The sequence below is a fragment of the Micromys minutus genome, assembly GCF_963924665.1.
Source record: "Micromys minutus genome assembly, chromosome: 1".
Lineage (NCBI taxonomy): Eukaryota > Metazoa > Chordata > Mammalia > Rodentia > Muridae > Micromys > Micromys minutus.
In genome coordinates, this window is record NC_137969.1 from 129,220,435 (window position 1) to 129,292,197 (window position 71,763).

At 43.1% G+C, this 71,763-nt stretch overlaps 2 protein-coding genes across 3 annotated transcripts; one reads left to right on the forward strand and one right to left on the reverse strand.

The window, feature by feature from the left end:
• Nucleotides 1-1,438: 1,438 nt before the first annotated feature.
• On the forward strand, nucleotides 1,439-18,481 carry OCIAD1 (OCIA domain containing 1). 2 transcript variants are annotated; one of them, XM_080938843.1, is made up of 10 exons: nucleotides 1,439-1,604; nucleotides 1,944-2,029; nucleotides 2,902-2,964; nucleotides 3,394-3,474; nucleotides 5,756-5,809; nucleotides 8,815-8,862; nucleotides 9,726-9,861; nucleotides 11,628-11,803; nucleotides 15,086-15,238; nucleotides 18,008-18,481. In XM_080938843.1, exons 3-10 carry the CDS (start codon nucleotides 2,907-2,909, stop codon nucleotides 18,043-18,045), a joined length of 744 nt encoding a protein of 247 aa, XP_080794969.1. In that variant the 5' UTR covers nucleotides 1,439-1,604; nucleotides 1,944-2,029; nucleotides 2,902-2,906; the 3' UTR covers nucleotides 18,046-18,481. The 2 variants fall into 2 exon arrangements, with proteins under 2 accessions (XP_080794969.1, XP_080794968.1); XM_080938842.1 differs by lacking the exon at nucleotides 1,944-2,029 and having other exon boundaries at nucleotides 18,008-18,480.
• An 8,712-nt stretch (nucleotides 18,482-27,193) lies between these two features.
• OCIAD2 (OCIA domain containing 2) lies at nucleotides 27,194-42,154 on the reverse strand. The gene is made up of 7 exons (XM_080910251.1): nucleotides 42,052-42,154; nucleotides 39,426-39,551; nucleotides 36,231-36,327; nucleotides 33,417-33,470; nucleotides 31,818-31,865; nucleotides 30,795-30,912; nucleotides 27,194-28,200 (listed from the first exon to the last, which is right to left on the reverse strand). Exons 2-7 carry the CDS (start codon nucleotides 39,489-39,491, stop codon nucleotides 28,119-28,121), a joined length of 465 nt encoding a protein of 154 aa, XP_080766377.1. The 5' UTR covers nucleotides 39,492-39,551; nucleotides 42,052-42,154; the 3' UTR covers nucleotides 27,194-28,118.
• Nucleotides 42,155-71,763: the final 29,609 nt, after the last annotated feature.

Sequence of the window (71,763 nt, forward strand, 5' to 3'; positions counted from 1 at the left end):
TAGGAAAGTATGGCTCTTTTCTTTCATGGACCTTTTATTTCTGTGGGGGGTGGAGATAGAGACAGGACACACAAATAATTATTTTAGGTCATGGAAAAATGCTATGAAAAGAAAAAGCAAGACAACACACAGGTGACTAGAGTATCCCATTAATTGAGCAGTGGGGGAGAGCATCTTTGATCTTGAGGGAAACAAAGAAACTGCAAAGATCCTAGCCTCAGAATAATTTACCACAAGAAAAATGAGCATTTTATATCAACTATCCTAGAACATGTGAGAGTATAAATACTTGTAAAGCTGCTCAAAATGATCTCAGTGAGAGAAACGCGTAACAACAAAATACCATATCGCCAGAGCCACTGTGTGGTGCTACAAGCTGGCTCTCTGGTGCATTTCAGGTTTCACAGAGGAGGAAGTATAAACACAGGGTTTGAAATCAGCGCAATCTAGAAGACGGGTTGTCTCTGTGCCTGGTCTTGGTGGGGACAGTCCACGGAACAGTTGAATACAAAGAAAAAAGGTTGTTCCTCATTAGTGTGGTGTTCAAGAGACACAGAGGCCTAGCCATGACTTTGAATTCATGCTTTACATGACTTTCTATTAAATATGTGTACAGACAAGTTTGTGGACACTGTAGAGCCAGTGGAAATAATATGAAACGAGGAATGGTGAGAAATCTGACGATTATAGGAGTTCATAACTGGGTGGGCTGGAGCTGTTCAGCGGTATCAACCTTAAACTTTTCAGTACTTGGTTCAGAATACGCACTCAGTAAATATGCCTAGGATCAATGTAAGCAAATGAATAGTTGGAGGTTAGGGGCGGGCAGCTGATCTCCTATGAAAAGCTGGCTCTCCTAGCAACAAAATATAGTCTCCTGTTAACACAGTTGGAGAGCCCAGCGTTCTTTTCAGACTTGTTTTAATCCAAAACTATGAAATAGCCATTATTTCTGTTATTCAGATGAGTAAATTCTGAGTCTCCGAGTTGGAGTGTATCCTGACTCCGGTTTTAGAACCGGTTAGACACGAGACTGGAGGTTCTGACTAGGTGTTCACGCTTAAAATTCACTACCTAGCTTAGAGGCTTAACGCATAAGATAATTTATGGAAAGCTTAAAATTAGGAAAGTCCAAGGAAAGCCATGGGATAAGGAGGTAACTTAAGGATGGAGGGGTTTCAAAATATCCCTACCGATCTGTCACTGAACAGTCACTGCGGTATGTCACAAGAGCTTCGAACCTAAGAGCAGAGCAGAGCTGCAGGACACTCGCGCAGTCGCAGTGCAGCTTTGGAGCGCCGCAGGCCGAAGGGGGTGGGGGTAAGAGGAGGCGGGACTAATTGGATGGGGCGTGGCCAACACCACTTCTGAGAGACTGCCCTGCGGTTGTGCCACAGAGCTGTCTAACGTCATTTCCTGTCGAGAGTACTGCTTCCGGGTCGCGCTCCGCTAGCGCTTGGGTCTGGGTGACATCTTGGCAAACGCTTTGAAGCTGCCTTCTTTTCCCTCCCCGCTTCCGGCGTTGTCCGCGGTGCCTGTCTCTGAGGTCCTCTCCTGGCCTCTACCCCGGGTCTTGCTCTCCGTGTTGCCGCCTCCAGCGTGAGGTGGGTGTGGTGGTGCAGCCGGCCTCAGCTTTCTGCAAGTTCTCCCACCCTCGCCCGCAGCCGCCATTTTCTTGCCTGGAGGTGTCCGGTCGCACTGCGGGCCTTGGCTCGGCTGCAGCGCCGGTGACTCGGGACCTGCATGGAGGGGTGGGGAAAGTCGCGGTGGCCGAGGTGGGGTGGCAGGTGCGGAACAGGAGAGCGGGGTCTGCGGCCACAGCTTCGCTTGAGCCTTGTTCTTTGTAATTACTAGCTTTGAGCTGTAGTGTTCAGACAGGTCGGTCGCACCGTCCTCCAGCCTCCTTGGGGACCCTGAGGTTTAATTCTTTTTTTTTCTAGTAGGGTTTTGCAGTTTTGAGAAGCTTCCTCTGAATGCCTCATCTACCCAAGCGTTCAGTTTTATAAAACCTTTCCTCTAAGGCTCATAGGTATGCAGTAGGTGATGTTTTTGTCACTAAACGCATTACAGAAAGGTGCTTTGCTGTCCGCATCGTTAATTCATGCGGCGATGGAGTTTGTTTCAACGAAGAAATAACTCCTTATCTCAAATGCTGATGTGTACGTTCAAAGGAAGATAATATCACTATGTTCTTGGATTTCTCTTGGATTTTAAATTTTCATTTTGTTTAAGTTATTTGACGATTATTTAGCCTGATAGAAGGAAGTTTGGAAAATTAGCCATTAGAGTAACTACCCGCAGAGAATGTGACGTCATTGTTTTTGTCAGCTACGTTATGGGAAACAATGGCGTTTTGTTTTATTTGGAAACCCAGAAGTGACTTGAGGTTTACCCGAAATCATTTGGACATAGTTGTGTTTTTTTGTTTTGTTTTTGCATCAAGGTACAGAATAATGTGAAATAACCTAGCCTTTGAAGGGAAATTTTGTCTTGTTTTTATGTACCTGCTTCCCCCCCCACCCCATTAAAGGGTCGAATGCAAATAATTAGATCGAATAATATGTTTATGACCCTTTTTCATTTAGTTATTGTCTTATGTCAAGTAATTGAAATATAAAGGTCAGGGCCTGAAGAGATAGCTCAGCAGTTAAACCCGGCTTCTGTTCCAGTACACACATGTCCTATCCCAGTATCATAGCCATCTGCAATTGTAGTTCCTGGGGATCTGATGCCTTCTGATCTCAGGCACCAGGCATATTTGTGGCATGCAAACAAAACACCATGCATGGAAAATAAAGTGAACTTTAAAAAATGTTTAATGTTCAGTAAATATTTGTTGATTTACAGGTAGACTGGTTATGGATATTTGGTAATATTTGGATATAAATGTTTCTGATACAGGAACTATGAATGGGAGGGCTGAGTTTCGGGAGCCGAATGCACAAGTGTCAAGACCAATTCCTGGTGACTATCATATTAAGTATTTATAGTTAGTAACACTTTCTGTGTAAGGAAATTTTAATTGCTTGAATAACAGAAATTGGGCTGATTTATGGGTGTGACATCCTTATAGTCAGTCTCTCTCTCTCACACATACACACACACACACACACACACACACACACACACACACACACACACAGCTTAAATGTTTTATTGTTACTGTCTCTAAATTTCTTATCTGAACAGGGGTGGGGGTTCATTTTACATATTTTCATTTAACACTGTATCCAGCCTGTCTAACTATCGGGTAGTAAGAATACATTTTGTAGGAAATCAAAATTAAGTGAAAAGCCAGTTGTTTCATAGTTTTTTCTTTTTTTAAATGTTACTAGTAGACAAAGCTAGCTTTTCAAGCTTTTAAGAAAATGACGTTCAATTTTTCTCTAAAAGACATAGGGGGCGGTTACATTCCGACAGAGGAAGAGTGGAGACTCTTTGCAGAGTGCCATGAAGAATGCTTCTGGTTCCGATGTGAGTTTTCCTGTACTTGGGTATTTTGTGGTATTTGTGTATGTGCACATGTGCAGAGGAATGAGGACAGTGAGAAACGGTTTCTCTATGTAACCTTGGCTGTCCTGGAACTCTGTAGACCAGGCTGGCCTCAACTCACAGAGATCCTCCTGCTTCTGCCTCCTGAGTGCTGTATCAAAAGCATGTGTCAACACTAACACCTGGCTCCGTCTTAGATTTTGAGACTGGTTTTCTCACTGAACCTGGAATTCCACCATTTGGCTAAATTGGCCAGCCAGTGAGCCCCCAGGATCTTCCTGTCTCTGCCTCTCAATACTGGGAATGTCCATGCCTGGCTCCTTATATGAATATTGGGGATCAGAACTCAGATCCTGGTGTTTGCAACTCATGCACCGTACCAGCCCTAGTTCATCATTTTTCTAATTAGCATAATTCATCCAAAACTTTCGCTTACAAATGACTTAAATTCGTGTTTGAAATTATAATTTATATATAGACTATATTGGGACATTTTTGGGATAGTGTGGTTATTACTAATAGAGATTAAGGAAATTGAATAGCAATTTTATCAGCAATAGCATGAATATAGTTTAGTAAAGTTGATAACTACCCTCACTTTAGAGATGAAGGAACTAAGATTTAGAGGTGTTAAATCTGTCTATTTGTGTTACATGTTAGCTGGTAAGTCACTATGTGTCAAAGTCAGGAGTCTGAACCAGACTTGGTTGGGGTTTTAACTCTTACATTTAATGACTGTCATAAGTGCTTCCTCTGTTGTCTGTCTTTATAGTGAAGAGTTACTGTACTGTCAACTCTCTATTTCTGACTACTGATCTTAAGATCAGAATTTTGTTGTTGTTTGTAGACCTGGCTGTCCTGGAACTTGATATGTAGACCAGATCATGTGTTGGACATTATCGAGGGATAGAGCTCATGAGGCCCTAGGTTTGGTCCCAAGTACCAGGACGGTAGTAGAGGGAATTACAAAAAGATTTTTAAAAAAATCAAGCAAATAATGAATCTCCCAAGGGAACCAGACCAGGCTAGCCTTGAGTATGTGATTATTTTGCCTGTCTGCTAGAAATCTATGTGTGGACTACCATGCCCTTTACATATTTAAAATAGTTGGAAGAAAAAGGCTGATTGATTGCATATGTATGCAAATTATTGGCATTAATATTTTGTGTCCATAAGTAACATTTCACTAGAAAAGGCTAAGTTCATTCTTCTCATGCTTTGTTCTGAAGTGTTTTTGCCGTAACGCTGCAGTTGTGTAGTTGGCATACAGGAACTAGTTACTCTCTGGCACTTTATAAAGCGCCATTCACTTGGTGCATGTACTTATTCGAATTAAAAATAATTACCATTAAAATACAGAAAATGAAATTAATTATAGGAGCATTCGTGGAGTTCAAAGGAAGCTGGACACTTGGATCTCAGAATTCTTTCTGTTGTGTATGTTCCTTAGAGACGCAGAATTAGGGTTTTTATTGGGGACTGATCACATGGGCGTCCTTAGCTTGTCTAGTACTGAAATTGTAGACTCCCAGATGAAAAGCAGGTTTTCAGTATAGACTCTGTTTGTACAAATAGGTGAATTTTATTTAGGTAAATTTATTAGTCTAGGGAACTGGCTACTGGTCAGTTAGCAAATCTTTTTGCTTGCCAAGCTAGTAAACCAGGGATCAACTTTCATCATTGCAGAAAATAGGCATCTTTTATATGTATTCATGTTTTTAAGGAATACTTAAAATACATGATACTTTCCCAGCTACCATGTTAATCACATGGTCAAATATATTTCATATTTTGGCTTACATAGTGTAATGTGGAGCATAAAATCTTAGGATATGATATTAGGCATATTTTAGTAGGTTATAAGACTTAATGCTGATTTAATTATATGGATTTAGGTAACTAAGGTTCTTAATCACTGTAACTATTTTGTAAATGATAGTACTATGAGCTCCCTGATCAGGATGTGATATTAAAAGGTACATGAGAGAGTCCACACGAGACATGTAGACTGGAATTTGGTTATCCCTTAATGAATTGCTATTGGAACCTAAATATTAGGTGATTTCTTGAATTACATTGTTTAATATTTTGAGATGTTTTCTGAAAATATTCCTTTATTTTTGCTTTGTATGCCCAGGGCAGCTATAGAGATCCTGGTTGTTGAATCTCGATGGTTATCCTGTTACTGAGACTGATTTATCTCAGGATATTCAAACAGTATTGTTCTTTTGTTGATACTGACTGGTTCTTTTTCTGCCTATAGCTGTGCCATTGGCTGCCACAAGTATGTTGATTACACAAGGATTAATTAGTAAAGGTAAGGGTTTAAATTCACATTTACTTAGCATTTTGGATATCTTCCTTTATCTTACTTTCCTGATTTTTAGATAAGAAAATATCTTATTAACCATGATCACTAATAAATTTATACAGTGCTAGAATAACTTTGTCTATCTTAACCTACTTGGTGGATTATATTGATTTGGTATTTTGATGTCATTGGGTATGTGTTTTAATTGTACAGTGCCTGCTTATGTGCAGGAAGCCCTGAGTTTGAACCCTGGCACTGTGTGAAAAAAACTGAGTGTGTTGCATGTCTGTAATTCTAGCACTAGGGAAGTAGAAGCAGGAGGATCAGAAGTTTAAGGCCAGCCTGGGCTACTTGAGACCCTACCTCAAAAACAGAAACCTCAACCCACCAAACAGAGAATTTGGTATCAGTAATATTCTACAAGAGCAGAAAAGTACTGTAACATTTGTTGCTGGGTTTGGAGGGATGGTTTAGTGGTTAAGAACACTTGATACTCTTCAGAGGACCTGCGTTTAGTTCCTGTACCCACTTCAGCTTCTCACACAGGCATACATTAAAAATCAACCAACCAATCAACCAACCCTTGTAGCTAGTTTGCAAGGAAAACAGCAAACCTGGGCTAACTGAACAGTGTTGCATCTTAGAGATTGTTAGAAATGCAGTTTCTGGGTCCATACTAATCATACTGAGTCAAAATTGCAGTCTGTTTTACAAACTTAAGGTGATTCATATATACACTGGCTTAAAGACCTATAGTTCCCTATACTGGCTTTGCCTTCTCATCTTGGGGCATAGGTAAAGATGAGGTAGCATTCCAAAAATATTTAGAGGGCCTGGAGAGATGGCTTAGCAGTTAGAATGTTCATGTTCTTGCAGAGGATTCATCAGGTTCTATTCCAAGTACCCATATGGTAGTCAGATTAAAAAGAAAACATTTAATTGGGGCTACCATACAGTTTCAGAGCTTTAGTCCTTCATCGTCATGGCAGAAAGCATGGCAGCATGCAGGCAGATGAAGTGCTAGAGAAGAAGCTGAGAGTTCTATGTTTTGATCTCTAGGCAGTAGCAAGAGACTGCCACATTAGGCCTAGCTTGAGCACATAAGACCTCTAAGCCTGCCTCCACAGTGACACACTTCTTTCAACAAGGTCACACATCCTAATAGTGTCATTATGTACCGGCTAAGCATTCAAACACAGAAGCCTGATTCAAACCAACGCAGTGGTTGACAGTTATTTGTCACTACAGTTCCAGAAGAACTTACAAAGGCCAAGAACCCAAAATTTAAAATAATTTAGAAATTCAGGAATCTGGCTAGTCATACAGTTTTACCTGTCTGTGTGCACACTGGTGCAACCTGTCTGTCCTTCCTCAGACACTTCCACAGGTTATCTTTCTGTCCTAGAATTCAAGTAGGTAGATTAGGCAGGCTAGCAAACCCCATCTGGGAATACAAAATGTATACTTTACCAAATGAGCTATGTCCCTAGCCAATAACAATCTTTTTAATAGTTTCCGAAGGGACTAAATTTTGTTAGCGTAAGTGGTACAGTGTACGTCTCTGCGATTCAGATTAGGTTAAGAATTAATACCTTAGTGGTGCGGCCAGCAGAGTTGCTTGTTAAACTTTGTGAAGTACCAGGCTTTTGTAGACTCTACCTACAAAAGTCTGGTAATCTTTGGAGTTCTGTTTTGCTTTTTGTTTGTATCCTATGCACAGTTTTTGTAAGGGGAGCTGAAAATTGAACTCAAGGCCTTGTTCTGTCCCTGAGCTACATACACCCTTATCCAAGTCTTTGTACTCTAGGCTAGCAATAACATGGATTTTAGAGACAGTGCTTGAGGCTACATCCCCATGTTTGGCTCAGTGAGATGACTCTGAAAGTACAGATGCTTACTGTTAAGCCTTACAACACAACATGAGTTCTGTCGATAGAGCCCACTGTGGTAGGAAAGAACCCCCTCCTGCAAGTCGTCCTCTATATCTGTGGTGCTGGCCAACCATACACACACACACACACACACACACACACACACACACACACACACACACACACACACACGTACACAGTAAACAAGCAAGCAGTCAAGTCTCCATGGCTATCGCTAAACCAGCATCGATGAACTACTTTTTTTTTTAATTACAGTCCAGTATATCTCATTTGTGTGGTCTCTATAAAATCTTGGTCTACTAGGAAGAGAAGGTGGTCTCTCTTACACCTTTTTTACATATGCTTTTTCTTTCATATTTAAAATTGAAAGCCACCTGGACTCAAGGTACCTGTCACTGACCCTGCACTGTTTGAAAGGAATATTTTTGTTTACTGCACTGATGTTTTTTCCTTAAAAGTCACTTAATGTGTGATTTCATTTCTGAGTTCTTGTTTTGTTCAGTTTACTCTTACATTTATGACTGTCTTAATTACTTCATCAATAGGTCTTGATACCTGATGATAGTTTATTATTCTTCATTGGATTTGTGTGATTACATAATATTTTTCTGAATAAGCAAAATGTTTTTATTTTAAGTCAAACCTTGAGTTTATAGGTGAATTTTTGGAGAATTGCCTTTCACGGTATTTAACATTTTATCTATTGAGCATGGTATATTTTGTCATATTCAGTATTAATTCCTTGACCAATTTTCTCATTTTTAATGTAGAGCTGTTTTATATGTATGACTAGAGTGCTTCCTGGCTCTGGCTCTTGGATGGTTTTAGTCCTATAATTAAATCTTCTAAGACCTTTTTGTTGTCGATCTTGGTAGATAAAAACATTTACTTAGTCTCTTGACTGTCAAGTGGTCTTTTTTTTTTTTTTTTTTTTTTTTTTTGAAGTGGTCATTTTTTATTTACCTATTTCAGTAGTTTATAGTTTTGACATTTAGAAAATTTTATGTTAAAACTGAATTCACAGAAAGGAGTTACTGTTAGTACTTGCTGTTTTATGGTAGTTGAAACTGATTTTTCTTCTCTAACAACATTACTCATAAATACTTAATTTTTCTTTAGGAATACTGTCAAGTCATCCAAAATATGGTTCCATTCCTAAACTTCTGTGTAAGTATGAACATTGCTGTGCTTTTCCTACAAATGAATAAAGTTAGATCAGATATTTTGAATAATTTATGTTACATGTTTATATGCTGTCACAAATCAATTTTAATTAAATGTACTACTTGACAGCTTTAATGTCAGCATAAAAAGGGTTCTCCCTTTTACAATATAAAACAACTTCATTTGACTGTACTTAAAACACAGTACTTGAAAATAAATTCTTGGTCTATTTATTGTAAAAAATGTTGCATAGATATTCAACTAGTCAAATAATTATGTCTAGAATTGGCATTTTTTTCCCTTTAATTTTATATTTTATTGTATGGGTAACAAAAGAGAAGGTAAACTTTTTTTGAAAATGCACATGAAGCTCTTCATGAATCTTTTAGTGTAGCTTGTCTTTTGTATTGGAAACATATATGATAAGATGATATGTTTAGGTTAGACTTTGTAATTCATTATTTTAACAAGCTTGTCATACAGAGTTTTGTTTGTAAAGGCAATCTTATGGAATTGTTGGGATTTGTAGCACAGTTTCATTTTATAATTTAAAAAATTATCCAAATCCCACAAGGCTAGAGCCAATTTTGGTTGTTTATTCATTTCTCTCTGCCTTGTTTGTGTCTATAAAGAAGTGTATTAGGATTGGTTCATGTTACAGCTACTTTACTTAGAGTGACTGACTTTGGAGAAAGTGAATTATATCCATAGACTTTCTCTATGAATTGAAGGTTAAGCATGTTTATTTCTAAAACCTAAGAGATACTTGGAAATGTACTTTTCAAAAACTGCTGTTTCAGAAAATAAAGTTTTGTTTGAAAAGGCCTATTCAGTGACATACTTTTTATTTGTGTTTTACAAATAAGTTGCTTGTATCGTGGGATACTTTGCTGGAAAGCTTTCGTACGTGAAAACTTGCCAAGAAAAGTTCAAGAAGCTTGAAAACTCCCCTCTTGGCGAAGCACTGCGGTCAGGCGAGCTGCGGCGCTCCTCACCACCTGGGTAAGTCAGGTCACACTGCCACGGTGACTCTCAACACACAAGGCTTGAAACTACCTATCGACATTTCTTCTAGTGCAGAAGTGTGACATTCTAAAAAGTGGAACAAGATTTGGCAGCTTTATTCTATACAAGAATAAAGAATTTTCGTTTTGATCAATTTGGCAAGCATTTTGGTTTATTGCATTTTGGACTTCTTTCAAATGACCAGATGTTGTCAGTCTAGCTTAGTTATAGCCACTTTTTAATTGCTTATTAGGATAATAAGCTTAGCAGAAAATGTCGATTTGATCTTCATGAAGGTCATAGTACATTTATGTTTTGATTGTCTCATACCAAGAACCATAGTATATATTTCAAAAGTGAGCTGGTGCTGATATATTTTGGAGCTTTTGTTTATTTTGTTATTTACAAAGCTATAAATCAGATAAAAAAGGAAAAGCAAAACTTGTAGGTTCAAGGTTGTTTACAGCTCTAAATCGAGGAAAAACTAGAGTCAGCTTCATGTCCAGTGGAAAGGGATGGATGGTCATGTGTGCTCGTGGGCATCGTGAGCTTCCTTAAACTGTGACTCTGAAGTCTGTGAAGCATCTGGGTGACATGTTTTTAATAAACTAAAGAGATACGATATAAAAATTGTTTATAAAGTTGTTTCTAAAGAAAAGTTTACAGCAGTAAAATAGTATAAGTGCCTAGTAATAATACTAGTCGCCATAGTAATACTAGTTGTCAGGTGTCACAGTTTACCCTCTTACCCAGACTTCCTACAGTGTGATTTTTGTTAAAGTTAGATCTTTAAAACAAAACAATTACAAGAAAACTCCTGGGAAAAGATAACACAGTAGGATGGTGTCTGCAGCCCATTCCTGCTTAGAAAGTTAACCCAGGAGGCTTAAATCAGACCAGCCTGAGCTCCATCTCTGTCCTGTTCCAAAACTAAACACTTTGAAATGTTAAACATTTCAGAGTTCCAAAGGTAGGTGTAATGGCATATGCCATTAATCCCAACACTTTAGTGACGGAAGCAAGTTGGTCTATGTGAGTTCATGGCCAGCCTGGACTACAAAGTAGTTCCAGGATAGCCAGGGCTACATAGTGAGACCCTGTCCCAAAAGATAAATACCAGCAAACAAACTAACGATTTTTCTCCCCAGAGTTCTAAATTTAGTAAAGCAGTGCATAGCCCGTTTCTGACTTTGTTCAGATTATGGTTTGGACTTTATATTGTGAAAATATAGTCTGTGTGGGTAGGCATAGTGGAAACCATGCACATCTTTTGAGAAATAGTAATACCTGTGTCCATGTCAGCAAGGCGTAGACTATGTGGACACAGTTGTGGAAGCTTCCTCATTAATGGGAGCATGGGCATGCCTATGAAACCTCATCTAAAGGAGGCTTTTCTTTGTGAGGACTTTTAATAGATGCATGGAAACTTACCCCCAGTGCTAAATATTTAGAAAATTGAATATATGTTTTTCTGTTTTAATTTATGGAATGACTGTTTACTTCTGAGGCAGTTACACTATAGCCCAGTCTGGTCTCCAACCCAATGTCTTCCTGAGTGGGCCTCCCCAGGGCTGGAGTACCACAGTCCCCATTATGTTTACTTAGAGACCATGCTTAAGATGCCTAAGTGAGTCAGGTCATAGCTTGGCCGCTTTTATAACATAACTTGAGGTTAGGAGTATTTTAGAAATTCATAACTTATTTTTATACCATCATAAACGTAGTGACCCTTCATTTTTACATATTATGATATTCTTTTTCAGGCACTATGCTCAAAAGTCTAAATATGACTCAAATGTGAGTGGTCAGTCCTCTTTTGGGACATCTCCAGCAGCAGACAACATAGAAACGGAGACACTTCCTCGTTATGAGCCAATTCCATTTAGTGCTTCTATGAACGAATCCACTCCTACTGGTATTACTGACCATATTGCCCAAGGTAGAAACTTCTCTTGAAATGAATTTCAGCATTTTATGGTCCAACGTATGTATACACTTTATTTGATGCTCTATTCTGCTGGATCTCACCTCTGCTACTGTCTGCTGTCAGCCTAACTTCATCCATCAGCCTGACTCAGCATGTTTGTTCTTTTCATTGGTTTCTTCATTCATCCAACATTGTCTCCATAGGTGTGGAAGAACAAAGATGGGCCAGGCCTGCTTGCTTGAGAAGCTCAGTTTGTCATAGGCTATAGAAGTAGATGGCAAAGTCACAGACTGTCCCAGTGACTGAAAGTGTGCAGACGTGGAGGTCCAGCAAAGAAGTGACGGCTCTGCCTGTGGGCAGCAGAGGTCAGGAAGGATTAGGTCACGTACTTGATAGGTCGGTCTTAAAGACTTTGAGTTTCCTGTCTAAAATTGTGGGAAAGGTTCTGTCTGCTTTACAGAGTTGTTGTCATGTGAGAAAACCCACTCAAAAGTCCATTGCAAAGTTTATGTAAATATTAAGTTCAGAGAGCAGTGGTGAGATAACAGCTTTAGATTAAGGCCAGGATATAAGTTGTTTACAATCTGTTAGGATCTGATAATTAGTCATCAGATAACTAATTTATATTCGATCTTGAATGGAGACTGTAATGCTTCTCAAAGAGCTATGGAAATCAGAAGTTAGGACTGGAACACACAATGTGGCCTTTATTTACTTAATATATTGTTATGTTTACTTATTTTCATTCCTGTCCTGACCTTTTGTATGGGGACATATATGGCAGTGTTTTTCTAAAGTTTATGACATCTTAACTCAGACAGCTTGGATAAGAAATTGTAGAGCTTTGTAGAGTACACATTGAAAATAATTTTGAAGGCTAATTTAGCAACACTTGAGGTTTTGGCTTTGTTTTTGTCTTTTCCAATCTAGATTGAATCTACAGGTTAAAGGGAGGGAGGGGAGAGGGTGCAGTGGAAAAAGAGGAGCTGATGGTAGGTTAAGGAATGTTTAAAAGATGGTGCCAAAGGGAACCTGGGTATCTCGGAACATAAAGCTTCTGCAAGTATGACTCTCTAAATTAATTGGAACTAAAAGAGATATAAAGTTATCTTCTCTGTTGCCTTGGTAGCATTTAGTTGCTCATTAGCAATAGCCATGCATGCTTGTGACACTTGGTTTAGATATGGCAATGCAGAATCCTGTCACTGAAGACTTAACAGGGCACAGATGGGGGATGGGGGGAGCTGTTACAGAGAAGATGAAAGGCTTGAGCTCAGGGGAATGTTGTTCAATACCTTAGTCCTAAGATGGCCTCCAGGTTCTTCTGGTTGGGACCAAAGATACCAAGTATACTTCAGGAACAGGCAGAGTTGAGACCCCATCTTTCTGTGAAGGCAGCTCTTGTCTTTCCCTTGTTTCATTTCCCAGTTCAGTGCAGACCCATTTCTCTGCATTTTAGGCATGCACCAGCTATTTCATTGCAGTGATGTGCATCTTTCCTACCATTTTCATCAGCAAAATCTTGTGTTGTAAGTTTTCCCATGTAAAAGCAGATAAAAGTCTCTTTGGTCTTTACCCACAAGTGAGAAAGATGTATATTTAATGTGACTAATGCCCTCCAAGGCAGCTGTCCATCTGTGTGTGGGGTTTTGTGTGTGTTGTCATCCTCCCCTCCAGATCAAACTTGCACCCACCACTGTTGCCCTTGTGGATCCCTGTGGCCCCTTGTATGCCCAGATGCTGCTGTCCCTTCCAAGAGGCCTGTTTGCCCACTTGTTAGCTCTTTTTCAAGGATACAAAGACTTGGTGATCTTTTCAAGTAGAAGGCATTCTGCCATACCTATTAGAAAAATTGCACAGGTAGCTGGTTAGTTCTAGGCACTGCTGTTACACACTTTCTTATTCCTTCCAGGTCTTAGTAACTTGCACAAAGATGTAAAGTCTATTCTCAGCACACTGCCAGAGTGTTTTCAGTCAGCTTTATATATGGAGAAAGTGTGTAAATCTCTGCCAGTCTTGTGTGTGGATTATCTTTTCATTTATCACAGAACATCAGAATAATATGTTTTTCTTTTTTGCATGAGAAAAGTTAGACCTGGAAGGAATTCTAGAGATGTATTCAGATTATTTCACAGTTGGAGAAAACAGGATTCAGAGAAGCTTAGTGATTTGCCCAAGGACTGGTGCCAATGTGTAGTTAAAGTGAGGGTGCAGACCCAGCGGCCCTGACCCATGACTACCGCAGGACTGGAAAGATGCCTGTTGTGAGGGAAATGAGTTCACTGGTTGCTTACCACTAATGCAGTTCAAATCTTTAAAATGGATATAAGATCATTTTCTAAATTAATGTAAGATTCTTTTTCTTATCCAGCGAATATTAGTTTCGAATCATGGTATATTAGAGCAAATTACAAATTGAAATCCCATTTTGTCTTGATACAGTATACTTTACCAAAGTAAAAGACTAGAGTTGAAATTGCTACTTAATTCTTGTTGCTTTAAAAGATTCTGATTATTCTTTGGAGTTTAAATTAATACACTTTATAAAAGTTGACTCAATGTTTAGTTCATATATTACTAAAATAACATGATTAGTTTGTGTACCTTGCTGGAAAGTACTTTTTCTGTAGTATATGAACTTGAAGAACAGTCAACTTAAACTGTGCTGCATGTTTGACCTGTCAGTAATTACAGAGAGTCCACTTTTATGTTCCTGTGCTGTTCACACATTCACTTTCCTTGGTAGGGAAGAAAACACATGGCTGAAGTTGACCTTTTTCTCCACCTCAGTATTGTAAGCCAGATGGGTGGAATCAGGCCTACTCTGTTTAAAGACTGCTTCATGCCATGAAGTAGTTATTTTAATTATTTTTTGTTCGAATACCATAGACATTTGTAAAAACGTTAAGTTGTATGTGCCCATAGAAGTATTAATACGATTTACTGTCATGTTTTGTTCAGTGTGACCAGTAGATTCTAACTCTGTAGGTAGTATGACGACTGCAGTACTCAGTGAGTTAGAGCCACACTGTTAGCTCTTAAAACTACTGTTCTCTTTCTGGCCGTGGATAAGTTTATAAAAAATTTCGATATTAATCTTAAATTTTAGAAGTACAAGGGAGGAGGGATTGTGCTTCTGTAGTTTCTTGGACGAAGCCTCTAGTGCCTTTGGAATGGTAGTAATAGTTTCATCTTATCTTTCTGTTTCAGTTTTAGGTAAAAGGCGTTGCGAGATGTAGTCACTTTAGATTCATCCACCTCTTGGCGCCACTTATTAACTGTTTGTTGTTTTAGGACCTGATCCCAACCTTGAAGACAGTCCCAAAAGAAAAAGTGTTACATATGAGGAATTAAGGAGTAAGAACAGAGAGTCGTATGGAGTGACTCAATCACACAAGACTGACCCCTCAGTCAGGCCTATGCAGGAAAGAGTGCCCAAAAAAGAAGGTATGACAGCTTAGTCTACTCACACCTCTTTAGATGGAAGCTGAAGATTTAGCTTAAGATGCTATTATGTTAATATGTCTAACTCTTAAAGATATTTACCAGAATAAATAATTTTTAAAAGAATAGTCACTTAGGAGTGGGTGAAATGACTCAGCAGGTCAAGGCACTTGCCACCAAGCAGATGACCTGCATTTAATCCCTGGGGGTCTGATGGAGGATGGAGAGAAAGAACCAACTTCAGAAAGTCAAACTCTGACATGATGCAACACACACATTTGACATAATAACTTTTTCTTTAAAGACAAGGTTTCTCCATGTAACCCTGACTATGACCAGAACTCGCTCTGTAGACCAGGCTGACTCAAACTCAGAGATCTGACTGTCTCTGCATCTCGAGTGCTCGGATTAAATGCAGAGCCACCACTGCCAACTGATCATTGTCAAAGTTCCTTATTTCAGTTACCACTTTGTCCACTTCAAGGTATGTCAGAGGGTGTTTTGTGCAAGAAAACAAAGCCTAGATGGTAAGAACAAAGCAGGGAGAGCAGCTCTCTAGTGCAGTGTTTTGTTTTGTTTTGTTTTGTTTTGTTTTTTTACAAAGAATCACTTGGGAACTGATATCTTTTCCCTAACAGTTGAGTGTGTCTGTTGTTGGTCAGGGTTAGTGACCAGAGGCTGAAACTCTGAGCAACGTTATGGAGTCAGAATAGAGTAATAAGGAGCTTTTCTTGTAAGCTATATAATTGAAAGGATATATATCCTTACAGGAGAGCTTTTATGGCATTTCCAGAGGAGGAATTTTACTTTTTCTCTATAATTAATATTTAAGTTACATTTTAATATTTTTAGATAGCAATATGCTAAAAAAAACTTTGTCACATATTTTTAGCTAAAGGAAGATTTTTTTAAAAACCCAAGTTTAATAACCATTTTTGTTTAGAATTTTATGACTTCTAAAGAATGTCAAGGGCTGGGCCATGTTTTTTTTTGTGCACTTATTTAAAAGTTGAGGGAAGTGGTTAGAAGTGTCCAAGGCCCTGGTTTCTATATGTATCATAACAAAGTAATAAATATGTCGTGGGTAAATAAACTATCAAAGGCAGGAACAAGTCTTAATGCCTCTTGGAGGACCATGCATGGCAAATGTGCAAAAATGCATAGCAGCCCTCAGTAATCTAGTGCTGACAGTTGTTTCACTTCACAGCTGCATTTAAAACCTTAAGGCAGCATAATTTTGTTGTAAAATTCTCTGCCTTTGGAATAGAAGTGTGACCTAGAACACCGCTGGAGGCCCCACAGTGTAGGCATGTCCTTTGTGCTGGCCTCATTGACAGGCTGACTTATACTGGAGGGCAGGAAGCTCTCTGCCCCTTTTATGCTTCTTTACCCTGTGTCTCACAGCATCATTTGCACTCATTGTCAGAGAGGAACTATTGTATTTGATTTGATAAAACATAAAACCCCTCATTTTTTTTAGCTTAACAGGCTAGGGGAAGCTCTGGTGTATTTTTGGCATTTATTCCATTTGGCATGTGGAACTTTAACTGAACATTCTTGAAATGCTGTCCCATAAAATACTAATAAGACATGAGAAAACATAGCTCTTTTCTTTTTAGAAGAAAACTGAGTTTTTTCTTGTACTTTATATTACAATTTAAAGAAAAGACCTATGAAATGCGATTTTTATTTTCCTAAAATGTTCTTAAATCTAGGTTGAAATTTAGATATTGGTACATTGTAGACTCAGAATCTCTGAAAGTATTAATGTTTTGAGCTTTAATCTGGGCAGTGGTAGTTTATGCTGTGAGTCCCAGCACTGGGAAGGAAGGGGCAGATAGAGCTCTTGGGGTCAAGACCATCCTGGTTTATAGAGTGAGTTCCAGGATAGCCAGTGAGTTCTCTCTGTTACATAGAGAAGAAGCTTTGTTGTCTCAAAAAAAAAAAAAAAAAATTGAGCTTTATTTGGATTATTTAAATTAGTATTTATCTTGCTGGGAATGAAGATAGAAAGCACATATTAACAGCAATACTACCACACATCACAGAAAACTGCCATATATTATAAAGAACAGAGCAAACAGAACACCGAGGCAATGGGCTGTGGTTTTAGTGTGACTTCCAAGACTCAGAAGAGCCCACAGCGCAGTCGCTGCACCTCTGTGCTGTTGGAATTACCTGAGCCTTGGAGCTCACAGAGGAGGCTCTGGAGAAGAGAAACTAAAGGAGTGCAGGAGACGGGCCGTGTAGCTCAGCTGCTTTCCCAGCTGCCTGGGGCCCTGGCTTCCGTCAGCGCTGCCAAAGGAAGTCAGGAGTGAGTTTGAAAATTTAAAGTGTAAGATGCCAGAATATGGGAAATAGTTTCTCCTTGTTATTTGACAGCTGATAGGTAAGATTGTTAACACTTTCTTTTACTCTACTTTTTATAAAAAGCAAAATTCTAGCTTATTAGTTTTGTTTAAATAACTTCTTGGTAACTGTTTTGGTATATACCACATGCTCATTTAGGTAAATTTGTAAAGGCAAACACTCAGGCCTTGGACTTAAAACAGATCTTTAAATCTCAGTTCTTGTTAAGGCTTACACCTTGGGCAAGTTACTAACCAGCTTTCTCACCTTTAGAATGGGGGTTGTGCTGTTGTGTAGTTTGGTAATAGGGCATTTGTAGTCAGCGCTTTTATTCACCCAGTGCAAGTTCAGCTTCACACCCTCTAACAGAGTTAATGTTCTTTGACTGTCTGGAATCATCAGGTATCTGTGCTTTTTTCCTAGTCAAAGTAAACAAATACGGAGATACTTGGGATGAGTGAACACGCCCATCATTGGACCTACTGAAGGCCTCCATATCCAGCCTCATCCAGGTGGTCGTTTGCGCCCACATGCTTGGACTCAGCAGCAGATCTCATAAATACATTTAAAACGAATTCTGGTTTGTGTGATTTAACACATGATGCTTTACAGACCCAGATTTTAATGTTTACTATTGTGTAACTGTAATGACCTGGGCACTGAGAATGCTGGTATTATGCCGTAGTGTGAGCACTTGGTGAAATGGTTTTTAGTTACAGTTGACAGACTCATGAAACTTGACTGTGACTCAACCAGCCCATGGGACGATGACTGATAGTGCACGTTAAAGGGGGAGGGTGGGGGGAGCAAGCACACGCCTAGGGTTCAGCTCTGCATCGGGTATTAAAAGGCTTTTCTCCAGCATTTACTCGACCATCTTAATGTTTGTGGTGAATAAAATGTAAAAACACGCAACTGTCAATCACATTTTTATACCTTTGTTTGAAATTTGCTGATGCGTTTTCATGTAAAGGTCTTAAGTAAGTGGTATTTTAAGCAAAAAAATAGAAATTTTCGATGCAGATAGACTCGAATGTACAGTAGTAACTGTCTTTAAGAAACACATGCTTTTTGTGTTAGCCTTTTGTCAATAGAAAAGAGTCTGAGACAACAAAAAGGAAAAGTCTTATTCTGTCTGGTTCGAAAGCACATGGCAGGTCACCAGCAAGGGAACCAGAGGGTGTCCTGCAGTGGCCTTCCAGGGCCTGCCATCAGTGCCTGAATTTTCTACAAGTCCTCACTCACCTCCCAAAGGTCCTACCATAGCCCACTAGTGCCATTCTGGGGACCAAGTCTTTAACACATTCACTTCTTCAGGGAACATTTGAGACCCAAACTAGCATAGATAGTTTCCAAATTATGCTATAATTTTATTACTGACTAAAGTTTTTTTCTGATTTCGGTGAATTGAAAATGTGGTCTTAGACTAGAAACGTTTAAACTGTTACTATAAAGTAGCCCCAAATTGGTGGCTTAAAGAATCATGGCTGAGCTTAGTGATATGGTTAATTCCAGGGTTTGTGAAGCTGAGGCAGAGGGGCTCGTGTGTGAGGCCAGGTTGGGACTCTAGTAATGATTACTTCTAGATTAGCCTATGGTCTGTAGTAGGATTCTGCCTCAAAAACAAATAAACCACCTCTTTCTTAGGAGTCTTATTACACAGCTCATAAGAAGTGCAGGAGCTCATACCAGTCTGGTCTGGGTAGATTGCTCTGGATAAAGCTCCTCTCATCTTAGAGCTCAAGTTACCTGCTTTATAAACCCTCAATATGCTTATCTCTTAGGCATAATGTCACTATGTAGCTCTTGCTATTGAAGAGCTGAAAGCCAAATATCAATCTTTTGTCCTTAGCAGTTCTGAGGTCCAGCCAGTTTTATATAGTTTCTTATGAATGTGACTTAGGTATCTTCCCTTTGGTACTGTTGCAGGCTCTTGACCCTCCACCCTGAATTCTCCTTTTCCATAAAGGTCTCATGTTTGCTTCTATGGAATTTTCTCAGCCTACTCCTGTTCACAGGGAGTTGAGCAAAAGGCCTCACTGCATCCTGCTGGAACCAACTTAATCTTCTCTAAAACCTTGGACTTCTTATGGATCAATGTATGAGTCATTTTATTACACAAATCTCCCATGTCTGTTGGACTCCATATGAGACTAAGAATTTTACAACACCTTGGACTAGCACCAAGGCATGTCCAAGAAACCATGGAGAGAGCCATTTATGTGTTTGAAATGAGTCTTAGGGTTTCTATTCCTGCACAAAACATGACCAAGCAGCAAGTTGAGGAGGGAAAGTGTTTATTAAGCTTATGCTTCCACATTGCAGTTCATCACCAGAGGAAGTCAGGACTGGAACTCAAACAGGTCAGGAAGCAGGAGCTGATGCAGAGACCATGGAGGGATGTCACTTACTGGCTTGCTCAGCCTGCTTTCATATAGAACCCAGGACTACCAGCCCAGGGATGGCCCCACCCACAATGGGTCCTTTGCCCTTGATCACTAATTGAGAGAAATGCCTTAGCTAGATCTCATGGAGGCCTTTCCTTAAGGGAAGCTCCTTTCTCTGTGATATATGTGAGTGTTTTGCTTGCATGTATGTGCACCGCATGCGTGCTTGGTGCCATGGAGACCAGGAGGTATCCCATGGGCTGGAATTATGAATGGCTGTGAAACCATGTGGATACCAGGACAGAATCTGTCTTTACCTCGTCACCATTTCTGAACACAGGAACATTGAGCCAGTAGAAAGCACTTTTCTGAGATTTTATTTCCCCCAGTTTTCATTTTGACATGGAGTAATTTGGTTTTGTCTCCTTGTGGCATCAGAAAAAGCAACAAAAAGGCCAGGTAGCTTTAATGCTGCCCTAGGAGCTTACCAAGACTGGCAAGTTTGTCAGACAAGAGTACTGTTGAGCCCCTATACTGTAAGGGTCTCTTGTTCCCAGCTTCTAAGAACTCTTCTCTAATCCTTGATGGATCATCCCAAACACCCTCCCGTTGCTTGTCCTGACAGCATCTACTTGGGGCTTGATCCTAAAATAAACCCTCTTGCAGCTCCCAGTTTTACAGTTAGGGTCTAATAGAAACACAGAACTGTTGTGAGTGGTGCAGAATCAAACAAGCTGCTGAAGGTAAGCACTGCCCTGAACCCCATTGAAGTGTGACAGCTAAATTATATTATACCCTTTGTGTCTTCTACTTCCTCCTTGAAGGTAGGAGTATGTCTTATCAGTTTATTTATTTATTGCTTTTGTTCTTGATTTTGATCTCCCTTGTTCTCTCACCCTTTTTGCACCCCGTCCCACGTGCTCATGATCAGCCTCTACTTCTCCTCTCTTTCTCTGCCTCTACTACCCTCTTAACTCCTCTCCCATGCCCTGAATAAACTCTATCCTGTACTAAAAGAAAAAGAAAAAGAAGAAAAGATTTATTTATTTAATGTATGAGTGTTCTATCTGCATATGCACCTGCATTCCAGAGAAGGCATCAGGTCCCATTACAGATGGTTGTGAGCCACCATGTGGTTGCTGGGAATTGAACTCAGGACCAATGGAAGGACTGCCAGTTCTCTTAACTGAGAGCTATCTCTCCAGCCCATTATCAAGTTATTTTTGATGGTACTTTGTTTTGTTTTTATGAAACTAGTCTCACATAGCTGAGAAACTCACTGTTGAGAATGGCTTTGAACTCCTGATCCTCCCCACCTGAGCTGCTAGGGTTGCTGCTCATACTGAACTTGATAGTCCTCACTGGTTCCCCTTCCAGGTTCACTGGTTTCTGCCATGTGTTCCTAAACCCTTTTCCTTTCCCACCCATGTTTAGAAGTGAGATGATATCTCGTTATAAACGAAGTCACTATTTGAGGTTTTTATTTAGAAAGGACTCCAGAGCCCACACCCAAAAGGTTATTTGTTCAAAAGGGCTGGAGAAGTACCTTAGTCCCTATAAAACATTCTGCCAATAAAAATTAAGCACTTACCAGGAAAACCACATACTTGGAAGTGGAAACAGGAGAGATGACTCAGCTGTTGAGAGCACTCGTTACTCTTCCAAAGGATCGGGGTTCATAACCATTCAAACACCCTACCCTGAAGGAGTTACTAGCAAGGTTCTGCAGAACTGAGTTGCTGGGCTTTGGGCTGCACTGGAGCATGTGGCAGCAGGCATTCCTTAGGAAGGTCACGTGGAGTCCTGGAATCTCACCTACCAGCTGAGTGCAGAAGACCTCCATGGACTGGCTTAGTAGTACTCGGTGGTCTGAAGCCTGAGAACCGGCAGGTGGCTAGAGTAACCACCAGGAAGTTGACTGTTGGTCGATCTCACCATTCCACTCCCACACCCTAGGCAGCGCCACCACAGAGTACACACATTCAGTATTTTAAGTATATGACTGACTCAGTGCAATCCAGTGTACTACGATCTCCAGTAAGGTCTCGGAACAGTTAAAAAATTTGCATAAAAACTTGGGAAATTGACAATTTGGGCTAGAATGTAGCTTAGGGGTGTGCTCTCCTGGAATACACAGACCCTGTTTCAGTCCTCAGCCCACAGCAGGGTATGGTGGGTGGCACACACATGTAATCCCACCATCAGGAGATGGAAGCAAGGGTTCAAGGTCACCCTCAATATACAGCAACTGAGTCCAGCCTCAGACCTATGGAGCGGGGGAGCTGGAGAGGAAGGGCAATTAAAGATTGAAGTATTTATATGGAGGGAGAGAAACAGAGAACATTCCTGTATTTAATATTGCTCCTTGCCACTCCATTGTGAAATATCACCGATCCTGGACTCTGCAACCTCTGGATCAGTCTTTGAAATTGCTGCCAATTCTAAATATACAAAATTACATTTCTGGTTGAAACTTGGAGAAGTCTTTGCTGATTGGTAGTTTGCTCTGAGTGGGTGTTAAAGGACTTTGCGCTCCATTTCATTAGGCTGCATTCTGCTACTATATACACAGTATGTCGTGTCATAAATATGTGTATAAAATGTCAGAAGTTGTGTTTGGACGAAGGAAACAGGCACAGGGTAATTATAATGCTATTTTTATTAACAAATAATGTTCTATGTAGAGTACACTTCAAGTCTAGCTTTGAGCTCCAGGATCACACAAATTAGGGAAAATTTGAGAGACAAATGTTTGCCTTAGTTAATGGAGTGCCTCAATTTTTTTTCTCTTTTACTTCTTCTTTTCTTTCTTTATCTTCCTTCCCTTTCTTTTTCTTTGTTTCTTTTATTGATTTTTCCCCCTTTGAGACAGAGTCTCTATTATTTCTTTCTTTATCTTCCTTCCCTTTCTTTTTCTTTGTTTCTTTTATTGATTTTTCCCCCTTTGAGACAGAGTCTCTATTAACGTAGCTCTGCATGTCCTGGAACTCACTGTTTATACCACGCTGACCTCAAACTCACAGAGATTAATCACCCTGACTCTGCCTCCCAAGGGCTGGGGTTAAAAGATGCACAACATGCTCTGCTCTGAAAATGAAAATGTCCTTTCCAGCAGTCCCCTCGTGTATAACCCAGGAAGTAAATACACTTCCCCCACATGGAATAACTCTTTAGTCTTACTACTTTAAAAAGCTTATCATTTACTTACATTACACTCTGACTCTGCTTTCAATATTTTCATAGTGACACTCTTCAGGAAAACATGCTGGATCTCCTCACTGATGCATTCAGCCCATGTGTGTGTGGGTGTGTACATGCACACACACACACACACACACACACACACACACACACACACGCACGCACGCACCAACTCATTGTAGGCCCTGCTGATTGCTACCTTTTGGAAAATCTTATAAGGACATTAGGTCTCCCAGAACTAACCCCTCAAAGTCGGCCTGGGTACCTGGGCACACACCACATGGTGACCCGTGCTTTCCCAGCCTTTCTGGAATAAAGGTAAACAATCCTATGACCAGAGGTTTGAGAGCATCTAGTTTTGTTAGAGCCTAGGATGGACCATCCTGGGCACTTCTAAGCTTGGTCGTGAAAGATATAAATGCATTCTTAAGCCATCCCTGGAGTGCTCCAAGCATGTGCCGTGTTAAATTTGTTTTCGAGTTTTCTTCCTCAGCAAGGCTCTTCCCTCAGAGTTCTCTCTGCTCAGAACGTGTCATTATGTTGTCTAGACAAAGTCCAAATGTGTGAGAGGCTTGTCAATTTAGAGAGCGAATGTGTCTCTTCTTTAGGTTCATCCAGGGATAAAGTAAATCAATATCACATTTTAATTTCCATTAATTATCTTTAATACACATGTGGTCTCCAAGCTAGAATGATTCTCCCTATTTTCTATGATAAGGATAAGAATGTAAGGGTAAACCATGCAATGTCTTGTTTCTCAATCCATTATGGAGTTCAACAAATCTGTACTGGCTGGTTTTGTGTCAACTTGACACAAGCTGGAGTTATCACAGAGAAAGGAGCCTCGTTTGAGGAAATGCCTCCATGAGATCCAGCTGTAAGGCATTTTCTCCACTAGTGATCAAGGAGGGGAGGGACCAGCCCATTGTGGGTGGTGCCATCCCTGGGGTGGTAGATCTGGGTTCTATAAGAAAGCAGGCTGAGCAAGCCAGGGGAAGCAAGCCATTAAGCAACATCCCTCCATGGCCTCTGCATTAGCTCCCGCTTCCTGACCTGCTTGGGTTCCAGTCCTAACTTCCTTTGGGGATGAACAGCATGTAGAAGTGTAAGCTGAATAAACCCTTTCCTCCCCGACTTGCTTCTTAGTCATGATGTTTGTTCAGGAATAGAAACCCTGACTAAGACAAGATCTTATGAGATAATTAACACTATTATAAAACAGGCTTTCTGTTAGATCACTATCCAACATTAGGCTGTGTTCTTAGTACATTTAGGGTGGGCAAGGCTAAGGCATGCCACTGTGTATGCTAAGTCTACTAAATGTAGTTTTGACTCAAGATACTTTCATGTTTTAACAGCTTAATCAGGACCCTGAACTGAGCAGGATCAATAATGGGTTATGTCTTATGCACTCTCTTAGGGAAAGTCTTGGGATGAGGCTGGCTAGGGACAACTTTTACCATGTTGTCTTATTTGTTTTCTTGCAACTGTATCACTGCAAATTTAACCTGTTGTCTTTTGATAAGCCTTTTGTCATCCCTTCACCTCAGCCCAACCCCTGTCATGAAAGTTCTTTCACAGACTTATGACCCTCTTGATAGTAAGTGCTATCTGACACTACTCCTGACACACCATGGCAGACTTCTCCAGATACCTGCTTCCTCGCAGGTACTGAGGACCCACAACAGAATAATCAAGACCTACTGGGTGACCTGCTAGATTTCTCCCTATGGACTGCTTCACACACCAATGTAAATGTAGCTTTTATTCACGGTTTATTCATACTCACGGCTGAACAAGCTCTCCTTTTCTAGTTTGTGCTGAACTCTGGCTGGTTCAACCCAGCTGTTCTGACTCAAACTCTACTCCAAGCTGGCTGATTCTAACTGGCTTCTCTTGGCTTCTCCCTGAATTGCTCTGCTTGTCCTCAAACTAACTCTGGCAGTAGGTTCTAATCTGGCTCTTTCTGGTTTCAACTGTCTCTGGTGACCTGCACTGAACTGCAAACTCAACTCCACTGTTTTCTCTCTCTCTTTCTCTCTCTCTCTCTCTCTCTCTCTCTCTCTCTCTCTCTCTCTCTCTCTCTCTCAAGTCACCTCTCTCTTTTCTGTCCTCATGAGAATTGGGCATATCTCTAATTCATTCTGTGGAATATTTCTCTGATTTGTCACTTCATTTGCCCCTCAATTCAATGTCACTTTCAAACATGGCTGCTTCTTTCTACCAGCTAACTTTACCTTCACTGTGAGAGAATAAAAGTGTGTACTAAGGATGTGTCTATCTTCTAACCAGAAGGATTAAAGGTATGTTATTCCAGCCAGATCACATAGACTGAGAAAGTCTTTGGATGTGAGTCCTTCCCAGAGTAGCCAAGTATCTGGTTTAAAGTTCCTCTACGAGACAGATCACAATTGTCAAGCATTTCAAGGAATAAATTATCCACTTAGCAAAAAAGTAGACAGCCCAAACAATAAACTCAGTTTAAATGAGAAATAGAAAAATGTCAGCAATTTTTACAAGTTTCTATTTGATGGTGGTGACACATCTTTCCTAGCAGTCAGAGACTGATTTGTAACTGATTGGTTGCTTCCTGAGAGATATCTTTCTGTCATGGTGGAAGTGATTGTGCTGAATTCTACATTATGTTAAGAGCTGAGTGATCTTAATCACTAATTTCCACTTGTCTGAATCAAAAATTAAACTATATTCAAGAAGCCAGAATAGGGTCTGCAGTGTGTGTGGGGAAGAAGTCTCCGCGATCACCGCAGCCAGCAGAGTACCATCCATGGAAAGGAAGAAGATAGTTTGGTTCAACACAACTAAGTCTAGCGTTGGTTCCAACTCTGGGATTCTGGTCTTGCATAGTTTATCTTAGACATATTTAAGTACAGCACAATCTGATAAGAACTTTCCTGGTGATAACTCAAGCTCTTGTGAACTATAAAGTCTACACAAGTCTCCCCGAGGAACAAAGGAAGCCAGAGAAAGATCAACTGTGATTACATTGAAGGTCTTTGTAAAGTACACATGACTTCTTTTATTAAAAATGCGTTCTAGGAGGCTGGAGAGATGACTCAGTGGTTAAGAGCATTGGCTGCTCTTCCAGAGGTCCTGAGTTCAATTCCCAGCAACCACATGTTGGCTCACAACATTGGATGGGATCCATTGTTCTCTTCTGGTGGGTCTGACAGCTATCATGTACCCATATTAAAAAATAAATAAGTCTTTTTAAAAAATGGGTTCGTATAGGGCTGGAGAGATGCCTCAGAGGTTAAGAGCCTTGGTTGCTCTTCCAGAAGTCCTGAGTTCACATGTAGTGAATCTATAGATTTACTTATTTTATGCATGTGAATACACTGTAGCTGTTTTCAGACACACCAGAAGAGGGCATCAGATCCCATTACAGATGGCTGTGAGCCACCATGTGGTTGCTGGGAATTAAACTCAGGCCCTCTGGAAGAGCAGCCAGTGCTCTTAACCTCTGAGGCATCTCTTCGGCCCTATAGAACCCATTTTTTAAAAAAAATTTATTTTATTGTTATATGAGTACATTACAGCTGTCAGACCCACCTATATACAGACTAAAAAAAAAAACAAAAGTTTCATGATAAGGGTCTGGGGGAGGGGCCTATGTGGTCTTGGCCTCATAGTGCAAAGGTCACTAGACCATTATTAACCATGTCAGTTGCCAGCCTTCTGGGTGGATAACAGGGTAGGCACCCCTGCCTTTGAAGGAGCAACCCTGTGTGTTTCACATTCCACGTGCTTACTTGTGAGTACCCTCCGTGCCCCCTCACTGGTCTAGCCTTTACAAAGTCCTGAACTCCACTCCCAACACAACAACAACAACAAAAAAGCTAGTGTACTGGCTCTGCTTTTTGATTTTCAGAAATAGAATTTTATTGGCCATCAACAGGGTATTGTCATATAAAAATCAATGCAGGCAAATCCATTCAGTGTTCACACAAAAATAGTTTTGATGTTTCAAATGAAATATTTTACATCAAACATTAACCTTTAATGAAATTTCCCTTCTAACCTCCACGATTTAGGCTTGCAGATGTGCTGAGTAAAAGCACGCGCTCACACACATACACACACACATACACACACACCATATTTAAATGGTGATATGTAGACAAAGTGTTTTCCTGAGAAGCTGCAAACATCCAAGGACAGCTTTCACACAGTGCTCAGCCAACTTGCCTTTAAGCAAAAGGTTCCAAGAAGGAAGGACCAAGCTTCCCATGAACAGACCTGGCTGGAGATGGGGTACAACTTATACCATCATATTGCCTTAGCTCTCAGAAGTCCCCAGAAACTTTTTTTTTGAGGCCACTAATAAGGGGTAAAAGAACTGTTGTTAAGTGCTGACCGTGAGAATGGACCCATAAGCCAAGCATGTCACCTATGGATAAATGATGGTCACATTTATAGCTCCCCCATTATGATGAGCCACCAAGTCAGGATGATCACATTGTTGATCACATAGGTTTGAATGGTGACCCTTTCCACAGGAAATGTTTTCCGCAGAGTTACAGATCTCAGCTCTAGACTTCAGTTGGTCCCAACCAACTCCCACATCACTCATTCCTGTTTTCTACCAGAAAAGTTAAGACACTGAAAACAAAGATGTAATCAAAATGAGAGAACAGGGAAGAAGGTGACCCAGAAGCTATTCAAAGATCTCCCAGGAAGCTCTAAGCCAGGTGGGGTGAAACTTCTTTCCTGTGTAGTGTGTGATAGCTCCCAATGTCTTCTTAAAGAAGAGAAGAATACACCACTCTCGAGTCAATCGAGAACCTTCCACAGCAAGCATTTCAAAGGGGGTGAAAGAATTACAAGGTTTCTGTTGCAATAGAAGTATAGTATTTTAAGGTACACTTGAAAATTTAAATGTGTACAAAGTCAGAGGTTTAAAAATGATTGGAAACCACACACTCAGCTTAGGAAGCAGATGGCTGTGACCCTGCCTTCTCGCTTAACCCACGTCTGGTCTTGCAATCCTCACAGGTGAGCAGGCAGTGCCTAGAAGAGAAACAAAAACAAGTGGTGACTTGTACTTTGACAATAAAAATTATTCTTGTGTGTGTCTGTCTGTCTGTCTGTCTCTGTGTGTATCTTCCATCTCCCAGCTTTCCAAGAGCTCTTAATACAGTAAGCAATACATAAATACATGTTTGATTTTATAGTTCACTGGAAAAATGCAATAATAGTTTCTTAGGTTACAATTATCCAATATCATTCGATAATGATGTTTATGTTGAAACAGATGGTTGTATTTGTGCTCAGAGTCACACAAAAGCTAAACACCATGTGACTCTTTGACCTTGAACCACTGGAGTAATTTCTACTACTACAACAAAATAAATAAATACATCACAAAGAATAAATACATCACAAAGTATTCCAGGCAGAGTGGCTCACTCCTGTAGTCCTAGAGTTCAGGACCTAGATTGTGAAGAGGCCTAGATTTTTGCCTAAAATGTAACACTAAGTACACAACCCTTCTTGGACTGCAACATTGTTAGGAGCTTGTGACACTTTTACTCTGCTAGAAAATCAAAGGGCCTTGTGTATTACTGCCTCTGAGGTGAGAGGGTAGAGGCCTTTCATGCAGGACTAAGCCTCCAGTTACCTCCCACCAGCGCCAGCCGAGTTCAGCTTTTAATACCAGATGCAGGCAGGTTCAACAGCTATAGAGTGTGAGGCTGAAACATGCAATACAGCTGCTGGAAAATGTAGATATCATTGTTCCAGAACCCAGTGTTGGGTTAATAGCAAGAAAACCTCCCAAAATGGAAAAGGAAGGGAAGAGTCATTGCAGTGCCTCCTTTGCTGAAAACGCCTTTATTTTCCCTGCACACATCAGAATCCTGGGCCAACTGCACGGTGAGGTGACTCCAAAACACAGCTTTGCCAGGATGGAGCCAACCTGGAGTTGTCTGTAAACATAGGCCTAAGCCTCCCTGCTTGCCTTGCAACCGTAAAGGGAAAAGTCAGGGTTTGCAAACAAATTGGATGTTGAAGTCTCTTCTTCCTATGACTACCAATGTCTTCTCAGAGAGTCTGCTCAGCTCTGGACTGTGAATAACTCGGGGTAGAGGTGATGGTTAAAGAGAATCCATGTCTACCAGGACAGGGACTATAGCATCCTTACGTCAGGCAACCAGGAAGACAACTTGACCTTGACATCTAGCTTAATGTTGTTTCTGCTGCTGCCCGTCAAATAGAACATACTGTGACAGGCTCAGTGGGGTTCTTTCTGGAGCACCCAGCACCACATACAACAGGCTGTGGTGGTGTCTAACTGCTGCGGTAGCACCCAGGAGAGAGAAGGAGGAGGATATGAAGACCAAGGTCATCCTTGAGCTACAGAGCAAGTTTGAGGCCAGCCTGGGCTACATGAGATGGTCTCTAAAATGAGAGATGCAACCTGGGCTAGAGGGACGGCTCAGCAGTTAAGAGCACTGACTGCTCTTCCAGAGGCCCTAAGTTCAATTCCCAGCAACCACATGGTGGCTCACAACCATCTGTAATGGGGGTCTGGTGTGTCTGAAGACAGCTACAGTGTGCTAATGTACATTAAATAAATAAATATTTAAAAAAGAAAAAGGAAGACGCAACCCACTGTGACAAGCGAGAGGTCTTTAGAGGACTGTGTTCCCAACTAGTCCTGTTGCAGGACAATAAAAATAGTACTTGTTTGAATGTCATAAAAAATCATTTTTCTCCCTCACAACACCCCAGGGAAGTTCTTCTGGTCATCATTTTAGACAGATGAGGAACCTAGAGACCAGAGTTTAAGAAAACTGGTAGAACTTTCAACCTATGTCCCCCAGGAGCAGAGGACTTGCTGTACACTCTAACCCAACTAGCCCAACTGCTTATGTCCCTGTGGAGAATATCTTTATCAGGACATGTAGTGTGTGTGTGTGTGTGTGTGTGTGTGTATCTGTGTGTATGTATCTGTGTGTGCATGTGTGTGCATATGTCTGAGTATGTGTGTTTGAGTGTGTGTGTGTGTGTGTGTATCTATGTGTATGTATCTGTGTGTGTATGTGTCTGAGTATGTGTGTGTGTGAGAGAGAGAGAGAGAGGGAGGGAGGGAGGGAGGGAGGGAGAGAGGGAGGGAGTCAGAGACAGATTAAAGGCTCTGAAATGTTCTGTAGTAAAGAGGACTGTTTAAATGTTGAGCAACTGTGCACTGCATTCCTAGAGATTTATACAAGGCCTAGACTGTAGTAGGTATTCATTAAATGCACATTAAGTAGTATGATTAGTAGTGATTAAGTTAAATAATAGATAGTTATTGAAGCTGAATAGTAATCAATCAAAGCCGGAGGGTTAGAGTTTTTCTTAAGAAGTAAAAAGGTGCCTCCTATAACGTGAGTAAAGTCTCACTTCGCTTCCTTCCTTGTTTGTTTGTTTGTTTTCCAGACGAGGTCTCACTGTGTATCCCTGCCTGTCCTGGAACTCACTGTGGAGACCAGGCTGGCCCCAAGCTCACAGAGATCCTCCTGCTTCTGCCTCTGCAGTGCTGGAACTATAGGCTTTCCCCACTAAACTCAGCTACTTCACTTTCATTATCTTGACTACAGTCCCTCCATCAGACCACAAACCTGTTGTGCTCGGGACCAAAGCCAGCACCACGGAGCTGATCTTCAAAGGAATGGAATTTAGTCTGGCACACTCTGATATAGGAAGCTTTCCCAAGGCCATATCCCAGGAGACCGGCCACTGTAAAAGCAGGAAAAACAGACACTTGAGATGCTCAGAATCCTGTCTATTAACCATTTCTACACCTTCTTAACACTGGTCCCCTTTACATTAATGCAAGCCTCCAATAAGGGCAGGTCTGATCTCTAGAGATTTTCCTATCTCTGCTTTGAACTGACATGGGAGGGGGGTGGGGGGAACAGGACAAAGCACACACTGAGGCTGTCCAGAGTGGGCATCCAGAGCATGACCCAGCTGAGGTTGGAAGAGGAGGGAGGGCAGGTCTGGGTTTGGCTACAGGTAAGTCTCTATGTTACTGAGTAGTGAAGCCTCTTGGAGTTGTTGGGCTCCCCCCACCCTTGCCTCTGGAGTCCATAGAGAGAGGGACCTCCTGTAAAAGAAATCCTCCCTAGCTGGAGATGAGATTAGATGCATTAACTGGAGAATTCTTCTACCAAAAACCATCTATGTGTATCAAGGAGATAAAACCCAGAATTTGCAGTAGGGACTGCCACTCCTGCAGATTTGGGTACCCAGGAGTCCTGGAACCGGTCTCTCATAGATACTGAGAAAGCTGTATGTATCTTGCCGGTCTCTGATCACACTTTAGAGAAGTCAGTGGCCCAAGTCCCTGCTGTTAATCAGCAGATCAGAAAGTGTTGAGGCGAGCCAGGAAGTTGTGGGCCATTGGTTAAAAAAAAAAAAAAAAAAAAAAAACAAAAAAACCCAAAACAAAACAAAGTGCTTTGTAAGGATCAGTCCAGGCATCATACTTAAGCTGGGCGTTCATACCCTCAGTTCTGACACACTTTGTCAAAATGAATCTGCTTTTTCCTTTCTTTTGTTTCACGCTGGAAATGAACCTGAGGCCTGGTGCTTCAGACATGTAGCTGTGTCCCCGTCCCATGTCTGTATTTATGACTTACATGCAACTTTAGGCAGTGATCCAAATCTTGGGTTAGAAGCTAGATAACCTGAAATGTAATATAGAAATGTATGATTTCATCTAATAATTTCCTTCATTTTGTAAGGAAAACATCAAGTTCTAAGAGGTAGCATTTCTAAAATGAGCATGCCATTAATCTGAAGAGTTTTAGGAGAGTTGCGATTCGATCCGTGGTTGAAGTTAACTCCCAGGAGCTGTCTTAGGCAAATGGTAAATATTGACTTTAACATGTGGAAAACAACAGGAAACCCACAATTAAAGGCTATTTTTAGGAGTAATTTGACAGAGAAGTTCAACAGAGAGGTTCATAGTATATATGGTGAAATTTAATTTTTAATGATTGATTATCTATCTATCTATCTATCTATCTATCTATCTATCTATCTATCTATCTGTCTGTCTGTCTATCAAGACAAGGTTTCTCTATGTAGCCCTGGCTTGCCTGGAACTTGCTATGGAGACCAAACTGGCCTCCAATTCATAAACCGACATGCCTCTGCTCCTGAGTGCTGGGACTGAACTCAGGTGTCACCATGCCTAGGTCATTACAATGTTTAAATGAAAACATTGTTGCTTATACTCAGCACTAAGCAGAATAGTGGGTTTTTAAATATGTTTGCACCATAATCTTTGGCAACTCTGGGCATATTATACTACATAAGAAAAAATAAAATGAATTAAGTTGCCTAGACGGATCACCTTAAAATAGCGAGATGATTCTGAATGGGCCAGTATAATCACAATGATCGATGAATGGTATTGGAGAGATCAGAGGTGGGAAAGCCTGCCTCAGAGTAGCTGGCTTTAGAGACATAGGAAGAGGCCACCAACCAAGAAGTGTAGGTGGCCTCTCGAAGTTGGAGAGGGGAAAGAAGATGAACTTCCAGGAGAAACACAGCTGTATCCATATCTTTTTTTAACCCAGTGAGAGCCAGTTGGGAACACTGTTTTGGAAGGTGGTAGAGCCTCAGTAAAGGAAACGGTCTCTGGGCATGGGTGTTGAGGATTCATTGCCAGAACACACTTCCTGCTTCCTGATTTTAATTACAATGTGACCAGCTGCCTCAGGATACCCCTATCACCCTTTCCCTACTACAGCAGACTACATCCTTCCTTAAACAATGAACCAAAAGCAGCTCCTCCTTCCTTAAGATGCCTTTGTTGTCATGGCAACAGGACCTGTAACTTCAACATTCACAGTCCTTTCCTTGGTCTTTAAAAATCAGTCATGTTGCCTCCAAACCTCCCACTGTCCACTGATATCTCTAGTTATACCTCCTGGTCTCCTCCATCCAAAGTCTCTCTTTAGATGAGAATAAACCAATGATAATCTATTTTAAAGTCAGCTAATGACCTTAATGCCACCTGTAACTCGAATGTCTATCAAGTAATTAAATATATTCCGTTTTTCCAATGACAAGGGGCTTTTTTGTAGAGCCAGAAACTTCAGCTAAAAACAGGCAAAAACCTTCAAGAAGTGAAAATCTTCAACCAGTAAAATAAACATCCAAAGGTTTTGAGGAAGGCCACAGAAACTGGGCTCTCTGAAGTTAAAGCCTTAGTAAATGCTCACTCTTACCTTGGTGGACGAGCCCCTGGGTGACAAGCATGCTTATTAGAGAAAAAGGCAGGGCTGTAAAACGAACAAACAAACACCCCTCAACATTAGTGTCTTAACACATAGTACCTCCCGGCAATTGAGACTGCTCACTGGGTACAAACATGTTACCCAAGCACGGAAACCTGAGCTTGATCCCCAGGGTACACAAGGTGTGAATCTAAGCTGTTGTCTGACTTCACATGTGTGAGTGCACACCCGCACCAAATACAATTTAAATTTCAATGTAAAAGATGAACGACTCAGCCCCTCACATAGAAATTAGGGATAATTACTCCAAGCTTTTTTTCTTACCTAACTTGGCAGTAAGATTTATTCACTTTTAGTTTGCAAGACAGGGTCTCACTATGTAGTCCTGGCTGTTCTGGAACTCACTATGTAGACCAGTGTGGGCTTGAACTCATATTGATTGACCTGCCTCTGTCTCCAAATGCTGGAATTAAAGGCTCCCAAGTGCTGAGATCAAAGGCATGTGACACCACCACCTGTCTATATTTTGATATTTTCAACTCTGAACATATAAGTTTGAAAAGCAATGCTATGAACTTTTGGAGAGCCTTCTTTTAGGCTCATTCCAGATTTGTCTCTGGATGCAACCCTACATTTTGCTTTGTATCTCTGTCATTATTATTTATTATTTGCAAACACCAATACAATTTATAACTGAATGTTTTAAACAGGGAGCTTCTACAATCAAGTTAATTCCTCTTGAACAGACTACAATACCACTAGCATAGTCATAAAATTTCTGTTTGGATCCTCAGACTCAGAGGAATGATACTCTTTAATATACAATCTATGTTCCAATCTTCCTACCTAGTCCAAGAATGTCCTTCACAGCTGCAGGTCCCCCCCAACCCCCAGGGTTCTGCCTTGTGTTGACTGTCTAATCTGTTTCCATCTAGGGCAGTTTCCTGTTGTTTCTGTTCTGATTTTTGTCTTTCATGACATTTTATCCCACTGTTGGACATCTGCCTGAAGAGGCACATTGAAGGTCATTAAGCTCCTTTCCTGCTAAGCACATGCAGTGTTTAGTTAAGGTTTTTAGTATAAGCAATTGAGCCCTACATAAAGGCTTTCTAGCTCTCCCACAATGTGTCAGGTGGCCTCTTCAAATGCAAAGAGCTGCAATAAGCTTTAACCTAGCCTAGCAACAGAGTCTGGTAGCAACCAGGTTTCCCATCACAGCCAGGAACCAGATGGTGGGCTAATGGGCCACACTGCCTCCTGAGTCTACCAGGTCAGTTAAGCTACTGGTTCCAAGGTTATCAGAAAAAGGCATGGGATTCTAGGAAATCAGTCAGTGAGCACAGTGACGCATGGTGATATAGCAACTTGTAAAGTGGTCAATACAGACTCTGGATGGTTTATGATATTAAGAAGAGTCAGGCAGGCCTCAGCCAGAAAATGTCCACAGCCTGGGGCTGGATGGCTAGGTTCCATGATGCCAATTTCAAATGTTCAATTATGAATTTTTAAAAACCCAAACGGATTTTAATACAGCCTGAACTCACAACCTTGTCTTACATAAGGCAATCCTGGGATGAGGAAGCCATCCAATGGAAAACAATAAGTAGAGAGAAGTGTTGATGGGGTGCCCCAGCTCCTGCTCAATCAACAGTCCTTTCTGAACGATTCCCTATGTGAGAGGCCATGACCTGAAGTCCAGATGACCCTGACACCTTGTCTGAGTTGAGATGCCAGTGGAATTTACATAGGTCTACTTTGTGGAAGTAATACATACTATATAATATTTTCCCCTGTGTTTTTGCTTCTGTGAAAAGTCACAGGTGTATCTGTCTTTACTGGATGAGGTAAGGTGCTAGGTAGGATGATGTCATTATGCAGCAAGGTGGGCGTGTCCAGCCTGTCATTGGATAGAAGGAAAGGTAGGTAGGAAAAAGTCAAGAGGAGGAGCAAGAAGAATCAAGATGGAGCTGGAGAAGAAGGATCTAGATCCAGGTGGTCTTAATTGGTGATAGGTAAGTATGAATATTTTCAAGGGTTTCTATAGATTAATTTATCTTATCTAAGTAGGTGGTTTATATCTTTGTCAACTGGTTGTAAGCTTACTGTGTGGATGTATTGTGGATTGAGAATTTAACATATAAATCTGATTGATAAAGTATTGGTTATTGAGTCATGATTTTAGCAGGCTATGGGGACTGTGAGCAAAGTTCCTGACTGGAGAGAAACAACCTAGAGAGGGCAGCTAGTGGACTTCATGGTAGAGAAGCAGCCGAGGCTAGTGGTTCCAGCTCAGTGGCCTGCGGCTCTTCACGGATGCTGATCTATTTTTTAATTTTTTAAAAAATATTTATTTATTTTTATGTAAATGTACTGTAGCTATCTTCAGACACACCAGAATCTGACATCAGATCTCATTACAGATGGTTGTGAGCCACTATGTGATTGCTGGGATTTGAACTCAGGACCTCTGGAAGAGTAGTCAATGCTCTTAACCACTGAGCCATCTTTCATTTTTTAATTTTTTTACCACAACAGGTAACTGCATATTATCTCTGCTTGAAGAGAAGAGCATAGATTTGAGCTCTAAATATCCATAAATAACACCCAAGTTCTTTAGGGACTTACACAAGATTCCTGCTCAAAATTAATTGGTCATTATGATGCTATTCTAAGGGGACATGAAGGCATTCTATTGTTATGACATCAATTATTAAATTGATTATTAGTAATTTTATTAACTCAAACAACTTATTATTAAATTGATGATTATTAAACTATTAATTAAGACCCAGAGCATGAGAATACCTCTCTTCCAGAAGCTCTCTTCTTGACACTCTCGGATAATCTTGGCAATCTCTCCTCTGTGGATGTGCAGTTTTGATTTGGGGCAAAACAACAGGCTCTGTAAAGAAAGACACTGTGGGTTAAGGAGCTCAGGAACAAGGGAGGCTGAGGCAGGAGGATCCTGAGTTCAAGGTCATCCCGGACTAGATAGTGAGATCCTATCACAATTTAAAACTAACAAACAAAAGCTAGACAGCCACAAACTGGGGTGGGGAAGGAAGCCTCCACTGTGTGTCCTCTGGAAGGGGATAGGATGTCTCCTGGCACAGACCGGAGGCCCCTAGCCATGGTTTCCAGCTGGCCATGCTGCATAGACTTAGACAAGATGGAATTTCTGCTCAAGAGACAGGCAGTTCAGAGACCTGTGTGTGTACACAGCTCTCCTAGGCTGACCACTGCGGGCACTGGGTTCCTGCTCTCCTTTATGCTGTCTGAGTGCACTGTGATCACAATGCTGGCTTGCTCCTTGGCCTATGGGGTCTTAAGTTTCAGCTCAGTATTGCACCCTTGGTGAAGATAGATTTGTTAATTTTTGTCAGGTCTTATCGTTTTTGTTTTAGATTCTTCTCCTGTGGCTAGTCACATGGATGCTGGTCACCATTTCCTGAGTGTTCTTCATGGTTCAGACGTCATTCTCACACTCAGCACACATACACACTGATACACTGATAGGGTAGGTGGAGGTGGCACACACCTATAATCCCAGCACTCGGAGGCAGAAGCAGACAGATCTCGGTGAGTGTGAGGCCAGCATGGTATACAGAGAAAGCTCCAGAACAGCCAGGGCTACACAGAGGATCTCTGTCTAGAGTAGAGAGGCCGGGGATGGTGTGGGGGTGGGACAAGGCCATGCCATAAGACCCAAACTGATTGATGGGGAAGAGTTCAGCCTACTGTCGACGGTGCCGTTTCTGGGCTTGTGGGCTGGATTCTATAAGAAAACAGGCTGTACAAACCCAGGGGGAGCAACCTAGTAAAGAGCACCCCACCATGACTCCTGCCTTCTGGTTTCAGCCATGCTTGAGTTCCTGTCTTGCTGTCCTTTGATGATGAACTGTGATGTAGAAGTATAAGCCAAATAAACCTTTCCCTCCCCAAGTTTCTTTTGGTCAGAAACCCTAAGACACATGTTCTGAAAGTGATACACGTTCAGTGGGAACTACTAAAACCTTTGAAGTTTAAACTTGTCCTAGGCTAATGATACGCAATGTGGGATTTATTCACGATGACAGCAGGGTGGAGGACAGCTTCAGGTTAACTGCGTGTGAAATTACAAGGGCATCCACAACACTCTGTAGTGGACCATAGTGCTAAGCTAGGGTTCCTAGGAACATTTCAACAGACAACTTATAGTAGTTGTTTTAACTTATAGTAGGCTTCTTGAGGCACAATTCCACTGTAAATCAAGTCAGATCTGTTTGTTTCTTGGCCTATCTGTAACCATGGCAGAAATAAAGGAAATCTCCCAACACGTACAAGATGATACACACACAAACACACACACCACAAACACACAAACACACACACATACAAACACACACAGACACACATACAAATACACACACAAACACACAACACAAATATATACACAAACACACACCACAAACACACACACAAACACACCACAAACACACACAGACACACACACAGACACACACACAAACACACCACAAACACACCACAAACACACACACACAGACACACACACAAACACACCACAAACACACACACACCAACACACACAGATACACACACCAACACACAGAAACACACACAGACACACAAACACACATAGACACACAAACACACAGACACACACAAACACACCACAAACACACACATACCAAAACACACAAACACACACACTACACCACACACACATACACACACACACACACACACATTCATATCTGACCACCATCATTTCTGAGAGTCCAGCACTCAAGATCCGAGAGCAGTCCCCAAGTGGGGCTTGGAAGATCTTTTTCAGAAGCCATGAATGTTTCAGGACTCTCTAGTTTACAGGGCAGCTCGGGTGTCCAAATGCAGCTGTAGTCATTTGTCTGTTTGTTTCTCCTGTACTTTGTTGCTTAAATGCTTTCTCCACCCAGGAGCCATGTTACACTTGAAAAGTTGACTGCAGAGAACTCCAGTCACCCAGTAAACACTTGCTCTGCTTTTCATCCACAAGCTCCTGAACCACAGCACCCCTTCCTAACAGGCTGGCGCCTGTGTGCTCCATCTGACGCCTAATTTGTAATTATGAACTCATGCTAAAAGCAGCAGCCTATGTTCAGGACAATAACCTTGGGAGACAAGACTGGGAAAATAAGGCTCTGCGTCGTTCTGTTGAAGACAAACCATAGCTTGGCCCTGCCTCAGACCACCTGTGCTGAGGGAGGTAAGCTGAATCCTAAAGGGGAAAAGAGTAAAGAAAAGAGTTTGCAAGCAAAATTTTAACAGGCTTTTTAAGACAGTGCAGAGGCACCTTTCTTCCTCCTTCCTGGGTCCATCTGACAAAGAAGCGGCCTGAGAAAAAGCATTTGGAAAAAGCCAGGCGGTTTCCTAGCTGGCAAGTGCCTGCCACACCAACATAATGAACAGAGTTTGGATCCCCAGGACCGCTTAGACAGCAGGGTGTGGTGGCATGTGTCTGTAATTTCAGCTCTGAAGAAGCTGAGACAGAGGAGCACTGGGAACTTACTGGCCGGCTTGTGTGGCTGAGTCACTGAGCTCCAGGCATCCTCTCTCATAATATAACATGAAGAGCTGAAGAGACAGCTGGGCAGGTTAAGGCTCTGGCGACCAAGCTGAGTGACCTGAGTTCAATCTATTGAGCCCACATGGTACATGGAGAGAAATGACTACTGCAAATTGTCCCCCGACCTTCACACACTTGTCATGGTGTGTGTGGGTACGACACACACATGCTAAATAAATAAGGGACAAATAAACAAACAAAAGTATTTTTGGAAATTATGGTGAACATCAAACTCTGGTCTCTGTGTACAGGAACACACACACACACCTGCACATGTGTGCGAGCACACAGACACATACACACACACAGGTCAGATGATTAACCAAAGACGGGATCTAGTGATAGTCTTGTGTGATAGTTTTTTTCAGACGGCAGCATCTCAAACTAAAGCATACCTGCTTGCTCAGTGGCGGTAAGTGGGGACTTTTCTCTTGGTTCCCATGAGTAGACACTGAGGCCATGATGCTGTTGCTCTTCCTTCCAGTCCTGTTGAGAGCTCTGGATACTCCTTGTCCCGATGACTAAGAGAAAGTAGGAGAGACTCACTGTGTACCCCAGGTCTGAATATCACCCCTCACATCAATGCCACTGACAGAAAACTTACTGTTTTCATTTTGTTATTAGTTGTAACCTGCAGCTATGTAGAAACTCAAGGTTTTAAACAATTATTTAGTATCGGGGGTGAAGCAGAAGCAGGGGTACATTGCATCATGTATACATGGAGCTCAGAGGAAAACTTGTGGGAGTCAGTTCTCTCCTGTCCTGTGGGTCCTGGGAATCAAACTTGAGTTATCAGGCTTAGTGGCAAGCACCCTTACCCACAAAAAAAAAAAAAAAAAAAAGGATTAAAATTTTATCAATGTTAATGGAGATCAGGGAGTCATACTCCCCTGGAGCTGAGGTTACATATACACAGCTGTAAATCACCTAATGTGGGTGTTGAGAATTGACCTTAGGTCTCTTCAGTCCCTACAAGTTCAGTTCCTAATGACCGCCATAATGCACACCTATACATCCCTCCATAAACACACGAACCTACGCTCACTCGCTAGTGACGGGTTTTATAGTACACATGTTTTACTGCCTATAAACTATGTCTTTAAAATGTCTCAAAGTGTTATGAAAAGTTAGTAAGTATTCAAAGGTTTGCTGAGTGGATATGATATGCCAAGGATGAGGTTATGAAAGCCAAAATAAATTCAGTGTATGAGGAGCACCCACCAAAGGGGCTACTGCTCAGTCAATAGTTACTCACTAGGAGAAGGCATGAGGCCAGGATGCTCTGGGAGAAGAGCAATAAAGGTCTGTCCTGCCCCTCCGGTGTGTAGACCATAAGGACACTATGATCCCAAGATTTCAGGGTTGGGGAGTCCGGGAGCAGAGCAATGTGCTGGGATAGCAATTAACCTGTCCAGATAAGAAAAACAAGACCCAAACTGAGATCTTTTCCAGAAGCATGAAGGTGAGAGATCTGGCTAAGGAAATATTGGATTCGGGAGCTGGGAGGTGGGTGGGTGTAAACCCTGGAATTATTTGGGGATCTGGGTCTGCGATTTCAGATTAGGAAAGGCTGGAGAGATGAATTTGAAAACTGCCATCTTAGGGATGAACGGTAAAGCCAGGAACACATTCATCTACAGAGAGAGAACTGGAAAATGTGGACACGGAACCCAAAGGAGGATCGACAAGCAAATACAAAGACCACGGGCCAAGGAGATAACTGTGAGGGGTGTACACAGATACCAGGGAAGGAGCCCTCAAGTGTGATCACATAGCCTGGGGCTCCAAGTGGACCACAAGCCTCGTCTTCCTCCCTAGTCCTGGGCCCTCTTTTAAGTGGACAACTCACAGAGTCCTGTTTCCTACATTAGTGGCTCAGTAGCAAAAAATATAAGCCCAGGGCCCCTCCCCCTGTACATTTCATCTTGGGTGCCTAGTGTTGGGAAGAAGCATGATGTCCTACAGTGTTAGATACTGGAGATGGTAATAATAGCCTGACTGTGTGCACTCCTCCCCTTGAGATAGTCTCACTATGTCTGTCACCTTCTAATCCCTGTGCAGGTTAGGTTGCCCTCAAACCCATAGAGGTTTTTTTGTCTGCCACCTGAAGTCTTTGTTAAAAGTCTGGAACAATGTCCTGCAACACACAAGTTTTAGTTCTGACTTTCTTTGTGGGTCCTGAGAATTGAAATAGGAAATATAAAGTGTCTGGGCCTCGACGTTATCACCTGATAGTTGGGCACAGCAATCTTGAGACGTGCAAGAATGAGGGTTGAAGACAGGACCAGGGCACAGTGGTAGGTGTCTGAACAGCAGGGGAGCAATTGTCGGAGTGACCCCAGTCATCTTATTTTTTTCTAGGAATTAAGACCCTAGGAAATCTTTGCCATCTGTAGTCAAATTAGATTTTTCCCCCCACAGTCAGACCCAGATACATCTCAAGAATCAGGAAGCAAGCAACCTCAGTGTTGGTGGGCTGGGCCCTCCAGAGCCCAGTTGCTTCCTTTGAGCAAGTCTTACCTTCTGGGCACACGCGAGGGTGCACACACACCCTCAGGTCTGGAGTAGGGGTGCCTGACCCAGTCTGTGGCGGGGGAGGGGAGGCTGGCCCAGAATCAGCTCTAGATTTCAAGGCTAGGCCCTTCCAAGAAGGCTGCCTGCAAAACTCCAAGCCAGCATCGCAGCTTGGGTGGGGGTCGCAGGAGTCGGTGACAACTGCAGGGGAAGCCCTGCAGGGAAGGATTAGACCCTGGCCGCCGCAGAGAGGCACAGCTTGAGAAGGGCCTGCCCTGAGGCTGCCCAAGTCCCCAGGACCCGGGAAGGAAAGCCAGCAAAGAAAAACACCGCCCTAGGCCACTCTCCCACCCGCAGCCCACCCTCAGTGGGCTCACCCGTACCGGTGGGTGTGCTACCAAGGCGGAGCTGCATCCCCCAACACTTCCGGCGACTGCAGACACCCCTCCCCCGCGTCACACACGCCCACCGCCCCAACCTGAGGGTCCCTTCCTTCTCTCCCCTCACCTTACTTCGAGATCTCCTCTTCCCTCCTTCCTCTTCCTTCCTGCTCTCGCTCCGCCCCGCACCTCTGCGCGTAGCTATCTCAAGACTCGGCAAGTGCAGCCCCGCCCCCACTTGCAGTCTCGTTCTCTGTTGGTGACACCAGGAGAATCCAGCACTTTCTAGAAGCCCCCACTTCCCTGTCTCTTTCTGATACCTGGTACAGTCTACCTCATCGTCTTTCACGTGACTCCGCCCTCCGGACAAAACCACAGGCCACTGCAATTGTCTGCGTTTCCCTGAACCCCCTCCCCGAACGGACTTTGTCATTCCTTATGCTAACCCTGAGTCAATAGCGGCCCACCTTGGTTCCTTAGCCTCCCCTTGACAAGCTTTTCCCCTCCCAAAGGCTAGCCTGTGAGTGGAAGGCATTGAAGTGTGTGTATGTGTATCCCTAGCATGTGTGAATATAAATGAGTGCTAATGTATGTGAGAATGTGTAGGTATATATGTAAGTACATATGAGTATATATGTATGTCTGTGTGTGTATATAAGTGTATGTTAGTATGTGTTAGTATGAACCTGTGCCTATATATGTGAGTGTAAGTGTATATATGTGCGTGTGTTATGTAATTGTGTGTGACTAAGTATATATGTGTGTTAGCACATGTGATGGTGTATAGGAAGATGAGAGAGTGTGGGTATGTATGTGAGTGGTGGTGTGTGAATGGGTATATACATGTATATCTGTAAATGTGTGTGTGTGTGTTTGTGTGTTATGAACAAGAATTTCTGCAAAGATGCTGTGTCTGCAGGGACTGACCAGTGTTGCAGTGCTGTAGGAGAGATTTGGTTGTTGCAAGTCCGGAAGCAAATGACGTCTAGTTCTAACCCCCAGAACTGGGGTTCCTTACCCACCTCTGTCAAAGCTAACATCCTATGACTACAGAGATTGGAAGAAGACATTGGATCCCCTGGAAATGGAGTTACAGGTGAGCTGCCAAGTGGGTGCTGGGAACCTAACCCAAGTCCTCTGCAAGAGCAACAGGTGCTCTAGCCACTGAGCCACCTCTCCAGCCCCTGCCCTGGCCTTTCCTACCCTGGTCTTCAGCCTGGTTACAAAAAGACCCTCTTCTCTTTCACGACAAAGCTGCTTCTTCTGAGCGTACTTGTCATCTTTGGAGTCACCTGGGAAAACAGCAGAGAGTCACCTCCACTTGCTTGTAGTTGACTTTTAAAAATATGTGACCATTTTGGGAGGTCACAAAGCTCTGCCTACTTTAGCGTACTTTAGCCTTCTAGATCAGATTTCTGCTCAGTTCTACATGCAGACATGTTAATCATTTAAAGATCGTTTCTCTGAACTTGGCAACACAAGATTGATTATGCACCCACCTTCCTTCCCCCACCCTCCAGAGCTGGGTGGTTAAGCACCTGCTGCCCTTCCGGAGGACCGGAGTTAGGCTTGAAAGAGCTTCCAGTTCTATTCCAAGGGATAAGACTCCTTCCTCTGGTCTCTGTGGGCAGATGTGAGCACTTGCACACACATGCCTAAACTCAATGTATTTTAAGAAAGATTACTGTTGTCTTAGTTGACGCTCCTTCCCCAGCAGACAGCGGCAGACCTGCCCTCTCAAAACCCACTGGCTTCTCTCTCTCTCTGTGGTGTTTCATTTTCCATTGACCCAATTTTACTCTCAAATTAAAGGCAACATAGGCCTGCTAATTTTATATGCTGTTACCAGAAGTCAGAAATAGGCCTCTGTGGTTCTGTGGTTTTCAGAGCTGGACTTCCTAAGTGTTCTTGTGAAGTAGATGAGCTGTGTCCCTTACACCCCACACAAACCCTAAGTGCCATTTACCCTACACCGTCTTGCTGTGATGAGCATTGGAGTCTGTGTGTACTTCATTTGCATTTACACTTCCCACCAGAATGTCCCAGCTTTAAATAGCTAGAAATTACCCTTCGTGATGCTTACAGCACCAACTCCCTAAATAATACTTGTTTGACTCCTCTGGTACCTCTGTGTGCAAGCGTGCTCGGAGTGACGAAACTTGAGACAGTTCCACGAAGGAGTGGCCTTTAATGAAACATTAGACTAAAACAAGCCAGACTTGGCCCTTACATGCCTTTACATGTGGAAAGAAGCCTGTGTTTCTCCTCACCTCAGTATCAAGCAGGGCCTGGGGATCATGGCCGCACAGCTGGTTCTCAGTGGTTAGTCTAGAATGTGCCAAGCAAGTCATGTTGTTCCATGGCAAATTCCAGATTCATTGGCTGGGTCTTTATGACTCAGCCCTCAGGCCCTCTGAGGAAGAGGTTGAATGACTGACACGTCCTGCTTTTTCGGCTTTTTTCTCAGCCTCGTCCAGACTTGATCTGCTTCTCCAGTCTCCCTTCTCCTGTTAAAGACTTAGCCTTGCAGTCAGGTCTTAGAAAAGAAAACCTGTCTACAGGTTTAAGACACATGGGTGTAGTGACCGCCATTCCTAACACAAGCTTGTACAATCGTCTGTGCTAAGTCTACCCTTAGTGGTGCCTAGAGTTCTTTAGTCACCAATCCCTCCCCAACCTAAGTCCTCCTCCCCATCCAATCCCTTCTCCCCAACCCAACCCCCTTCCCCAACCCAAGCTCCCTCCCTAACTGAAGCCCCCTCCCTAACTGAAGCCCCCTCCCTAACTGAAGCCCCCCTCCCCAAGACAAGCATTCTGCGGTGGATGCCTGCCAGGCCAGCTTCCCCAAATGTACCACTCGTGTGTCATTTCTAGTAAATGTAACACAAATCATATTTCCAAACACCACCTGCCAGCTTTCATGTTTCTGTAACCAATTACCCAGGACTGAATACTTTATGAAGAAAAAAGGCAGGTGGGAGGGGCACACCTCTAATCAGCACTCGGAAAGCGGAGTGGATCTCTTCGAGTCTAAGGCCAGCCTGGTCTACATAGTGAGTTCTGGGATATCCAGAGCAACATAATAGACACTGTCTGTGAGATAGAGAGAATGGGGGGGTGGGGAGAAAGAGGGAGGGGAATGGAGAATGGAGGGGGGAGGGGGAGGAGGAAAGGGGGAGAGGAGGGGAGGGAGATACAGAGGAGAGAGATTATGTTTTTTGGAGGGGCATCATGATGTTAAGACACAAAGCCAGAGACAAACTCAGTAGCTAGGCTTGGAATTGTATAACAATTCACTCACAGGAACTAAGTGCAGGCTCATCACTGAAAACAACCTTAATGCTGTCCAGGAGGGGTGGCCCCGTGTCCCAGTACTGCCACTCCGAGGAAGCGACACACAAACCCTTGGAGTGGGTCAAGGATTTCCCTCGAATCATTCCCAAGTTGTGGCAATACAGCCCTCATGATGTCTTTTACCAAATCCCACTGCAGTCCCATGGGAAGGGGCAATAAGTCAATTACACAGCCAGGGAGCGGCAGGGCTGCAAGCCCAGAGCCCCTTGCTTCACACGCCGCCACTGGCTCTCCCTCTGCGGTCCTCACAGGCAGAATCACCAGTCACTCACCGTCACCCTCTCCCTTGTGAGCCCCTTGAGGACAAACGGCCTACGTGTGAGCTCATGAATAGGACTGACATCGGACTAAACACAGTATGTGAGAGATGGTTAATCCCGCTTATTATTGGAAATTTAATATTCCTCTCTTGCTCTGTTCTCCTCCCCCTTCTCTACCTGAATTGGATCCCTGGAAATCACTCCGTGGAAGGAGAGGAACGATTCCTGCAATTTGTCTCCTGATCTCCATGTGTGCATCGTAGCATGGAAGCCCCTTACCTAATAAATAAGTGTAAAAAAAGGTTTTAAAGTACAAGTGACAATATACAGGGACTCCCCAAATCGCCTCTTCTCCCTGGAAGAGGGCTCTGGCCAGTTCCTGTATAGGTAGCGTGTATGCAGGCATCTGGAGCATCCGTGAAGTAGCAGAGGCTGTCTTTATCCTGCCATGGTTTTCCCTGTCCCAACTCTCCCTCTGCCATCTGCCCAGCTCTGCGAGACGTTCTGTGAATCACAGGGTCTTATGAGTCACTAGCTGTCTCTCTAAGGAGTTAATAAGGTCAAGTTTCACGCACTCAGATCAGCTCATGTCTGTGAGGTGTCTCACAGAGAGGGACTCGGGGTCTCTCGTCCCCAGTGGACTGACCTGGCTGGCAGCCCAGGCTCCGGTGCTAGCACTGAGCCTGACTTTGGAACCATCATCCCAGGGCTCTGGCTGCGTGAACAGCATCTGGATTTGATGTGCTAACTTCCAGCAAGAGACAGAGCAGGCCCCCAAAGAGCACAGCTTTGGCCAAGTGGGGCATGTCTGCAATATGAAGATGAGTGTCTGTCGCCTTCCTAGTGTGCCACCTCATCGTTTCCTTCTCCTCACCTCCAAAAGCTGAGACAGACATCCCAACAGCAAACCTTTAATATTCCAATGCTGTTTTTCTTGGTCTATGATGTGCAACAGCCATAGCGGGTCCCATAGAGAGCACCGGTCGAGCAGAGGCAGCCTGGCAGGTTTCTGCCTCAACATACCTGTACGCTGTCATCTTTGTATACTGCTGTCTGTCCCAAGCCTTGTCCTAGAGCTGCCTTTCCACCTGGCTTGGGTTTGAGCAGGAAAAAAATATTTTGATTTTCTGTGACGGTTCCTTACAGTAGACCATAAAGGCAAGCCTTGGACTGAGATCTTAGGGCATACGTCTGTTTTAAAAGACATCTTTAATAACCTCACTAAGCCAAGGTTGGGGAGGAGGACTTGCTTTTCCTTTAAAAGATTAAAAACCATTTTATTTATTATTCTGTGTGTGTGCCAAGGTATAGATGAGGTCAGAGGACAATGTTTACAAGTTAGTTTTCCCCCTCCCATCTTATTTTTGAGGCAGGGTCTCTCTTGTGTCCAGGCTGGTTGGCCATTAAGCTTCTAGCAGACTGACCTCCCATGACCCTGTAGGAGTGTCCAGATCAGAAGCCCATCACCATACCTGGTCTTTTTACATAGGCTCCGTGGGCTGAACTCAGGTAGTGAGCCTTACTGGCCAGTGCTTTTGCATGCTGAGTCATGTATGTACCTGGTCCTAAGACTTGCTTTTAGAAAGACTTTTCTAGAATCCTTTGTCACCCTATCCAATGCCTTTGACCCCATCCTGACCCCTTCTCTCTAGCTACTATGGAAAATATCCATTATCCCTCCATCAAATCTTTGAGATTGAGTTTCTGGGTGGGGCCTCTAAACATGACACTTCCTTTAGAGACATAAAAACACAGCCTTCCTTCAAGTCCTAGTGAGCAGAGATTCCTCTGCTATAATGTGCCTGTGGTCCTAGCAAAGTTATGGATGGAGAATAGTTAATACATCGGGTAGCAGAAGGGCCTTTTGTTTATCAAGTCCACTTCAATAATGCCATAGGAACGTTTTATATTTGGTTATGTTGAATACGATTTTTCTCGGCAGGACCATATCCTGAGCATCCACAGCACATTTAGGTTCATGCTCTTTGAAGATTCAAAAGTCTTTTATGATTGCAAGTTGGGAACAAGTTGGACTGATGATTCATGGATCTTTGTGTTGCTAGTTGCCCGAGCAACTAAGCCCTGCTTTGATGTGCCTCAACGGTGGCTAGACCGGGTTCTCCAATCAGAGCCGGTGTCTTAAAGTCCTACCTTATGTTACAAAGCTTTGAAGACAAAAACAGAAAATCTGCTTCACAAAGCTGCCTCCCGCCGCGGCCCCTCAAGTTCTCCAGGATGCAATTCACCACAGCTGTTATTTTTGGTCTAGTCTCAGATATTTGTTATTCATAGAGGAGTTAGTTACTCAAATGAATCAGCTCCAGAGATGATTGAAGAAGGTTCCTTAGTCATCAGCTGCTGTTTGTTCTCCTTTCTAACCTTCACAGACTCCCCCCCCCCCAATCTAGGCTGCTCTTCTACTTTGCAGATTTGACAGACGAATCTTTCCCAGAATCCCCCAAGAATTCACCCTTGACTTTGCTCATTCTTTTATCTGAATGATAAAGGTGCATCGCTGACTGATGTCCATTGCTAAATCTGGCCAGTTTACATGGGTTCTGGCGACTGACAATTAGGTTGTTCCCAGTAGACCTTCCATCTTTGTGTGTTTCTGTATTCATGTTTGTACCCTCATGCAGGTGGGTGTGTGCACATGCATGTAAGTACATTCGGAGGAGGTCAGAGATCAAAGTCAAGTATCTTACTAATAGCTCACACAGGAACACAGATCTCTCTCTCTCTCTCTCTCTCTCTCTCTCTCACTCACTCACACACACACACACACACACACACAGAGAGAGAGAGAGAGACAGAGAGAGCGAGAGATAGATAAATAGATAGATAGATAGATAGAGAGAGAGAGAGAGAGAGAGAGAAGTAATCACTTATTTAGATGTTGAAGAACATCATAATTGCTTCTAGCTTGGGGTCATTGTAAGTAAAGGTGCTATAACCATCTTCATGGTTCTGATATGGATGTAAGTTTTCACTCTGGTAAAGACCAAGGAACAAAACTGCTTGGGTTTGTTTGAGAGAAAGCCAGAATGACTGAACTGCTCCGTTTCCACCCAGAACACATGGGGTTCTTTTGGAGTCACATCTTTGGCAGCATTTGATGTTGTCAGTGCTTTGAGTTTTGGCTTTCCCAGTGTGTTCATTAGCATCTCATTGTTTGGGTTTTTGACTCCCCGAGGACACAGGAGATGGAGTGCTGCTTCACACACGCATTTCCCATCTGTGTGTGTTGTGAGCTGTCTACTCCCGTCTGTGGTCCTTTTGACTTTTATAGAGGATACGAGAGATGGAACCCAGGGCCTCAGATGTGCCGAGCAAGCACCTCACACCAAGGACTCAGCCCCGATTTGTTCCTCTCTGTTTTCTGATTGCTGAGTTTTAAAAAACAATTTCTTCTTTTGTGACAGAGTCTCTTTGCGTAGCCCTGGCTGACCTGGGCTCCCGTATGTAGATTCCAGAGCTCTGTCTGCTTTTGCCTTCTGAGTACTGGGGTTGAAACATGCATTGTTATGTCTGGCTCTTGGTAAACTTAAAAAAGAAAAAAATGCTCCTTTATCAGATTTGCCATGCAAATATTTTCCTTCCCATTTACATCCTGACAGATCATACCCTTGATGCTACCTCTGTAGAGAAGACATTTTTAGCTTTAACAAAGTCCACCTTACCCTTCTTTTATAGATTAATTGTGCCCTGTAGTTGTAGCTTTGTTTTCTTTTTTCATTAGTATAAAAGAGCTACCCAAATAGTAGATAGTAAAGAACCGACAAGCACGTGGCCAAGCCAAGAAGGCAAAGCCCAAAGGTAAGGCTTTCCACGAGACAACTCTTGGGCTCTCAGCAAATTAACATTGTAGAAACAGTGACCTTTACTTAATAAAGGAATTACGGAGTGGAGGTGGAGAGGTGGCTCAGTGGTTGGGAACATTTACTGCTTTTCTGAAGGATCTCAGCATCCACAAAGGTGGCTCACAACCCCCTGTAACTCCATTTTCAGAGGACAAGGAAGCACCCCTGAATACTTACACACGTGTGTGTGTGTGTGCACACGCTTCCCAACACACAAATAAAACAAATCTTAAAAAGAAGTTAAAGATGCAACCCACTGCCTCCTTAGACCCGAGTTTCTCCGTCTGCAATAGCTATGGCATGATGGGTCAAGGACGGAGAGTGGGATATGTCTTGAGTCATAAATGCTATAAAAGTCATTAAAGTAATCATGACGATCTCAGCACACCGGAGACCATGGCAGAAACGTCATGAGTTCAAGGCTAGCTCTGGCTACACAGTGAGAGTCTGCAATAGAAAAAAAAAAATGGAAGAACTGAATTTCAGATCACATTAGATACTTATTGATTAACCCAGTTAACTCAAAAGACTGCTTTTCTAGAGCCCGAGAGGTGGCTGGGAGGTTAAGAGCATGTATTTATTGTTCTTGCTGAAAAGCTAAGTTGTTTCCAGGACACAGGTCAGGCTACTCACAGCTACTTGTAACTCTAGCTCCAGAGGAATCTAGTGCCCTCTAGTGAACTCCAAGGGCATCTGCTTTCCTGTGAACACACACGTTAACACAGAGTTGTACGCACACACACATAACTAAAAGTAAAATAAAATTCTCTCTCTCTGTCTCTTTGTCTGTCTGTCTGTCTCTGTCTCTCTCTGTTCCTCTCTGTCTCTCTGTCTCTCTGTTCCTCTCTGTCTCTGTCTCTGTCTCTCTCTGTTCCTCTCTGTCTCTCTCTATCTCTGTCTCTGTCTCTGTCTCTGTCTCTCTCTGTGTGTGTGTGTGTTGTGATTACTTTTCTACAGATCAGAGGGTAGGGGACCATCCTGGGATATAGAAAAGTCATGGAATCTTGCTTATACCATTCTTCTTTACTGGGGCTCTTAAACAAAGTATTTCTCTCTGTGCTCAGGTTTCTTCATCTGTAAGACAGACAAAGCCCAAGTGTGCCTGCCACATGGGATAATTGTCAGGCTAGAGAGTTACAAGGAAGCCATGGAAACTGTTCTAGGCCATAACTGTATTGGTTGGAATTGTCATTAATATGTATAATTCTAGGTGTGCTCAGTTGACATAAATAGATACAGGGTGGCTTCCTGGGTTCTCTTGAGTTGATAGTAGCCATTGGAATGCCCTTGCCTTGTGATTCAGTTTTAGGTTTTTCATGCGCCACTGCTGAGACCTGCCCCAGGTCAGGTTTTAGGGCTTGGTGGACATAGGTGAATCCCAATAACATTTTCTCTGATTTTGTCACTTTTGGGTTAGTGGTACATTAAAAACTCCAAGTAGTTGAAGATAATCCTAAATTTAGAGTCCTTCATTATTCTGAATACTGGGCTAGAATTCTCCTCCTTAGAAAAGTTAAGGAACATAAGAAATTCTGCATGTAGAGCCTTAAATCTAACAAAGGATGATTTAGGACCATAATTGATCTTTGTCACCAACGATAGAAAGTAGATATGATTTTGTGACTGCGGCTCCTGAGTTCAACGGAAACTGCAGTTCACGTTACAAACGGCATTCTTTTATTTTGTATCGGATATAGGTGTGTAATGTCCTGTGTTGGAACATTTGTTCACACAGGTAACAGGTATGATGTGTGCTCTGAAGACACTTTACATCCTTAGTCTACCCTTTGTTCTCCCTCCTTCCTCTGGTCAGTCTCCTTTGTTCTCTTAGACAGCTTTTCTTGTATTTTCATGTCATATGTGTGTGTGTGTGTGTGTGTGTGTGTGTGTATGTATATATATATCTATGTATGTATACACACACACACACATATATATGAATATATAATTCAATGCACCTACTGATACCTACATATAGGAAGCATAAATGAATGAAACCATATGTCTGTCTTTCTGAGATTGGCCTTGTTCACATACTATCAGGGTCTGTAGCTCAGGCTGGCCTTCAATCCACTTTAGCCAAGGATGACTCTGGACCCTTGATCCCCCTACCTCACCTTCCCAAGTATTAGAATTATAGGCGTGTACTGTCATCCCCAGTATACATGTTACCACATTTTCTCTGTTGGTTCCTCTGTTGATGAACATTTAGTTGTTTTATAAGTTAATTTATTCTGCATAGAGCCGTAGTAAGTGCTGTGTGCAAGAGTCTCTGGAATGCATTGACTTGAAGTCCACATTTGGTCATATGGTAAATATGTGTTTATTTCTTTTGAGAAACATCTACACTGATTTCCATCATGGCTGGAGTAGCTTACATGGATGGAGTAGCTTACATGGATGGAGTAGCCCACGTACAAAGGCTTGTCACTGTCTGTGTCCCCACTACTACTTTTGTTACTTGTTTATCTTAGTGACCCAGATGGCTTTGTTGTTAATGTTTCTTGATAGGATGAAGTGGGATCAGAATGTGGATTTGCGATTGATTCTTCGGTCACCAGCACTTCTTGGGCACATGCAGGATGCTGGGTACAGGTCTGTACTCGAGGCTGGTATAATAAGCAAGGCAGCAAACTGTGCTGTGGACATTAAGAACCAGTCAGAGCAAGGAGGTGAGTGGTCAGACTGAAGCCTTCTCCCAAGATTAGCCACCACCCAGCCTATTGGCTTAGAAGGTCACTCTCAGACAGACTGTTTTTTTTTTTTCTACAAAGAAAAAGGTCTCCAAGCAGATTGTAAGATTTCCCAGGACTGGAAACTTTGGCTCTTAATCTGGGATTTTTACAGGAAAAAAAAAAAGAAAAAGAAAAAGAGCACTGTCTTTGAAGAAACTATTTACTTAAAACAACCAATCAAACAACAACAGCAACACACAGATAGAAATAGAGAATCCACCCTCATCTTTTCAAAGCATCATCTCTTCTAGGCAAAATTCATAAACAAGAGAGCATACCTTTGGGCTTGTCCAGCCTGCAGAACTCAAATTCCTTTTGTTACCGCAGATACCCCCAACAATCTTAATACACGCCACAGAAAGAACACCAGGAACAACCATAAAGAGATGACCAGAGCACTGTTGGCGCCCATACTTTACACGTTTGACTCTCTGTCCCCTAGCAACCAGCCTGCCCTTTTCTGCCCATAGCATTGCTACAACGGGCTGACCTACTTGGAGAGCCCAAGGGAGCACACAGAGCACATTAGGTAATAATGCAGGATTAAAAACAAAATCTGTGTTCCGAAGGTTTGAGCTATATATAGATAACAGGACCCTGTAGTTTTATTTGTATGGAAATTCAGAAGGCTGTCATTGTGGTGCATCCTCTGATCCTAGCATCCAGGAGACTGAGGCAGGAGGATGACAAGTTTAAGTACAGTCCAGGTTTCATAGGAGCACCCTGTTGAAATGAAGCAAGACAAGACAATGTGGGAGCCGACCCACAATTCATGGTTCAGGATTGTTTCTTGCTAGTCACACAACTAAGTAGTTCTCAATAAGGAATGTTGACAGTTGACATTTCCCGACAGACAAGGGTTATACCCAGATTTTCTGCAGTTTAAGATACAGTACTAGCTCCTCACGATTCAAAGCCATTGAGATAAATAACGGATAGAATACCTCCAGCAATAACCATGGCTATGGAAAATAAAAGTAACGTTCAGGACTGTGCTACACATTTATACTGAGTAAAATCTTTATTCTAAATTTCCAAACCAAGTGATTCCGTGTATGGAGTCCTATTTTAAAAAATGTTGAACATGTGTCTTGCATTATAGGAAAAAAAGCTTGAAGTCAGATTTCTCTTCTCTGAGGTTTTCTGGATTGCATTTGTGACTTTAATCATGAATTACAAGGAAAGGCTTTAATGTGATTTATATTAATGAAAAGTGAGCGCTGGGATGGTTAGCTATACATACGCTACATGGACATCATTGGGACACCACAGTTCCTACTTATGTAGAAAACCATTAACTGGGGTGTCGTGGTTGTTTGACTCAAAACAGCCTCCATAGGCTCCTAGGGAATGGCACTATAAGGAGGTTTGGCCTTGTTGGAGGAAGTGGCCCTGGGAGCTGGCTTTGGGGTCTCAGATGCTTAAGCCACTTGCGGTGTGACAGTCTCTTCCTGCTGCCTGTGGATCTAGATGTAGAACTCTCAGCTCCTTGTCTAGCAGCACCACGACTACCTGTGTGCCGCCATGCTTCCCTCGTGGTGATAATGGAACAAACCTCTGAACCTTAAGCCAGCCCCAGTTAAATGCTTTCTCTTATAAGAGTTGATGTGGTCATGGTGTCTCCTCACAGCAATAGAAACTGAAACTAAGACAGAAGTGGTGGGTTGCATGTGTAATCTCAGCACTTGAGTGATAGGAGGAACCTGGCTTCAATGAGAGCTTGTCTATGCTATCTAAGGGAGAGCCTGGCTTAAAGAATGAAGAGAAAAGGATGGAATAAAAAGAGGGAGGATTATTGAGATTTACAAGGGGAAAAAACAAAAAGCCAGTTCTTCTTGACTAAGCTTAGCCAGCACGACACCATAGGCTTATGTGGGGATCTCTGCAGTTTCTATGGCTGGTAGAGGAACGATTCCCATGAGGTAAGAAGGAAGTCTCCTTTGCCATGCAGTAGTTGGTGTTGGTTCTAGAGTCCGACACTGGGCAGGTTATTTTAGGGGTATTTAAGCACAGTGCAACTCGGAAAAAAATATGTCCTGGTACAACATAATCTCTTGTGCACAAAGAGGCATAATCACATCATTTTTTTTTTCAAAAGAACGTGCCTCTTCCATGAAGATGGGTTCTGGAAACAGGCCTGGGGAGGATCTTGTACAGTCGTGCATACAGACACCACTTAGGTCATCTGGGTTATTAGCCACCTCTAGTCTTGGTTGTGGGAGCTTAGCCTGTCCTGCAGAGAGTGCAAGGCTATGAGCTACCTCCATTTCCAGCCTTCTGGGTATAAAACAGACCAGACATCTTTGCCTTTGGACAGACAACCCTCCTGGGTTCTTTTTGTTAAGATTTTTTAAAAAAGATTTATTTATCTATTTTATTTTCCTCTCTACAGATACACCAGAAGAGGGCATCAGATCCCATTACAGATGGTTGTGAACCACCATGTGGTTGCTGGGATTTGACCTCAGGACCTCTGGAAAAGCAGTCAATGCTCTTAACCGCTGAGGCATCTCTCCAGTCCCCAGCTACTAGGTTCTTCACTGCCATTAGGGCAAGGACCTTTGTGCTCCCAGTAGACTTAACGGATAGGACATTCCAAAGACAGCAAACTGCAAAGAACATCCCAACGACCATGGAGCGATGTCATAGAGAAACAACCTGTTGTCTTCCTCCCCCTTGTAGCCTTGGTATGCTTTTACTTAAGGCTGTTGTAAGTGAGGGTTTATTCCTTGATCTTTCCTGAAACAGGCAGTTTGATCCAAGCTGGAAAACAGCCGGATCAGAGAAGGTTCTGCAGAGAGAAAAGAAACATTGTTTCCAAGTCTGAAAAGAAACAATGTTTCCAAGTCTGGTGATGGACTGGGTCCTAGAAAGAGCAACAGAACAGTGTGGGTGGAGATCAGACTCCCCAGTTGGTAGAGCTAGGTTTTACACTCGGGCTTCCTTAGAGGCAGAGTTCAAGGCAGGAATACAGATAGATGTGGCTCCTTGAAGGTGTGCTCCCAAGTGAAAGGGAGAGAAAAACAAAAGAGTCTCAAGAGGGACAAAATAAGGGTATAGTCTGAGCTGACGAAGCCTGCTTCCCAGGGCCTCTGGAGACTTATCCCATAAAGTACTCTTACATAGCAGCTGATCATTTGCAGTGAGATAATGGAGAAGGTAGCTCTCCTTTGCCAACACAGTTCCCGAGAAACTGGGCAGCTTAAGTTGCTGGCAAGAGCTGGAGCTGACACACTAGGATCCAGGCAGGACAGGCGTGTCCACTATAGGAAAGGAACAGGGGATGGGTGTCTTCTTTCTAGGGACTCGTGGGTTTATCTCATGTCGTGGATGCAGAAGGTTGGAAGCCAAGCACAGGAAGAGTGTGTCTGGCGGCACACCAGGTCAGAATCTCAGCCGTCTTCCTTTACTCTCCTACGCTTCCGAAAATGTGGGCTAGCTTGGACATTATTGTCCCTGGACAGATTCCTGGCATTATGTGAAGGTCATGAGCCTGAAGAGACCAGGGACAAACTTGTGCTTTGAGTGTGAAATGACATCCATAAGCTGACTGTCTGAACGCCTCGTCTCCAGCTGGGTGTGTGTTGTGGAATCTTTAGGAAATGGGATCTGACTGAGATAGTGGGGGGGGGGGGGTCAGCCTTGGTCTTTATAAACTGGCCCCATTTTCTGTCCCATTTCTCTTTACGCGAGCATCCAGACGTGAGCCTGCTCTGCTCCCACAGACCCTTCCTTATGCCTTCCCACCATGATGAATTGTAGCCCTTAAACTGGAAACCAAAAAGAGTTTACACCTTTATTTTAGTCAGAATGACGAGAAGACTAGCTAATGCAATCAATAATTTAATACTTCTCCAAATCCATTTTTTTCCTTCCTCCCTCCCTTCCTTTCATTCTTTATTGGTGGTAATGGTGGTAGTGGAGGTTAGGGTCTTGCTACATTGTGTAGGCTGTCCTTGAACTCAAAATTACCTAGGCTCAGCTTCCTGAATGTTAATATTATACACATGCACCACATCTGACCTTCTTTTCTTCATCTGCTTAAATGTAAGCACAGTTTGTTTAAAAAACATTACATCTCCCTTTGGTTGCATTTTACTTATTTCTTTGTGTGTGTTTGTGTGTGTATTCGTGCATGTATGCATATGCACCATGATGTGCATGTGGAAGCCAAGGGACATCTACTGGGAGTTGGTTCTGCCCTCTACTGTGTGAGTGGATACCATTTGGGTCTTCAGGCTTGGTGGTAAGTGTCTTCACTTACTAAGCCATTTTTCAGACCTCAAAATTTTTGATTTGTTTATTCTGAGTAGGTGCTAAAATCATCTGGCACTGAGGTGTAGCGTCTCATTTCCCACCACATTTATGTCAGCTTCCCCCATGTCTTAGTTTCTGTTCTATTTCTGTGAAAAGGCATTTTGACCAATGCAACTTATCAAAGAAACCATTTAATTGGGGGCTCGCTGACAATTCCCGAGGGTGAGTTCATGGCTATCTCAGGGAGCACAGGTCCAGGCAGAGCCGCAAGGTTCTGGAGCAGCAGCTGAGAGCTTACATTCTGACCCACAGAGGTGCCCAGCCTGATGCAGCCTTTGAATTCCAAGGCCCATCCCCAATAAAACATCTCCTCCCACAAGGCCATAGCCTAACCCTTCCTTAACACTTTACCACATTCATAGATAGGGGTATACGGAGGTGCATTCAAAACACCAAACCCTATAATGTCATTTTGTTTGCTTTCAAAGTTGTTGGTTATCTGAGCAAAATGAAAATATATGGAGTAATCTCCCTTCTTGTCTTGTATGAAGCCTAGCAAACTATTAAAACTGTTCTACCTCTCTCCCTTCCTCCTTCCCTCCCTCCTTTCTTCTCTCCCTTTCTCCCTCTCTCCTTCCTACCTCCCCTTTCTCTTCTTCTTAAGACCAGTGTCAGCACTGACTAATTTTTTAAAGATTTATTTATTACATATAAATACACTGTAGCTGTCTTCAGACACACCAGAAGAGGGCATTAGATCCAATTACAGATGGTTGTGAGCCACCATGTGGTTGCTGGGATTTGAACACAGGACCTCTGGAAGAGCAGCCAAGTGCTCTTACCTGCTGAGCCATCTCTCCAGCCCCTTCTGTTCCTTCTTGTCTTCCTGACTCTCTCCCACGCCACCAGCTTCCTCTCTTGTTTAGCAACGCCCCTCATATGCACATAATGAACCTCTTGGATCACCTTTCATGACCTTTGCCCCATTTCCTCAGTTTACCCGGCCTCCACAGACCCAAGTGACAGTTGTCCTTGGAATTTGCTCATGCTGCATTTGAATACATAGAGTTTTACACAATTTAGAAATGTACAAGTCCCTACAGTTGGTAAGTAGTGAGGCCAAAATCCTCCACAGCGAGATCGCTACCCAAAGGATGATTCACAGACCCAGAGGGACGACAGAGTTCTCTTCAGATCCATACTCTACAAGCAGTTCTGCATCTCTTCTTGGGAAAGCTTGTCACAGGCCAAGGCACGGAAGTACAGCCAGGGAGACCTTTCTGCTTCCCAGCCTCCACTGTCCTCTACAGTTCAGACCTAGTCAATGTAGCCACTTCTCCACACAGAGTAGATGCCCTGAAAAAAGCAGCCACACGCCCTTAAAGGAAACACGGTCATCACCCACTATACCTGGACCCAGAGCCTTGAGTGTCCTACACTCTGTTCTACAATTCATAGCAAAGTACAGTGTTCAGCCACGCACTGTGTCTATGAGGTGCTTTGAGGACTCCATCCAATACCCACTTGGCTAATTTGGACATTGGCTTGCAGTCACCCAGCATAGGAATGCCTGGGGATGTTTTCTGTCACTGCGACAGAATGCCACAACCTGGGGAAATTATAAAGAATAGAAGCTGATTAGACTCACAGTTTTAGAGTCCAGGAGGTTGAAGAACAAGGGGCTGAATCATTCCAAAGAAACCCAGCCAGATTCATTTTTATTTTAAAACATGGTTTATTTCTGGTAACGGATAATCAACCCCTTTCCCAGGATAATGGCCTCACCGTTTATCACTTGGGCTCCTACCTTTAATATTGACATAAATGCAATTAAATTTCAATATGAATTTCCCATGATTTACTTAAAGTATCAATCCGGAACTATTTGATCAGGGATATGGTTACCCTAAGAAAACCCTGGGGGAGGGGCAGAGTGGTTTCAAGGCAGAATGAAACAGCAGCAATGACACACCCCACATAGGCACTGGATGAAGCAATGAAGGATGCTGGCAGCTCCACAGATCAGCTATGACCCAGACCGCCACGAACAAGCTGTCGTGGAAGCTGTCAGACTTTACAGTGAGCTCACACGGGTGGACACTACAAAGATCTGGCAGCCTCCCAGAACTTTCGACACTGCCCTCATTGTAGACCTCCTCCCCTTTTTCTTGTTTGAGACGGGGTCTCGTGTGGCCCCAGCCGGCCTCAAACTCACTATGTTACGGAAGCTGTCTCTGAACTTCTCACCCCCCTGCCTCCACCTCACCAAAATGGGAATTGCAGGTGATGTCACCATGTTCCGTTTCTACAGTGATGGGATTGAAACCCAGGCTTTGTGCATGCTGGACAAGCTCTCGACTGCATGAGCTGCTGTTTCAGTTCCCATAACATCCAGCAACAGCTCCTGTGGTTTATTTCCATCATGGAAGTCCAGGACTCTTCTCTGGAGTTTCTGGAATCTTTTCTGTGGCAACACTAAGTTATCTAAAGCACAACTCCATGATGTTTAAGTCCACAATGCTCTCGGTGCGCCCACCTTCCTGATTAAACTGTGTGGGTGCAGGGGGAACTGTAATTCCATTTATCTTATCACATTCCCAGAGACATTTTATCATTCCCAACAGATTGTCCCACCAGACACCCTTCTGAATGGCTGTCCTTGAATATAATCGACATAATTCTGTCACAATGAATAAAACAGCCTTGGGTGTCTGGCAAAGAAAGTCTACAGGGATTCTTCTAGGGGATGCTCAATGAATCAATCTAACAACCCTTTTCATCGGGGTGGACTGCTAGAAAAAACGCAGTGGAAAGGCAGACTCCCGTGGAGTGTGTAGAAAACCGAAATCCTTCTCCACGGTCAGGGCTGGGCCTGCCACCTTCTAACTGATGTTGGCTTGACTCTTTCCCCTCATTGCAGTGCCGCACAGGAGGGACAACATCAGGATTCAATCCTGTCTTGAAATTGTCACCATCTCCTCGTGGTGTCATGGAAGGCATGTTGGCCCGATGCTCTCAGACTGTCTGGTTTCTGGTCTTTGGGGCTAAAGATCTTCTGTGAGATTCCGGCAAGTCATTTGCTCTCTGTGCTGCAGATGCTTTGTGATTGTGGCACAGTAGGTCTTCGGCCTCATGCCTGAATTTGCTGCTCTCCTAAAAGACTCGAGATGCCAGGGTGCGGCTCGGGGGTGTGGCTCAGGGGTGCGGCTCCAGTTCACCAGGCTTAAAGCTCTGGGTTCAATCTTCATCACTGAAGCAGCAATAACAAAAAGGGCTTCATAAAAAACAAACAAACAAACAAACCCTGCTTGTATTAGATGTGGACACAACATAGTTTTCGCATCCTGGGGCAAGCATGAAGGCAAACATAGGACCAACATGGGACCAACATGGGAACCTCATTGGATCTTCAGGTCATATGGCTTTCTTACACCTGCAGAAGTGTCCTGAGAACAGAGACCATTCTAGAGCACGGGAGGACCGGCGATGGCTTCTTTAGTCTTTCTTTGTGCTTTTTGCGCAGTTCTCAGAGATATTAGCACAATTCCCTTCCCATGATATCCTCAATTAATTTAACTCCCAGAAAACAATCTCAGAAGATTTCTTATAAAGAAACCGCAGAAGCCAAAATAGTGATGTGTGCGAAAAAAGACAACAAAATCACAGAGCAGGCCGGGGTATACCCGATCCAGCTCCTCGCTCAACACATTAAAAGGGAAAAAATAGTAAGAATTAAATCAGATTTGATAAGGGTCCACTTCAGGGCAGATTTTTGCCTTGACTATAACCTAATGTAGTGATTAGTCAGGCAATAAAATTGGCAGCTATCTTAGCTGTTGAGGTAGGGCGTAGTATCTTTTCTTACCAGGGAGCAGAAAGGGTGTGGAGAGGCTGGGTGGAGCACGTACGAAGTACAGTTATGTAGAACCCAGGGGCCGTGTGTGTGTGAGTGTGTGTGTGTGTGTGTGTGTGTGTGTGTGTGTGTGTGTGATAGGCAAGCACTCCCCCAGGGAGTTACACCCAGCTGACTTCTAATGGTTACACAAATTTACTGTATTTTAAAATAAAGACAGAGGCTGACGGGAGGACTCAGCAGCTGGTGTGTTTTTCTGATCACCAGGAACCCACTTGAAAGTCTGGATCCAGCAGCGCATCACTGAACCCAGCATTCCTCCAGAGAGATGGGAGGCAGAGACAGATCTGCTGAAAGCTCTCAAGCTGTCTTGGAGTACCATTGCAGTAAATTCAGCAAGAGAAGCCCAGCCCAAAAAGGTGGAAGGCAAAACTGACTCCTAAAAACTGTCCCCTAGTCTCCATATATGCCTCCTGGCACACATGGACCTGCCCTTACACAGGCGCAGCACACACACACACACACACACACACACACACACACACACACCATATACACACCATATATACACATATCCACACAATAATAATAAGTTTTAAATTTGAATAAAAGGGGACTAGAAGAGAAGAATTTGGAGCTGGAGCAATGGCTCAGTGGTCATGAGCACTGACTGTTCTTCCAGAGGTCCTGAGTTCAATTCCCAGCAACCACCTGGTGGCTCACAACCATCTGTAATGGGGTCTGATACCCTCTTCTGGTGTGTCTGAAGACAGCAACTATGTACTCATATAATTAAAATAATGAGAGAGGGAAAGGGAGAAGGAGAAGGCAGTTTGAAAGTTCCCAATACAGACAAATGGATAAATGTTTAAGGAGAGAAATGCTAATTTCCAATTTAAGTACTGTATGCATACATTAAGGTATTACACGGTCCCCTCAAATATGTACAATTATTGTCTGTCAATACAAATACAAAAGTATTATTTATCTCATCTTAATATCTTTTAGTGTCTTCTTATGCCTGTGTCTCGAAGGCTCAGAACACATTGGTAAATAAGAATTAGAAACTTTGGGTGGCTAGAGAGACTGCATCAAAAACAGGTATGTACTGGTTTGGACTGTCCTAGCCAGAGGCCCACCCCGCCCATTGAAGAGGACATCTGTGGGGCTGGAGAGATGGCCCAACAGTTAAAATCTCTGCTCGGGATTGGAGGTTGGTTCCCAGCCCCCATGTAGTGGCTTGCTACTGTCTATAACTCTGGGTTCAGTGCCCACTTCTAGAACCTTTGAGGGAGCTTCACACTCATGGCACACAGACACACATGGAGGCAAAAATCCGTGTACACAAAATAACATTAATAAATCTAAAAAAAAAAAAAAAATAGAGGGCAAGTGTGTGGTGGGACAACTTGGAGTCTGGAATTCAAGGTTTCAAATGTTTATCATTAGTTTTTTGACCCGAGGCACAAACAGGGTTGTGCTTTAGGAGCTTAGGTAGCCATTTTCCTTCCTACTGTCAGGAGAGCTGCCCTACCCATCGTGTTCCAGTCTGTGCACTGAGTCACTTTTACGTTTCACCTGCTTCACCAGCCAAGCAAGCCAGCAACGGAGACTTACTGGATTTTTTTTTTGAAACAAAAGAAAGCTAAAGTTTTGTTTTGTTTTTTAAGATTAAGAAAAAAAAAAAAAAAGAAGTTGGCCAGGAATTAACTATATAAAATATTTATATTTCAGATAGCTTGTAAAACTGAAGTTACTTTTGTTCAGCAACAAAACCCACCTCCGGTTTGCTCACAACCAGTCACTCCTTGAAATGTGTTCTTTATGCAGAAAAGATCCACATTTATTGCTTTAGCTTTTCTGGTTTCCTTGTTGGACTTTGGCCAAAACACTGACAAACACAGAATCTGACCAGTTTCTGCCCACAGAAGCAACTCCAAACAACGGCACACCTATGTTTTAAGTACTTTATGGAAGAGAATTCTAGTGAAATTCAAACCATCAGAACTTGAGGCAGAGTAGACACAGAGTCAGGATTTCCATTCAAAAGATAGAGCATAACCCATAATATGCTCTATCCCATAATATACAGCCCATAGTTTTGTTGTTGTTGCTGCTGCTGCTAGGTGTGTCTTATTGTTATTGGGTGTTTAGAAACATTTGGGGCATAGTAAATGATTATTTGCATTTACTGGAAATTCAGATTTAGCTGAGTGTCTCGTGGTTTTACTTGATAAAACTGGCGACCCAAAGAAGATGAGCTCATGCCTATAGCTTCGTTGCTGAACTGCACAGAGAGACATGAGTGCAGTTGAGACAGGTCTGGGGGGAAGATGGCCACTGAGTCAGATTTTGATTGATGTCTTTGTTCTATTGATTATGATTGAGGCAATTACAGGATGCAGAATAGTCTAATCGGACTCTCTCTCTGCATGTGTGTGCATCAGTATGAATCACCGAGGCTTGCCTAACATAGCACCGCAGCTCTGGCCGTTACTAGAGGAGTGCTCTGATCAATCCTAAATATGGAGAACGAGCAAGTGTTTTTTGAGGATCCAAAAGACCAAGCTCAGTGACTGGTATAGAATTGTGGTTTTCCACTGAAGGCAAGGTGTCCTCTAGAGACTGGTTGGCAATGGCGGGAGACCTTTTGGATAGCCACCAGTAGAGAGAGGTGCTGCTGGCATATAACAGGTAGCAGCCAAACCAATATCCTATGGTGCGGAGCACAGTCCCCCTGAAGCATGAAAGCCACAGTGCTGTTCTGGAGGAGACTGTGTCAATAAACATGCAGAATAAGCCATCAGCTTATGTTCTAGAAACTCAAGGGCAAATAGATTTTGCCATTAATGACACCAAGCAATGAGATAAAACCCAGTGGGGACACTTTATAGGCCAGCATTTGTTATTCTACATGTGGGATATACCTGGGCTAGAACCTAGGGTGTAGCACATGCTAGCCCAGCACACTTGGACTATTTCCAGGGCTCCCTGTGTACATTTAATCACTATCTCTAACAGTCTTTATCAGAACACTATTCTCCGGGGCGTTTTATTTCTTTATGAATCAATAAATGGCTCTAATGAGTGGCAATATGGGTCAAGTTCAAGCAGCTCATTGTGGGAAGTCGTAAACTAAATCAGGCATGGGGTTACTGGAGGCTTGGTTGAAACCTAAGGAATTCTCAGTTCCTGGCAGCAATAATCAACAGAGCTTATCGAAGTGTTGTGTTTGCCAAGTGACTTAAAAGCCAAAGGCAAATGTGTAGGATCTTGCACCCGAGACTTCCTGGGACGGCTCACAGGAATGGGAGTGTAGCTCCTGATATCCTGAGTCTGTGACTGGGGCAACAGAGCCAGCTCGTTCTCCAGAATAATTGTCATTTCTGAATCTATTTGGCAGACAGACTTGTTCCCGAAAGATGGCAGTAGGCAATTCACTTGACACATCCTCCCAGTGTAGACTTTCTTCCATGAACCATGCTTTGGGCTCCAGAATAGACCCCCGCCTAGCTCCACTCTGGCCTCATGAACTCTGGCCAGGGGAAAGGTCCTATGGTTGACCACACCCATGTCACAGTTCTGTACTTGTAATCAGTGAGTTATATTTTTCAAACCGTATAAAGGGAATTGGAGTCACTTGTATGGGAACACATCACAGTGGGTGGCATCTTGACATTTTCCATGTGTCGCACAAGGACAGAGCTGTAGCTATGAGGGTTTTCATTCCTAGTTAGGAGAACAGTGCAGACACCACACCATGCTGTTCAACCCTCTTTAGGTTGAGGGACTGCCCTTCCCTTGAGAGCTCCCCCTCCCCCTCCCCCTCCCCCAGAGAACCCCAGAAATAGAATGGCACACCAAGAACTCAGGATGTGTTGACTGCTTAAGGAGACACTTCAGCACTCCAGATGCTGTGTGTGGGTAGCAGAGAACTCGCTCTTCCCCAGCTCCGTTCAGCTGGTGGCCCCCCAGTCATCTAAACGAGGGAAGACTGCAGTCTTTGGAGTCGAATAGGCTCCCACGCTTGCTCTGCGACTTCCCATTGGGTGACTTACTAGACTCCTCTTAGCATTGTCTTCCTCACCTGCAGGGAGCCAACCATCTTCACCTTTTAGTCACTCTGCAAAGACTAATCAGAGGAGCTGCACACAGGAACTGCTTACAGTAGACACCCTGAGGTACTGCCCCCCGGCTGACTTCTGCACAGATTTCTCCAATAGACTTCATTAAAAACCCTACATTTGGGAACACTTGTGGATGCGGAAAACACGCAGGTGATGTATTTGTAAATATGCAAATGATTTAAATTAAAGAAAAATGTAAGATGTCACATATTAATTGGGTTAGCTAGTTAAGTCCCCCCAAATTACTTTAAATCTGAAAGTGAGCTAAAAATAAAGACTGGGTGTGTTTCCATCCACCCCAGCCTTCCAAATGTCAAATTCTATTTTGCCTGGGATGTTTCCTCTGGTGGTTCATACACTGCTGGGGTGTAGAGATCACATCACATGCTAGCATGTGGGACCAGTGACAACACATTCTCAAAATTAAGGAGTACAAACTGAAAGAGAAGCCCAGCTGAGCTGTGGTATCCGCAGCTGCAATCTGGGAACACAGTCTGAAGACAAGGAGAAGGGAGAGGGTTTCTGAAGATTTCCTCAGTCAGGGTCCCATCTCTCTGTAAGCACGGATGAAACTTCGTCCTTCAGAATAAATGCACAGCGTGTCCAAGAAACCTAGAATTCGAAACACGTTCATTTCTTTAAAATTTAAGATAATACTTATTCTTTATTCTTTGATAATGTAACATTACAATGTGCTTTAGAAAAATCATATGCACTTCCTGTCTCCAAATTTCTCCCATCTCTCCTTGATTTCTCTCTCTCCCTCTCCCCTTCTCTCTCTCCCTCTCCCCTCTTCCCTCCCCACTTAAATAACCCACTGAGTCCAGTCAGCGATACCTACATAAGCATGAGTGTGAGGCCATTCACTGGAGTATAAACAACATACCGGGGACCATTGCCTCTGAAAAACAAAGCAAAACAAAACCTAAACCAAACAACCTGCCTCTCTCACCCCTAGCAGCCCATCAACTATTACAAATTCTTCAACTGAACACAGAGTCTCACGCCACCCTCCCCTCCCCAGGCTAGAGTATCGACTAGCTTGATCTTGGGCAGGTCTTAGGCAACCAACCGCAGCTGCTTTTGAGCTCAAGATGTCTTTCCTGGGGGGCTGCAGAGATGGCTTAGTGATTAAGAGCACTGGCTACTCTTCCAGAGGACCTGGGTTGGATTCCCAGCATCTGAAACTCCAGTCCCAGAGGATCCAATGCCCTGAGGTATGTACACAATGCACACACACACACACACACACACACACACACACACACAAACACACACACACACAACACTCATACGTAGAGACTAAAAGAATACTTTAAAATGTAAACGGGAAAATTTCTTTGCAAAGGTAAAAGGCTGAAAACACCATTTAAGTAAGAGCTTATTTATAAATAAAAGAATTTTTAATTTTCTGCTGTGGCTAGGTAGATTCTCATTTGTCCTGGTGGTTGACATGTAAAAAATGAAGTGTACATTGGATTATGTCGAGATGCATTTTTATTCACTCATGGACGATACTAATTAACATTGCTGATTTTTCGGTTCTATTCTCCTACAGATACACTATGCCTGTATACTCTGCTTATGTAGTTGAATGTATTTCTCCCTTTATCAACCACCCTACTTCAATAGTTTCCCCAATAAAGACATAATCATTTGCATGATAACTGTACTAAAAGGACATCAGTTTGAAGTTAATGAATATTTCTTATGAGGACCACACAAGAAGAAAATAATCTACCCCCCGAAAATGAACACGACTGTTTGTAGGGTACACGGACGGTGCCACCGCAGGAGCTGGTGAGGTGGAGCATGTTTAATCCTGAAAAATCTCAAGACATGAGATTTAAAAATCTCATCCAGGGAGTGGAAATAGCTCCTTCCACGCCTGGACCCCCTGCCTGGCGGTCACAGGTCCAATAAACCACACCTCCCCATGCAAATGAGGCATCTCATACCTTAGCTTTCAGCCAATGACCTTTTCCCTTTATGGATATTCTCCTGTCCTCTCCCCAAACTACATAAACCTTAGCTCACCCCCAAAAGTGTACATGTTCAACAACACCCCTCTCCCTTCCCCACGCCCGGACCCTACCATTTTGCCCAGTCTCAGGGTGTACCAACCCTAAGAGGAGAGGCGGAATCTGGAACTACAATTATTTATTTTAGCTGGGTGAGAATCAGTGAAGGACATTAACTTATGAGATTACGCACAGGTCTTTAAAATCATATCTTTTCACCCTTTATTTTGTGTGCACGTGCAAGTTTGTGTGTGGGTGTGTGGATGATGTGACATGCATACAGAGCACAGAGGACTTGTGGGAGTTGTCCTACCTTGTCTCTCCTACCTTGTGGGTTGTAGGGACTAAAATCAGGCCACCAGGCTTGCGTGACAAGTGCTTTTACTTACCGAGCCACCTCTTGGGCTCTGCGGCTCTTTTCTGTCCTTTCCAATAGCTGCTCATCATTCCAGATGCCTATCGTCCCTGTCAGAATGATAGCATTAGAATCAGTGGTCCTGAGGTAGGGACATGTGCATCCCTAAGAAGTTCTGCTGTCACATGTCACAAGCTTTGTTTAAGGCAATGCCTGTGATAGTTTCTAGGACTTTGTTTACTTGATTTGTTGTTGTTGTTCCCAAGTGGCGAACGAATTGTGCATCTGTTATGAGGAGAAACTGGAGCCAGAAACTTAGGAAGTATCTATTCAGAATCCCAGAGACGTGATGGAACTCGATGGGCCCTGGTCCACTGTTTGCTGGGAGCTGCCCCCACTGGTGCTGACTCTGAGCATGTATTCTCCCGGACTTCCACATTGGGAATACATTTCCCTCCCTCTGCTGCCTACTCACAAGTGGCCTGAATATGTCACACAGATCCTGTAGTTTGAGGCTACAGAAATAACTTCCCAGGTTTAATGACTGGCTATTTCTAGCTTCATTGCCAGATATAATTACCTGTCTCCCATTCTGTGCTGACAAATGATTCGTGACCTGTTCTTAACAGTTGGCCAGAATGAGCCATGAAAAGGAATATTGTAAGACCGCTGATCAAGTACAGACAATGCCCTTGCCGATCGCTGTCCGTCCTGTCTTGAAAACCCAAGATGGCGAGAGCTCCTCGTGGAAAGGCTGTTTTCTATTTATAGCACCGCTTCAAAGGGGCTGTTGGCATTATTGACTTCGTCTACTTTTCAAATATGGAAGCAGAGTTTTTAAATCCTCCCCCGACCCTGTATTTTAGAATCAGACTATCTGAGCCTGGCCTGAAAAATGACCATGTGATTGGCAATGGTGTCCTCTGAACCGTTGAAGTTCACTGAGAATGGATGAAGGTAGTTGTCCTGGGACCCTCTTTGTTCCTGTGAGTTGTTAGAAGGCACTGACCCCTTTTTGCTGCATGACCTCTTCCTCTGACAGCTGCTTATACCATGATGCCATCTGTCATGAGACCCTCCATAGAGACGGAAAAACTAGGCTTGACGGACCTTGGGTTTTCTGCCTCAAATGCTATGTGATAACTAAACCTTTTTTCTTCATACAGTATCCAGTCTTGGTTTATTTGGTATAACAACAGAAATGGACATATATGGGATCGTTAACTGAAATTACCATTACTGGAAATTAGTCTCTTTTGGGCTCTTACTTAGTGGTTTCTAAATGAGCTCCAGATGCTTCCTGGACCTCTGACCTGGATCTCTGGCTAAGGGTCTTGTCAGTGACTGGCCCTATGAAATCCTTCTCAGTTGAATCCCCTAGTTGATCCCATTGCTACCACTGTACTTATATGGTGGAGTTGTAGGTTCAGCTCCGGACTCTTTTAAGAATGGTTTTCTAAAGGTCTGAGAATAAATCCAAGCTTGTGCCTAGCCCCAGTTTCCTTTCACCAGATGACAGGCTACTTCCTGTTGAAAGGTTTAAATACATTAGATTTGTGTCAACTGTCCCCCAGCCCTATCAAGAAAAGGGTGTTTTCTCCCTTCTGTTTCTTCTTGCTCTAGATAACCTCTTCCCTGAATGAGTCAGAGTTTGAACTCTCCACTCCCTGCACGGGACGCCTTTCCTGAGAAAATGACCTGGCCCTATGTTCTGTGTTGGATAACTATACAGTGGACATATGGGTAATTTGGTCTCAGATACCCCCCTGTAAAACACATCAGGAGCCTGGTCTAGGTGAGAGTATTTGAATTTCAGGCTGGAATAGCCCCATCTCTTTCCATCAAGGGCTCTGCCAGGGAAGAGTGAAAATCCAGGCTTTTCTGATGTCTGCCTCAGGAGCAGAGAAATACACCTCTGTGTAACACGTGCCAAGTGTAGACATGAAAACAGTCACAACGTCTCAGGGATCCATCCCAGGGCCCCTCGGTGACGTGACTGATGTATGGGCATTACCTGGCCTTCCTCTCCCTGGACGTTCTTTCCAAAGCTGAAGGCTTGCTTAGGCGAGGGTGTGCCATGGGGTGGTCCCCAGGGTCAGCTTCCTGGAATACAGAACAGAGCAGAAAGAGTCAGAGGGTGTAGTAGCTGGGATGAGAGGTGATGGTGTTTATGGAGACTTGGATTCCAGTCTGGGAACTTGAGAGTCGTGTCATTCAGCCAAAACTCTGATTTTTTCTGTGAGAACTGATTTCCTCCTTGACTCCTTGTTCTCTGCAGCTGGGACCATGTCAAGGAAGGACAGAAGGAAGAACAGAAGGAACTTGTGGGGCTGAGGAAATGAAAGCTTACATGTGATGGGTTCTGACTCTTTGAGGTAGTGAATACCCAAACCTGTGCTTCCTGGGCATTTTAACGCATGAAATAGATGACTTCCACTTTGATTATGGGAGGGCAGTTGGAGAATGGTACAGTGAAAAGAACTGAATGTTTTGTTTCCCCCCAGAATAACCATTAGCCCAGAACATCCAAGATTGGAGGAGCACCCCAGACAGAAATACAAATAGAAGGCCCACATGCTTCATGTCTAAGATTTGCCTTTGTATTCAGTTTGGTCAGTGCACCCTCCAGCTGTTGTCCTGGTGGCTTAGAGACCCAGGAAATCTTGCCCCCTTTGTTCCTCCCACCAGGCTCTGATCTGCTGGGCTGGGCAGGTGAGGAGAGGATCTGGGCTCAGACTCCTGTGGGTGAATCCTCTCACTTGGACCTGGATCAGAAGCTGAGCATGGCTGCTCTTCCTGGGGGAGGTCTGAGTTCACCGCACCCACACCACAGAGACAGAATCCCACTGGCCAACTGCTTTGGGAAACTCCACTGGCTGGTTTTCCGACCTTCACTTGGAAGACTCAGAATTTCTATTATTATATTTGGAAAGGTTCTGGTGGAGCCTAATGCAGGAACCTCTGCTTTCCTTTGACTAATTCAGCACTTTTCCAATGGAGCATCTGGTTGGGGAGCCTTTCTATCATTCCTTAGACCCCAGGCACCTGAGTTTTCCAGCACACTTAGAAATTGCAGTCTTGGGAAGGGTTTCAGGCTTCAAAACTTGCCTTAGTTCATGGTGCATTGCCTCTGGTTCATACAAGATGCTGTTCTCCGTTAGCTCCCAAGGGTATTCCATTTACCCATCATTACAGTGGGCACAGTATGATAAGACTCAGCACAGTCTTAGGGTCTGTTCTGGTTAGGCTTTTGGTTAACAGCACAAGTTGGGTGCATCTGGGAAGAAGGAACCTCATTTGAAAAAACAAAAAACAAAACAAAACAAAACCCAACAACAGTGTTTCCATTAGATTGGCCTGCCTGTAGGCAAACCTCTAGGGTAGGGTTCTCAAAATCTCAACTTTCACAGGAGTCACCTAAGACCATGAGAAACCACAGGGAGTTACATAACAATTCATAAGAGGAGCAAGATGGCAGCTATGGAGTAGCAATGGAAATAATGTCATGGTTGCGGTCACCACAACATGAGGAACTCTATTAAAGGAGCTCAACATTAGGAAGGTTGAGAACCAGTGCTCTAAGGCATTTTCTTGATTAATGATTGATGTGGAGAGCCCAGGTCACTGTGGGCGTTGCCACTCCTGGGAAGGTGGTCCTGGATTCTGGAAGAAAGTTGGGCGAAAAAGTCATGAGGATCAAGCATCATTCCTCCATGGCTTCTGCTTGAGTTCCTGCCTTGAGGTTGTTTCTGGCTTGGCTTTTCTCAACTGTCTGGGACTTGGGCTATGTAATCTTAACCCAAACCCACAGGAATAAGGGTCCCACACTGCAAGTGGCTGAAGGGGGTACCTAGGAGTACCTAGGATGAGAAAATAAAGAAGACAGAGAGCTGGGACCAGGAGATCTTGCACAAAGCTTATGACATGCCAAGCATGTTCGTCAAGAAGTGCAGCATTTTCTATACTATTGCAGGGGAAAATGCCTAAGGTCAGCAGGAAGCCAAACTAGACAATGCTGATGAAGAGATCACAAGATACCTCAGACTCAGCTACCTTAGGACTGATAACCACAACCCTCCGGAGGAGAAAGCCGTGTCCCTAGGTCCTAAAACCTAACTCCTTTGAATCTCTGTCCCAACCCCCACACTGGACCTTGCCAAGTCTGCTGCTAGACAAGGACACAAACTATCATTTTTTTTTTTGTCCTTTCGAGAGGGCCTCTAGAAAGTCTTGGGTTTGTCTCCCAACATAAGCCAATACACAAAGGGGATTTTCTTCCCCCAAATTCTCATAGTGCTTGTCACTATACTAGAAACCTAACTAAGACAGGGTTCTACAAAAATAATCCAATGTTTTTTAAGCCCAAAGTAAAAGTATGCTTTCAGATTAAAGATGTTTACTCCATAAAATTAATATACTTATTAGTCTTTATACCAACAAGATTGTAAATGTTTCAAAAATTTGTTTTTGTTTTTGTTGTTGTTGTGAGGTAAGTTCACATGTAGTTCACAATGGTATGAACCCTGTACATAGCCAAAGGTAACCTTGACCTGCTGATCAGTATGGTTCTCCATCCCAAATACTGGGATCACTGGTGTTTTCCACGGCCATGAGATATGCACTAGAGAAGACCACTAGGTTATGGGCCGGTGACTGCAATGGGGGTTCCAGACTCTGGTGCCGTCCAAGCCTTTTTCAGGGTGGACCTTTCAGGACAAAAATCACATCTTGGGTTGAGCACCTCAGTCAGCAAGAACAGCGAGCCAGAGGCAGAACTATTGTAGCCAAAAAGCATGGTTGGTACATGTAGGGACTTCCTCAGAGCCATGGACTTTGATGGGTTAGGCCTTTGCTCTCATTTTGGCAGGTGGCGCTGCCTATGTGCTGGGCTCCCAGGCCTGAAAGGTCCTTTCCTCATGGTGATAGCTGTGTTAAAGTCTGGGAAACCTGCTATGATCTGGGGGCCCATCACACCACCACACCTAGCAAAGATGATTTGCAGTGATGAAAGGACCTG

What these genes read in the sequence shown, in the direction of transcription:
- OCIAD2 (XM_080910251.1), bottom strand. Translation starts at nt 39,491, where the DNA reads ATGGCCTCAGTGTCTACTCATGGGAACCAAGAGAAAAGTCCCCACTTA. An exon ending in TACCGCCACTGAGCAAGCAG is followed by an intron (nt 36,328 to 39,425) that starts GTATGCTTTAGT and finishes CTTTCTTTACAG; the next exon opens with AGCCTGTTGTTTTGCCCCAA. An exon ending in TTTGGTCCCGAGCACAACAG is followed by an intron (nt 28,201 to 30,794) that starts GTTTGTGGTCTG and finishes TTTCTCTTCTAG; the next exon opens with GCACTGCCTGCTCACCTGTG.
- OCIAD1 (XM_080938843.1), top strand. Translation starts at nt 2,907, where the DNA reads ATGAATGGGAGGGCTGAGTTTCGGGAGCCGAATGCACAAGTGTCAAGA. An exon ending in AGTGTCAAGACCAATTCCTG is followed by an intron (nt 2,965 to 3,393) that starts GTGACTATCATA and finishes TTTCTCTAAAAG; the next exon opens with ACATAGGGGGCGGTTACATT. An exon ending in AAGAGTGCCCAAAAAAGAAG is followed by an intron (nt 15,239 to 18,007) that starts GTATGACAGCTT and finishes CTTTTTTCCTAG; the next exon opens with TCAAAGTAAACAAATACGGA.